The 72,089-nt window shown below is 38.8% G+C and overlaps 1 protein-coding gene across 2 annotated transcripts; it reads left to right on the forward strand.

The window, feature by feature from the left end:
- The first annotated feature begins 23,667 nt into the window (after window positions 1-23,667).
- Window positions 23,668-30,794, forward strand: Vma21 (vacuolar ATPase assembly factor VMA21). 2 transcript variants are annotated; one of them, XM_036174657.1, is made up of 3 exons: window positions 23,668-23,804; window positions 27,546-27,655; window positions 29,947-30,794. In XM_036174657.1, exons 1-3 carry the CDS (start codon window positions 23,695-23,697, stop codon window positions 30,087-30,089), a joined length of 363 nt encoding a protein of 120 aa, XP_036030550.1. In that variant the 5' UTR covers window positions 23,668-23,694; the 3' UTR covers window positions 30,090-30,794. The 2 variants fall into 2 exon arrangements, with proteins under 2 accessions (XP_036030550.1, XP_036030549.1); XM_036174656.1 differs by lacking the exon at window positions 23,668-23,804 and adding an exon at window positions 23,871-24,046.
- The last annotated feature ends 41,295 nt before the right edge of the window (window positions 30,795-72,089 follow it).

Raw genomic sequence — 72,089 nt, forward strand, 5'->3', positions numbered from 1 at the left:
TGAGATAGAGAAATTCAAAAAATTGACATCGAATATGGCAGAAATGCAAGAGAAATAGCCTCTGCCTTCAAAAGAAATGATTGAACAGGAGAAGCAGGCTAAGAATCGTACTGAGGCACCAACACACACTGTACATCCCATAAACATTACCTTCCAATTTTACTTCTTTTAGTGTTTTAACTTTCACAGCCATCTGCAACTCTAATTCCAGGAGGTGTGATGCCTTTTTTTGGCTTCTGAGGGCACCAGGCACACATGTGGTGCACAGATATGCATGCAGGGAAAACACCCATACACATAAAATTTAAAATTATTCTATAAAAAATAGGGTACAGGGACTTTATACTATATTGAATGTTTTTTTTTCCTTTTTATGAATTTCATTACTTCAAAAATAATTTTAAATACCATAAAAGCAAAAGGCAAAGCATAAGAGGTGACTTAAGACTGCATCTCTTTTTACTTTGGATCAGAGAAATATTTCTTAAACAGGGCATAAAAAAGTAAAAACCATGAAGAAAAGAAAAGATAATTAGGAGCCTGCTAGTAGTAAGAGTATCTTTCATCAAAATAACTCCTCCAGAGTCTACAGGACGGACAAGTCAGCATTAGAACACTTTCTTAGCATGTACAGTATCCCAGCTGCCATCCCCATAATCACAAAACAAAAATAGAACCATTAGAATCCCATATATGGGGCTGGAGTGGTGGCTCAATGGTTAAAATTGTACACTGCTCTTGCAGAGGTCCAGAGTTTGGTTCCAAGCATTTGTAGCAGGGGATTCACAATCAATTCGAATTCCATCTCCAGGGCGACCAGATGCTTCTGTCCTCTGGGGGCACCTGCACTCATACGCACACACACACACACACACACACACACACACACACTTACACATAATTTAAAAGTGTTTTTTTAAAAATGCATATGTCGTCTCTTGGGACAACAAATAGCATGGCTCCTTTTTAATAAAGTTAACAGTACAAGTACAACTAAAGATTACTTATGCATAATAAATAAATATGAACAAAAATATATTAAGTTCAAGCACACAAACAACATACAATATAGTATGATAATTAAAATGAGCATGAAAGTGCCCAGTTTCTGGTCATTCAGCAGGCGCTGCAGGAAGGCTCACTTTTTCCAAGACTGCAGGCAGACCCTGCAGTCTACACACTCTGCCCCCACATCCATTTGCCCAAGACCCCAGCCACTTCCTGAGACTCAGAGACCAGCCTCCAGCTTCCCATCCTGTCCTGGAACTCCCACCTGGAACAGAGGTGAGTTCCTGGGTTCACACCCAGAGAGTCCCACACCTGGGTCAGAGCCCAGGGCACCAGCCACTCCAGGGAAGACCTGCCCAACTGGGCCCCAGGTTCTGGCCATAGGGCAGGACCCCCCATCCCCACTGGGAAGGTTCCCCCTCTCCAAGACCCTCTGGTGAATCCTACAACCTCCACGCCCTGCTACCACACCCATCTGCCCAAGACCCCAGCCACTTCCTGAGATTTAGAAACCAGCCCCCAGCATCCATCCTGCCCCTGAACTCCCATCTGGACCAGAGGTGAGTGCCTGGGGTTGTAATCAGAGAGGCAACCACCTCTGGGTCCCACCCCTGGGCACCAGCCATCCTGGGAGGACCTGCCCAACTTGGCCCAGTTTCCAGACATTAGTCAGGCCCTGCAGGAAGGCTCCCCTTTTCCAAGACTGCAGGCAGATCCTGCAGTGTCCACACCCTGTCCCCACACCCATTTGCCCGAGACTCCAGCCACTTCCTGAGACTCAGAGACCAGCCCCCAGCTCCCATCTACCCTAGAACTCCCATCTGGACCAGAGAGCCACCAGCTACCATCTGCCATGGAACTCCAATCTGGACCAGAGCTTCCATCCTGTACCCGAACTCCCATCTGGACAAGAAGAGCTCCCATCTGGACAAGATAAGGAGACTCCAGGGACTTCCTGAGACTCAAAGTCCAGCCCCCCAGATCCTATCCAGCCAGCACTCTCATCTGGACCAGAGCTCCCATCCAGCCCAGAACTTCCATCTGGACCACAGAGAGGCTCCCTAAATCTATCAGCTCTCTCTGGACCAAGTACACTGATAAGACCAAGAGGAGATGGGCAGATGTCAAGGCAGAAGTACATACAACAAAATAAAGAACAATACAGCATCACCACAACCTAGCCCTTCTCCAACAGCTAGACATGAACATCACAGAATGGAAGAAGAAGAAGAAGAAGAAGAAGAAGAAGAAGAAGAAGAAGAAGAAGAAGAAGAAAACAGCCTTATAAGTAACATCATGAAGAGGCTAGAGCCTTATATAGAAGAAATCAAAAATAAAGTGGAGGAACAGACAAACAAAAATGGGAAGAATGCTATAAAAAACTAGAGGAAAGGACAATTAAAGCAGAAGAAAACAATATGTCCCTGAAAGAAAATCGTGAAAGAGCAAGGGAAACAGTCCAAGACCTGAAGAGGGAAATAGAAAAAATGAAGAAGACACCAGCAGGAGGAATGATGGAAATAGAAAAATCTGAGTAAATGAACAGGAACTTCAGAGGCAAGTTTAATCAACAGAATGCAGAGATGGAAGAGAGGATCTCTGGTCTTGAAGATACATTAAAAGAAATAGATTCATCAGTCAAAGAAAACACTAAAGCCAATGAAGTCATGACCCAAAATGTCCCAGAAATTTGGGAAACCATGAAAAGACCAAAACTACTAATAATATGGATAAAGGAAGGAGAAGAATACCAACTCAAAGGCACAGAAAATATATTTAACAAGATCATAGAAGAAAACTTTCCCAATTTAAAAAAGGAAATGCCTATGAAGATAAAAGAAGCCTATAGAACACCAAACAGACTAGACCCCCCCAAAAAGTCCCTTTGCCACATAATATTTAAACAACTAAACATACAGAATAAAGAAAGAATATTAAGGGCAGCAAAGGAAAAAAGGCCAAGTGACTTATAAAGGCAAACCCATCAGAATAACACCCAATTTCTCAATGGAGGCTTTGAAAGCCAGAAGGACCTGGACAGATATAATGCAGACACTAAGAGACCATGGATGCCAGCCTAGACTAATCTACCCAGCAAAACTTTCAATCATCATAGACGGAATGAACAAGACGTTCCAAGACAAAACCAGATTTAAACAATACTTATCCACAAACTGAGCCCTACAGAAAGCACTAGAAGGAAAATTCCAACCTAAGGAATTCAGACACACCCTCAAAAACGTAGGCAATAGATAAAACCACAGCAGTAAACTCCCAAAGAAGAGAAGTTCACATACACTACCACCAAAAAATAAAAATAATAACAGGAACGAACAATCACTGGTCATTAATATCCCTTAATATCAATGGACTTAATTCACCTATAAAAAGATAAAGACTAACAGAATGGATACGAAAACAGGACCCATCTTTCTGCTGCATACAAGAAACACACCTCAAATTCAAAGACAGACACCTCCTAAGAATAAAAGGCTGGGAAAAGACTTTCCAATCAAATGGTCTTAAGAAGCAAGCTGGTGTAGCCATCCTAATATCCAGCAAAATGGACTTCAAACTAAAATCAATCAAAAGAAGATCTTTTGCAGGAAAGATCCACCAAGATGAAGTCTCAATTCTGAACATTTATGCCCCAAACACAAGGACATCCACATATGTAAAAGAAACATTCCTAAAGCTTACATCACATATAAAGCCCCACACATTAATAGTGGGAGACTTCAACACCACTCTTTCACCTCTGGACTGATCGGCCAAATTGAAACTTAACAGAGACATAATGGTCTTATCTGATGTTATGGCTGAAATGGACTTAATCAATATCTACAGAACATTCCACCTGAACAAAAAAGAATATAACTTCTTCTAAGCACACCATGGGACCTTCTCTAAAATCGACCACATACTTAGCCACAAAGCAAATCTCAACAGATACAAAACAATTGGAATAACCCCCTGTGTTCTATCAGACCACCATGGTATAAAGTTAGATTTCAACAACAGAAAAAATTACAGAAATCGTACAATCTCATGGAAACTGAATAATGCTCAACTGAATCACCAATGGGTTAAGGAAAAAATAAAGAAAGAAATGAAAGACTTCCTAGAGATCAATGAAAATGAATACACCACATACCCAAACTTATGGAACACTATGAAAGCAGTGCTAAGAGGGAAATTCATAGCACTAAATGCCCACATAAAGAAGCTGGAGAAATCTCACGCTAGTGACTTGACAGCACACCTGAAAGCCCTTGAGCAGGAAGAAGCAATGTCTCCCAGGAAGAACAGACACCAGGAAATTATCAAATTGAGAGCTGAAATCAATAAAATAGAAATAAAGAGAACAATACAAAGGATTAATGAAACAAAGAGTTGGTTCTTTGAGAAGATCAACAAGATAGACAAGTCCTTATCCAAACTAACCAAAAGACAGAGAGAGAGCATCCAAATTAACAAAATCAGAAATGAAAAGGGCGACATAATAACAGACAATGAGGAAATCAAGAGAATCATCAGGTCATACTTCAAAAACCTCTATTTCACAAAACTGGAAAATCTAAAAGAAATGGATAATTTTCTGGATAGGTACCACATACCTAAGTTAAATCAAGACCAGAGAAACCATTTAAATAGTCCAATAACCCCTAAGGAAATAGAATCAGTCATTAAAAGTCTCCCATCCAAAAAAAGCCTAGGACCAGATGGTTTCACTGCAGAATTCTACCAAATCTTCAAAGAACACTTAATACCAATACTCTTTAAATTGTTCCACACAATAGAAGCAGAAGGTCTATTACCAAACTCCTTCTATGAGGCTACAATTACCCTGATTCCTAAACCAAACAAAGATGCAACAAAGAAAGACAATTACAGACCAATCTCCCTCATGAACATTGATGCAAAAATACTCAATAAAATACTGGCAAACAGACTCCAAGAACACATCAAAACAATTATCTACCAGGATCAAGTAGGCTTCATCCCAGGGATGCAAGGGTGGTTCAACATATGAAAGTCTGTCAATGTAATACACCATATAAACAAACTCAAAGAAAAAAACCCACATGATCATCTCACTAGATGCAGAAAAGGCATTTGACAAAATCCAACACCCCTTCAAGATAAAGGTCTTGGAGTGATCAGGAATATAGGGAACATACCTAAACATAATAAAGGCAATCTACAGCAAGCCAACAGCCAACATCAAATTAAATGGAGAGAAACTCAAAGCAATACCACTAAAATCAGGAACAAGGCAAGGCTGTCCCCTCTCCCCATACTTATTCAATATAGTACTTGAAGTTCTAGCCAGAGCTACAAGACAACATAAGGAGATTAAGGGGATAGAAATTGGAAAGGAAGAAGTTAAGCCTTCCCTATTTGCAGATGACATGATAGCATACATGAGTGACCCCAAAAATTCTACCAAGGAACTGATAAAGCTAATAAAAACCTTCAGCAACATAGCAGGATACAAGATCAACTCAAAAAATCAGTATCCCTCCTATATACAATACACAAACAGGCTGAGAAGGAAATCAGAGTTACATCACCCTTTATAATAGCCACAAATGATATAAAATACCTTGGGGTTTCTCTAACTAAGCATGTTAAGTTCCTATATGACACAAACTTTAAGTCCCTGAAAAAAGAAATTGAAGATGTCAGAAAATGGAAAGACCTCCCATGCTCATGGATAGGCAGGATTAACATAGTAAAAATGGTGATGTTACCAAAAGCAATCTACAGATTCAACACAATCCCCATCAAATTACCAACACAATTCTTTACAGATCTGGAAAGAATAATACTCAACTTCATATGGAAAACAAAAAACCCAGGATAGCCAAAAGAATCCTGTACAATAAAACAACCTCTGGAAACACCATGATCCCCAACCTCAAGCTCTACTATAGACCTACCATAATAAAAATAGCTTGGTACTGGCATAAAAACCAACATGTGGACCAATGGAATTGAATTGAAGACCCTGACATGAACCCGTACACCTATGAACATAAAATTTTTCACAAAGAAGCCAAAAATGTACAATGGAAAAAAGAAAGCATCTTCAACAAATGGTGCTCGCATAACTGGATGTCAATGTGTAGAAGGCTGCAAATAGATCCATATCTGTTACCATTCACAAAACTCATGTCCAAATGGATCAAAGACCTCAACATAAATCCAGTTACTCTGAACCTGATAGAAGAGAAAGTAGGAAGTACTCTTGAACTCATTGGCACTGGAGATCACTTTCTAACTATAACATCAGTAGCACAGAAACTGAGAGAAACAATCAATCAATGGGACCTGTTGAAACTGAGAAGCTTTTGTAAAGAAAGGACACGGTCAACAAGGGAAAGCGACAGCCTACAGAATGGGAAAAGGTCTTCACCAACCCACATCTGACAGAGGGCTGATATCCAGAATATATAAAGAACGCAAGAAATTAGACATCAAAATGCACAACAGTCCAATTAAGAAATGGGCTATAGAACTAAACAGAGAATTCTCCACAGAGGAAGTTCAAATGGCTGAAAGACATTTAAGGAATTGCTCAACATCCCTAATTATCCAGGAAATGCAAATCAAAATGACTCTGAGATACTACCTTACAACTGTCAGAATGGCTAAGATCAAAAACACAGAAGACAGCTTATGCTGGAGAGGATGTGGAGCAAGGGGAACTCTCCCCCACTGCTGGTGGGAATGAAAGCTTGTATTGCCACTTTGGAAATCAATATGGCGCTTCCTTAGAAAATTGGAAATCCATCTCTCCCAAGACCCAGCTATAGCACTCTTGGGCATATACCCAAGGAATGCTCAATCATACCACAAGGGCATTTGCTCAGCTATGTTTTTATCAGCATTGTTTGTAATAGCCAGAACCTGGAAACAACCTAGATGCCCTTCAACTGAATAATGGATAAAGAAAATATGGTACATATACACAATGGAGTTCTACTCAGCAGAGAAAAACAATGACATCATGAGGTTTGCAGGTAAATGGTTGGATCTAGAAAAAATCATCCTGAGTGAGGTAACCCAGACTCAGAAGGACATATATGGTATGTACTCACTCATAGTAGGATACTAGATGTAAAACAAAGATGACTAGACTGCTACACAACTCCAGGGAGGCTACCTATAAAATGGGACCCTAGGAAAGACCCAAGGATCAGCCAATGACAGAGAAATGGATGAGATCTACATGAACCACCTGGACGAAAGTGGGAGTAATGAAGGGCAAGGTTTGAGGGAAAGAAAGCTTAGGGGAGCAGGTGATCCCAGCTTGATCAAGAACAGAAAGGGAGAACAAGGAATAACAGACCATGATACATGAAGACCACATGAGAATAGGAATAGGCAGAGTGCTGGAGGGGTCCCCAGAAATCCACAATGATACATCCTCTGTAGACTGCTGGCAATGGTGGAGAGAATGCCTGATCTGACCTAGTCTGGTGATCAGATGGCCAAACATCCTAACAGTCAAGCTGGAACTCTCATCCAATAACTGATGGAAGTGGATGCAGAGATCCCAGCCAGGCCCCAGGTGGAGCTCCAGGTGTCCAATTGTCGAGAAAGAGGATGGACTGTAAGAGCGTGAATTGTTGAGACTAAGATTGGAAAAAGCACAGGGACAAATAGCCAAATGAATGTAAGCGCATGAATTATGAACCAAAGGCTGTGGAGCCCCCAGCTGGATCAGGCCCTCTGGATAAGTGAGACAATTGAATAGCTTGATCTGTTTGGGAGGCATCCAGGCTGTGGTACTGGGACCTGTCCTTAGTATATGAGCTGGCTGTTTGGAACTTTGGGCTTACACAGGGACACTTTGCCCAGCCTGAAAGGAGGGGACTAGACCTGCCTGTACTGAATCCACCAGGTTTAAATGAATCCCCAGGGTAATATTTGCTACAATTTTTATATGATTGCAACATTTGATTTGACTCCCAAAGGGGAGTCTTGTACCTGGATGAGATAGGAATGGAGGGGAGGGGATGGGGGAAGGTGGTTGTGGGTGAGGTAGTGGGTGAGATAGGGGAACCCATGGCTGATGTGTAAAATTAAAACACAAATATAATAATAATAATAATAATAATAATAATAATAATGATAATTTAAAATTACACAGCATCTTCCTGACAATCCACAGAAATAAATATTCCCAGTAGATCAGGATTTGTTTATGAGATAAACACATTACAATACAGGTAGTGGGGAACTCCCCACACCATATATATCATATCAGATAGCAGAGAAAAGCATGTAGCTGCAACAATGTGAAGGCACAGCATAAGCAAAAGACATTCTGGAGTGTGTGTTCTCATAACCCTTGCTTGAACTAGACATACTCATCAAAGAGTTTTTCTTCTTGTGAACTGACACCTGAATTTCAATTGCCATTTGCTGTTCCTCTGACATAGACACTCACTACTGGCAGTTTATGGATCCCTGTATCTAGTGACAAAATATGGTGTGATGACATGCATGACCAATGACCATTCAATCAATCTAATCTAAAAGTAGGAGTGGCACAAAGACAGTTAAATATTAGTTATTCCTTCCTGGCTAACAATATTTCCACAATACAAGCTAGGGACTTTAAATAATAGAAACTTATAATTTTATAATCTCTGTCCAAGTGTCTTAGATAGAGGGTCACTACCAATTCAAAAACATTTCTAAGTTCTGGAGAGAGGGTTCAGAAGTTAAGAGGATGCACTTCTCTTATAGAGGACACAAGTTTGGCACCAGTGCCCACTTGGGGCAGCTCACACCCACCTGTATGTAACTCAAGGTCCAGGGGGATCTTATGCCTTCTTCTGGCTACAGTTGGAACTGCATTCATGTTCCCAAACCAACATATATATTATAATTTAAAATAAATTTCTTTTAAATATAAAAAAATAAATAAAATGAGCATGAAAGCAAAATTGTTATGAGCAGATTGGTGGGCTTAATTCTAACTTTGTAATCAAAAGCCTACTCTCTCTTTCTCCTTAGCTTGTTCTGATGGAAGCTAGCTGACATGTTGGGAGACTTCCATAAGGAGGGTCACATGGTCAGGAATGGATAGTGGCATATGTTCAACACTGGCAGCAAGGAACCAAGACTCTCAGTGCAGAAGCCTAGGAAGAACAGAATCCCATCAGTAAGGAAGCAGAGAAGTGGAAAAAGCAGAGAATTCCTCAGTAAAGGTGTGCCATGACTGACTGTAGGCAGTACCTCTAGCCAGAGTGTGGATTGCAGCCTTGTGAGAAATGAGCCCAAGGGCCTAGTCAAGCCACACCAATATTCCAGACCCAGAATCAGTGTTTCCCCTCCTTAAGACTGGGAGCAAAGCAAAGATGCTCACACTCAACACTGCTATTCACCATCATCTTGTGGGGTGGGGTGGGGAAAAAAGCCAGTGCTTCATGTTTGAATGCAAAAAAGAAAGCATCCTGTACTCACTGACAACATGATTGTTTATGTAAATCTTCCAACGTATTTTCATAAACTAAATGGCACAAAGCAAAAATAAAATACACAGAGTCAATTTTGCTTCTATGGCTTAGGAAAAACAACTGCAAATTGAAATTTTGAGGAAGCATCCATATTTCAAAAGAACAGAGATGAATGACTCATACAGTGAAACTTCCTTACTTCCTATAGTGCAACAGTAAACCAGAGGAGGTGACATGTCTGGCATATAAATCAATTGAACAGAATGACAACCCGAAATAAACAAACATATTAAGCTGGTTTTGACAGGATGCAAAGGTAACTGAAAAGAAAAAAATAAAGTTTTTGTGCAGATGGTGACCTTAGCTTATACCAAGCTTGTTCAGATAGGACAAAGTATAAACCATAGTAGAAAAGTTTATAAAATGTAAAAATTGGACTTCATCAAAATAAAAGAAAAATATTCACCAAGAAATATAGTTAAGGCTTGTTATCATGGTACAAGTATAATTCTAGCATTCAGGAGGCAGAAGAAGTGGGGGTTGATTAAAATTTTAGGCTAGCCGGAGCTACATATCAAGTTCCGTTCTACACAGGTGAAACCCTGTATTCAAAAAACCACTGCCACCAATAACAATGAAAGGAAATAGCGTTCAGAGCCAAGTATGGTGGCACATGTCTATAGCAGTTGGGAAACTAAGTCAGAACGATAATGAATTTGAAATCAGGATGAGATATATAGCAAGATCCTGTCTCAAAAACAAAACAAGACAAAAAATGATAGAGACCCAGGTAAGAAAATGAAATAAGAATAGGAAGAAAAAAATATGTGAAACATGTATCTGCTAAAAGACTAAACCAGATCTGTGAAGAACTCCTGAAGCCAACATGGTAGGTAAAGTATTACTCCTGAATATAAACCCTGAGTTCTTCAGGCCTTAAGCCCTTGACACTGAATATGTGGGTCTTATATGTCAAAAGGACTTTCCAGCTGGGCTTTTGTGAAAGCTTGAAGTGATGACATTATCCCTGATTATCTAGGTCTTTAATTAAGTCAGTATGTATTCTAATGAGAGAGAGGCAGAGAGGGTCCCCTGCAGACAGAAGAATGCAGTGTGACTGCAAAGCAGATGCAGTCAAAAGCCCTGGAAAACCAGCAGCCACCTCAAACTGAAAGAGACAGGAAATGAGTTCTCTCCTGGAACTTCCAGAAGGAGCAAGCCCCATAAAACTCAGTTTCGACTTCTGTTGTGATTTGAATGAAAATGGCTACCTTAGGCCCATAGGGAGTAGTGCTATTAGTAAGTGTGTCCTTGCTAGAATAGGTGTGGCTTTGTTGGGTGTCACTGGGGGTGGGCTTTGAGTTCCCAGATGCTAAAGCCAGACCTAGTGTTTCAGTCCCTTCCTGCTGCCTGAGGATCCAGATGTAGAACTCTTAGCTCTTTCTATAGCACCATATCTGCCTGCAGGCTACTATGCTTCCTACCATGATGATAATGGACTAAACCTCTGAACTGTAAGCCATCCCCAGTTAAATGTTTTCCTTTATAAGAGTTGCTGTGGTCATGGTATCTCTTCACAGTAATAGAAACACTAAGACAAGCTCTGATAACTATAAAAGAATATACTGCTATACTGTGTGGTGATATATTTTGAACGCCAAAATATTGTTCACCCTAATAAATCTTATCTGAGGATCAGAGGAAAAAGGCAGCCATTGTATTAAACATAGAAGTCGGGCAATGGTAGCACACACCTTTAATCCTAGCACTAGTTAACCATAGAGCTCTGGAGGTCTGTACAGATGGATGGGACGTGATGTAGTTGGGTGGAGAGAGGAAGTGAGATGCAGAACAGAAAGGCATAGAGGTGTGGGTATACAGGAAGTAGCTCTCTTTGGCTGAGGATTTCCAAGTGGTAAGAACATGGCTGGCTTCTTTCAGCTTTTCTCATCTCTCAGATTTTACCCCAATATGTGGCTTCAGGTTTTTTTTTTAATTAATAAGACTATTTAGCAATTCATCTTACAATACTGTTGTTATAAGCCATTGCATCTGTGCTAATACATTGGTATAACCCTAGGAAATCAACAGGGCCCAGCAGTGAGCAGAAGTCCAATTAGAAAATAAACAAAATATGTGAACTGCATCTCACCAAAGATAAATGCAAACTACCAGAGGAAAAGAGAATCAAAACTTTTAATTATAAAGCACACTAATAACTGTAATGGGATTTCCCCTTTACATCTATTACAGAGCTAAAATCTAAACAAATAACCATGGAAAGCAATTCGAATCATAGTGTTTTGTTCACCAGAATACAAATCTGGTGTCCACGTTAAACTTTCATAGTTTCTTGTAGAATTAAACATATGTTTATCATTGTGCCTAGCAATCTCAAACCCTTGGGTATTTATCCCTTTAAAAAATCTGTATGTAAACATTTATAGTAGTTTATCCATGATCTCCCCACACTAGGAACAATCTAAATGTCCCTCTGCTAAAGAAACCACTCTCTCGGGGTGGTGGTGGTACATGCCTTTAATCCCAGCACTGGTCTCCAAAGCGAGTTCCAGGAAAGGCACAAAGCTACACAGAAAAACCCTGTCTCAAAAAAAAAAAAAAAAAAGAAAGAAACCACTCTAGTGATGATGGTACACGACTATGTACATTTTGCAAAATGCATAGAACTGTGCACCCAAAAGGGTGAATTTTTCTATAAATATCTCAAGATATTAAAAAAAAGATTGATAGAAATACTAAGTTAGTAGAAATAACAGTACAGATTGATAGTTGCTGCTGAACATTGTACTATGATTAATATTGGTCCTACTAGACATATGAATTCTGTGAAGAAAGAACATGTTTTGTTCCAAGCATTGAGGACAAAATATGGTGCTACTTAGTAGATGTTCAATAACTATTTATTGAATAAATACTTGAATCTTCATTATAAAATAATGCTTTTAAATTTTCTCATACTCTCAAGAATGCCCCTGATCTTAGGGAACTTACAATCTAAGACTAGGGAAAGACACAAACACAGAATGAAAGAGCATCACAATGATGTCAAGAGAAAAGCTGAAGATGGGGGTTGGGACTGGCAAATGGCTTTTCAGTGAGTGGAGCTGTAAGAGTTCAATTATACCTTAACCTTAGAACTTGTGTCTAGAGAAGACATTTCAATGCTCTTTCTAGAGTAGGTGGTCCTCAAAATTCAGAAAAGACTCTCTGAGTCCCTTACAGCAAAATCTTTTGTACTTATGCATTTATAATTTCTGCCCACACCTGGCTGTTCCATCAGTCTGCCCAGATAAGAACAAGCTCTGCTTAGAGAAAGACTGATGTAGTCCCATTGGGGTTAGAGGTAGGAGCCAAAACTCTCACTGCAGGCCCTCATTACCTACCATTTCCCAAGGGTTTGGGCTGCATGTCCCTGTATCTGCACCAGCTGTTAGGGACTTGTTTGCTCCACAGAGTCTAACAGCTGCTAGCCTTGGCTGCGAGTGTTCATCATGCTGTACTGACAAAGGCCTCAGTTCCTTGACAGTTTTTCTGCCTTCTCTTCTTCACAGCAAGCAGCTTTCAGCCTCAAAGCACTTGATCTCCAAGAATTTTCTCTCGAAAGACCCTCTGTTCTACCACACTCCCAAACCTGGGTTCTTTGATGACAAACTTCACAAAGATGGAAGACAGGCCAGCTCCAAGCTGCAAATTGAAACTCATGCAGTCATCAAGGTGGGGGAGGGGGTTCTGTTAGGCCCACTCTCCCTGTAACAGTCATATTTAAGACACTTTCCTCTTCCAACTCTTCTTACTTGCTCTGCATTTCCCCAAATCATATTCACCTCTTAAGATGATTTTCTTTGTTGGTAATACTATTGTCCATCTTCTCCTTGTAGAATTTAAATCCATTATGGACACATATTTTATTAGTGTTTAATCCTCCTATGATTGTACCTTGATACCCATTGTCATGGTTGATCTTCATGATCCACTTGACTGGATTTAGACTCACCTCAGAGAAACATCTCTGGATATGCGATAAGGGGTGTTTCTAGGCTTGTTTAACTAGGGAAGCAAGGCACAACTGGGTGTAGTGAAGTCATCCCATTTGCTGGAATACAGGATTAAAACTAAAAAAAAGGGAAAAAAAAGAAAGCTTAGTGTCCTCAATCATCCCTCTCTGCTACATGCTCCATGTAGATGTGAGCAGGTAGCCTCCCATTGCCATGCCTTTCCTGCCTTCATAGACTGTACCCTCCAACTGTGAGCCACAATGAATTAATTTTTCCTTCTTTAATTTGCTTTCTGTTAGGTATTATGTCACAGAAATAAAAAAGTAAGATATATACCCATTTCATAGATAAACAGTACACTAAGATGAGTGCAGATAAAAAGTTCGAGTTGGTGTGGGGGGCATGGCAACTAAAAATGTTTCCTGGAAGAAGACTGAAGCACAGACAATTACATAATGTTTTCAAGGTCTCACAGCTAGCACTTGACACAATTAGCCTTTGAAGCCAGGCTACTAGAGTTTCTAATAAAAAAGCAAAACAAAAGGGCTGTACACATAGTAGGCATTCAATAGAAGAGTGCAAGGGTAAATAAATGAGCAGAACCATGAAGTTCTTGTGTGAGGAATATAGTCTGCTAGTCCACCACCTGGCTGCCAGGAGACTCTGTGTGTTCTCTACAGTTTTTCTACCCTCCACTGCCTTTTCTGTATTCACTATGCCCTTCTTCTTTCCTTTCATTGCTTTCCCTAGGTGCAGTACAGGAGGAAGTACTGCTCAAGGAAAGAAATCCACACTGCTCTTTAGTAACTCTTTCCTTGTGGCTTTCACAGGGCCACAGATGCTCTCTGAGTCACTATAGTAATGCTAGGGACTAGAAAAGACAAATATATCCATGGAAGAGTCTGAACTGATCTGTCTGATCAGTTGAAAGGAGGACTGGCCAAGGAGAGATACCTTCAAGCACAAATCAGACTGTGGGCTGGAGAGATGACTCTGATATTAAGAACAGGCACTACCCTTGCAGAGGAACTGAGTTCAAGTCCCAGAACCTGTGTTAAGTGGCTCCCAACTTCCTGTAACTCCAGCTCCATGGGATCTAACACCCAATTCTGTCTTTCTTGGGTACTGAATGCATGTTTAGAAACTCACAAAACACACACGTACAAACAGTTACAAATAATTCTTTAAAAACAGAGCAGACTAAAATGTGTAAAGAATAAGACAACTGGAACTGAGGGCTGCTGAATTGGGACTTGGCTACTAAAAAATGCTTCATAGAAGACAACTGTTGCACACTCCTGTTACATGGAACTGTGTGCCACTTTGCCCTCCTCTCCATAATGGACTGTATCTCCTCAGACTATGAGCCAAATAAGCCTTCTTCCTCCCTTAAGTTGCTTCTTTGTGAGATATTGGGTTATTGTAATGAGAATGGTAATTCATATACTTGTCAATCTGAAAAGTGGTACCTAGAGGTCTGTTCCAAGTTGAAGACCTGTGGAGGCTGTTCCAGTTCCCTGGCATCTTCTCTACAGGGAAGATGTCTTTCCTAAGCTTTCACTTTCCACCTGAAAGAGTCTTAGCCTAGTGGGGGCATTCACTGCTACTTCTGCTTGTGTCGTATAACAGGAACCAGTAAGGAAATCTTGCCCACCTAGTCCTTTCATTTTTCTTTGACACCCACCCCCTTTCTTGGCTCCTTCCTTTCTGTTCACAAGACCTGTTTCCAGCTGCTGTCTATATAACATTTTCTTTAAATATTCAGCCTTCTAGGGTTATAAAATGTGTCCTAATGGACTCCTGAGTGGTGGGTGCTTTCCCACCCCACTCTGTCATGGCCTTGCTTGACACACTATCAAGCAAGCAGCAGCAGCCTCTGGTATAGCAGTTTTCAAGCTGAGGGTGGAACAACCCTTTCACAGGGGTCTCCTAAGACTCTCAGAAAACACACATCTTTACATTATGATTAATAGCAGTAGAAAAATTACAGTTATGAAGTAGCAGAGAAAATAATTTTCTGGTTGGGGGTCACACAACATGAACAACTATATTAAAGGGTCACAGCATTAGGAAGGTCAAGAACCACTGTTCTAATAGATTTCTGCCATGTGCCAGGTCTCAGTCCATGGATGACAGCACCCTCCTCATCCCCACTCCTGCCGATGATGCCTTGGCTTCATTTGGGGAAAGAAAGGCTCGGAATGAGTGATGTAGAAACTTCCTTCCAGTTGCAGCATTCTAGGACAGTATTTGAATGTCTTCCTTTTGAAGCTTCAAGTGCTCTAGGAAAATGATTACCATCAAAATATTTCCAGGTTGGTAGACTGGTATCTGTTAAGACCCTGCTGTTTAACAACTGCTGTGTGAATTTAAGTGATATTTACACACAAAAATGTTTTATTGTGGGTACCATCATTGTCCTGGTGTTAGGGTCCAAGGATAATGCTCCATTACAAGCTTTACCTGTTACATGAAGCAAGATTCATTTACTCATTCAGCAGAGTCCATTTGTCCACAAAAATGGTAAAAGGGACAGACAATAACCTGTCTGTGCTAGGTGCTATAAAAGGAGCCCACTATTCTATCCACTGACTGCCAGGGGACGGAATTTCATTCTGCCACAGTTGTAAAAGTCTAATAGTTATAAACCAGTCATTAAGAAGCAAGGCTTAGAGCACTGGGATAGCTCCTTGGCTACATTTGAAGGAGACGAAAGTAAAGAGGTATTACAGGTGCCTTGGATGAAGTCACACATACTTGAGAGTGCAGTGAACTGATTTTGCTTGTTAATAACCAGTAATGTGGTCCCTTTGGCTCCCTTCATTACATTTGGTAATTATTTACTGTACAGATGTGGTGAAGCGAGCAGCCATCACCTGCTGCTGTGCAAAGTACTGGGCTTCATGGGAGAAAGACCTACATCAGTAAAAGGTCTAAGTACTTGTTTGCCACCAGCCCTTTCTTAAAAATTCTTTAATTTTTTTTGTATTTTAAATATTTTATTTAACTTTATTTTATATGCATTGTTTTTGAAGGTAACAGATTCCCTGGAACTGGTGTTACAGACAAGTGTGTGCTGCCATGTGGGTGCTGGGAATTGAACCCAGGTCCTCTGGAAGAACAGCAACCAATACTCTTAACCATAACAACTATCCTAAGTGAGAGAGAAAAATCAGAGTATCATGTGACTCATAGTCACCCAGATTTCAGACATTCAGAAACATTGGGAACTAAAGTTAGAATGGGCAAAAGCCTGGAAGATGAGTCTCACACCGGAAGATATTCCAGTAGCTAGCCATTTTAGGAGTTGTCACTCCAAAGTGACATGATGATAGGGTTGAGCTTGGGAAACAGATTCTGCTCACTTGGACATCCCTGCATCATGGACTCTTCCTGCCCCTGTTCCATGTGTTCGCAATTCCAGCTACTGGAAACCACCAGGAATGCTTTCTAATTATCACTTGCAAGTAGAACTGTAATCAGAAAGAAAATTTGTATTTTTGTATAATTTGATTGTGTGCCATTTTATATAACAGGTCCCATTTTACAAATGAATTTTGTTTCACTAAAAAAAAAAAAACCAAAAACCAAAAAACAAAACTGCTGACTTATACCAAAAGCAGTTAGGGAATCTAAACCAAGCCACCAGCCACCCTTGCTCCTGAGCCTTGCTGTCAGTTCATCCACCTTCCAAGAGAGCATGCATTGCATGCCCCACCTTTTATTTGGGTCATGTGTGCTCCAGTAAAAACTCCACCAAACTTGGACCAAAGCACTCCTTTCAATTGGCTAGTAGACTGATGACAGAATTCCCATGACACAGATGAGGTAAGCAATTGTTGAGAAAGGAACAATAAACAACCTGCCGTCTTATGGATAGACAATTGGAGGAACCAATTCATCTCTAGACCTTTGGCTCCAAGTTGAGCTCTCTGCACGGAAACTCACTTGCCTCCTCATTTGGTGCTCTGTGTCTGTCTTGTGAACATGTATATGAGATGTCAAAGTGAACATCATGAAGACACAGATCTCTTTCCATAATATTCACTGGAAACATGTCAAATAAGACATAGAAGTGTTCACATGGACACTTGAAGGCTTTCTGAAAGGCCAATCAATGTAGTGAGAAGTGGTATTGGACAAAGTTAGTGGAAGTCAATATCTCAAATGTGTCAGGGGAATAGTTAAGCTGACCAGAAAGGGCTCTTTCAACATGTGTGTGCCCTTGTGCTACAGGACACACACACACACACACACACACACACACACACACACACACACACACAGACGCACACACACTTTTTTTTACTAGCTTTTACCATATCCTAAAGGCACATACAAATCAATAGAGTTAATTTTCCCACTGAAAAATTATACTTCTTTCCTCCCACTTCATTCAGTATTTTGTTGTTTTGAGATTGGGCCGTATGTATCATAGGCAGGTTTCAAACATGATATATAGCAAAGGCTGGCCTTTAACTTCTCCTGATCATTATCTTCTGCCTGTACATCCCAAAAGCTGGGATTAGTTTTGAGGCACCATACCTAATTTTCCTCTACTTCTTGTTTACTTGCTTCTTTTATTTTTGAGATTATAAGATAATCACACCATTTCTCCCTTCTCTTTCCTCCTTCCAAATCCTGCCATATACCCCTCTCTCTTTCACATTCATGGCCTCTTTTCAATTAACTGCTGTTACATGCTTATATTTATATTCTTAAATATAACCTGCTCAGTCTGTATAATGCTACTTGTATGTTTATGTTTTCAGAGCTGGCCATGTGGTACAGGATAACTAATTGAAGTGCTGTTCCTTGGAGAACACTATTTTTCCCACTCTCTGTATTCCTTAGTTACCCATGGTTCTTTGTGTAGGGTTGAGGCATCCTGGGCTTCCCTACCCCCCATTCCACCTTAGATTGTCTATTATTGTGATTATTCAACTTATATTTGAGCAGTCATGTTGGTGAGACTTTATGGGTGTAGCTTTTGATATTCCTAAGACACAATCTTACAGCAAACTAACTGACTCTCTGGTTCCTACAATCTTTCTGCTCCCTTCTTTTTGAGGCAAAATATTGTTATCTTCAACTCTCTATGGACTGGCCTCTAATGCATGATCCTCCTTCCAGATCATTATTATTTAACTCTTATTCAGTAAGATTTGTTTAGTTGTTTGTCTGTTTCTCTTTTCTACGTTTCTCATGTGGTTTTCTAGGCTGGGAGATGATTTTGTTTTTAATGTCATTTTCCCAAATAGCATATGCGAATGCATAAGCATACAGACTCACATAGATACACAGTACCCCAAGCCCTCACAGTCTTGAAGAAGTACACTCCCACATTTGCATGCATGCACACTTGTGCACTCCTCTTAACCTTGTCCCTCTTGGAAGGGATTTCTTCCCAGGACTGGAGCCAGAGGAGCAGCTGGGAAAGAAAGGCCATAGGCAAGCAGCTGGTCTGTTTAGTCTTTGATCCTCCCTCTCCCCTCCCTGACCTGGTGATGGAATCCAGGGCTTTGCTTATGCTAAGCATGCACTCTGCCACCGAGCAGCCCTCCCAACCCTGCCATTTATCATCAGTATCCAAAATACCTACCAACCTTTGTCATGCTTCTGAGTTTCTTTTTGCTATAGCATCTGCATTTTTCTGTTCTCTTTAGTCTAGGGTTTCTAACTTTTTTTTCAACCCAGTGATGGAAAAGGAAAAAAAAAACCCTTAGATTTCTCTCATTCATTTATCAATGTACTTAATTTATTCAATGTTAGGAGTGCAGCCTTGAAGTGGGTGGGGATTGGGTACCAAGATCTCACCCTGAGGTCCTACAATTGCAGGGATGCAGACTTCCTGAGAGCAGTTTCTGCTTAACCCTTAGGCTTTTGCCAGAAGGAAGCTCTATTATCACCCAATCAGAGCTGCCCTGCCTCCCTTTCCTCTGGATGTTTGGGAAGACCTCAGGGAAATCTGACTCCAGTGCCTGAACTGCCAGGAGAGCTCTGTGTTTGGAACCTACTGGCTCTGATCTTGGCAAGCTCTGGCTTACCTCTCCCAAGGGACAACCATCCAGCTTTTGTTGTGCTCACAGGCCACCAACATCTTCTCAGCACTCAGCCCACCAGGCTTTGTCATAATGCTTCTGTACCGTGACAGGCTCATCTGAATGCACTTGGGCCAGAATCTGTGAACTGTCAACTGGCATCTTGAGCCTTGCCACACAGTATGAATAGGCTTCTTCTGATGATGAAGTTATAGAACCTGAGGTTAAAACTTGTGCTCCAAGCCAGGTCCTTCCTGCCACCAGTCCTTAATAAGCCAATTGATAATGGAAAAAGAGACTTATTTATTGCAACGACAGAAGAAGCAATCCAGTGAACCTTCCAAGTCTGTCTTTTGCAGTCTTGGAGTGAGATTAAAGTTCAAATAGAAGGCCATTTACATGCACATTTAAGCAAACTTGGACAAGGTCTGGTCGTGTCCTCCCCCCCACCCCCACCAAACCATCCTTGTCTAGGCTTCTCATTCTCTATCTGTAAGGTGGTCTGATAAGTGTTAGAACTGTGTAATCTCTTTCAGAGACATAAATTCTCCCTCTGGCAGGGTCTTTTCCTTCTCCCAACATGAGATTTCTGCGAAAAATTGCCCTTTCTTTGGTGTTCATTGTTTTGATAGTCTTACAGTCAGATTGAGAGAAAGAAGTCTCTCTTTAGAATACCTACCTTCATTTTTGCCAGGCTTATTAAATATCAAACCATTGGTGTTCCAAATAATGTGGGACCTTAGGCTGAAGTCATACTTCTATTTAGTAATACTTTCTCTTACAAGGGCTCTACTGATATTGTATAGGCATGTCTGGTGGGCAAGAACAGCTCTGATCCATGGACCCCAGGTATCCTATGACTACTTTAACAAGAGCTCTCCCTAACTCTAATACCCTAGCTTAATAGTGTGGAACATAGAGCCAGACTAGGTAGCTTTGTGGAAATTTCAGAGCACACACAGGAGGCAAGGGAAAGTAAGGCCTTAAACAACTCCAGAATTTTCCTTAGCTTGAGATTTCCAACATATAAAATGGGGGTGGCATAAAAATTGTAGAGATTGTGAACTAAGTGTAAAATGAAGCAGGTAGATATTTACTTCAGGGAAACAGTAGTAGGTGGGGAAAACTAGTAATTCATCGCTTAGGGGATCCTGAAAACACATTTTTTTAAACTATATTATCCTTTCCTCCTTTAAATTTTGGTCTAGAAGTGGAACTATGATTTTTTACCAAAGGGTGTCATGAGTTTTTATTTTCAGAAAAAAAGATACCCACTCTCCATTATAAATGTTAGAAACAAACAACAAGCTCAGCATTACACAAAGGAGCACACAAACAAAAGGAAAGTATCTCAGTAAGACAACCCTTTTTTGCAAAAGGATGCACCAAGACCCAAACCTGGCTAGCAAGAACACTGGGGCCCCACTGGTTCTCAACTTTTATTGCTGACTAGGTGGTAACTAGTTTTACTCCATTGCTGGCAGCTCAACTTCACAACCTGAGACAATTGGCTAGTTGGCACAAAGGGGAAGGAGAAGGTTCAGTAAGCATGAGCCCTTGTTGGACTAACTACCTTTGATAAAATGAAAACAAACAAATGAATCCCACTCCTTACATGCTGACTGTATGGTGGGGCTTATTTCTGTTTTCCTTGTATCTCAGTTTTTGAAATGCCATATTGTGTAGGCATAGACTTGAGGAAATACCAGTTGATCTTTCTCGTGTTGCTATCCCATCCAAAGCCACAGTGGAAGCTCCAAATGGAGATGTGTGGGAGTATGGCTTTGTGGGATAGACTGCAGATCTTGGGGTAGCTAAAACCTGACTTTATTGACTTTACTTGCATACCTGCCATGCCACCAGGTTTATGACAATGACATCTACAACAATATTGGGGAGAAAGTACTAGGGCTATAAATTCTCTAATCATATCACTGACCCTAGAAATCTGGGGCAAGTCACTTTTCTCAATAGTTCTCACTTTTCTCAACAACGGTGAATGTCCCAGACAAATATTTGAGAATCATTTCATGATTCTAAGGGAAATAATGGTGTCACTACTATATGCTCTTCCCTTGTGACCATATCACACCTCAGAATACAACCTTATTTGGAAATATAGTTGGTGCAAATGCAATTAGTTATGATACTGTCATATGAAGGTAGGATAATCCCCTAATGCAATAGTATTAGTGTCCTTATGAAGAGAGAACATTTGAATACTGACATACACACTGGGAAAACATTATGAAAAGATGAAGGCAGAGATCAGGGTGACACTTCTACAAGCCAAAAAAAGTGTCAGGTAATGACCAATTGCTAAGGGAGAGGCACAGTATGGCTACATCTTTCTCCAGCAGGCCTCAGAACTAACCTTAAGAATGCCTCCATCTCAGATATCTAGCTTCTAGAAGTGTAAAAGGATTAACTTCTGTTGTTCAAAGAATTCAGTTTGTGGTCCTTCATTACAGTGGTCCTAGAAAACATTAATATACTTACATTGTATTTCCTAATTTTCTCACTATCAAGTACCCTTTTTTGTAGACAAAACTCAGTTGTCTAACACATATACTATATAGTATTGGGTGCACATGATTGTTCTTTTTAGATACATATTTTTAAAGATTTGTTCTACCAAGTATACTACAACATATTTTAGGTTTTAGTAACAGTCTTTCCATTTACTCATTAGATTAACAGGATTACCTTATCAATGTGACATAATTTATGCCTCAAATCAAATAATGTGATGTTTAGCTGTTGAAGTTCCATTAGGTTTTTAGAAATATCACAACTTGTTCTCAGAACACTCACTAAGTTTGTGGATCCCTATGGGTTTAAGGACCAAGGGGTGATTAGCAAGATCAGGAATTAGCAAAGTGTTCCTGCAAAGAACCCTATATTACCATGTGTGGTGGTATAGATCTGTAACCCCAGCCACTTGGGAGGCTGAGACAGAAAGATTGAGTCCAAGGCCTGCCTGTGCTGTGGAATGAGTTCAGGGCTGGCTTGACTAAGTGAGAGAGACCCCATGTCAAATTTTAAAAGGAGATGGGGAGTTCTGGGAGTAGTTATTCAGCGGGGGAGCACTTATCCAACATGCTACAATGGTCCTGACCCCCCCCCCCAACACACACACTCCAAATCCACACAGAAAATATTTTAAGATTTGTGGAACATACCACTTATGTCACATCTACAGAGCATTGCTCATGTAGAGACAATTCAGATGAATGTGCATGACTCAGTTTCAAAAAATTCTACTTATGAACATGAAAATTCAAATGATTTTCATGAGTTGTTTGTAAGTTATCATTCTCTGACATTTTCCCACCACTCAAAGTGGAGAAAAACTGGCTACTGGCTCCATGTACTTGACTGGTTGCCCAGTGTGTCTCTCGTGGTATCCAGCTCTCCATTTCCTGAGTTCATACATTAAGTTCACCTAAGAATCTGCATGAGGCCTACAGAGGTGTTATTACATTTAAATTGAAACTCGGGCTTCCTACTGCTCAATCCAGGGCACACTGCTGGTTTACCCGTGATTTCAGGTATACTTAGTATCCTACGGTGCAGTGCAGAAAATAGGTATGTGGTCAGCAGACCAAGCTTGACCATTTAAGGGCTGTCCTTGTATTAGCAGCCAGGGGCAAACTAATTTTGTGTAGCCTGCCCTAGGGCTTACACTCCCTTTTCCGTTGGTGCCTCTCAGGTTGCCTTGGAGCATAGGTCCATCTGTCCTTACTATTTTTGAGTTCCTGTTGTCTCATTGGTGGCTTTCTGAACAGCTGCGAAACATGCTTTTGACTCTAAGTGGAAGTTTGGGTCACCTGCTACCAATGAGGAACAGTCACTCTCTGCAAGGGCTCTTTCAGCGGACAGTTCTCTGATTTTACTGACACCGGTGAGTGTTTTAACTCCTCTGAACTTCCTGCTGGACAGCCAAGGCGGGCAGGAATGAATGAGGTCTTTACTCATGGGCTGGTGGAATAACGTGCATGCTTTTTCTATTGTTGGAAACTGCTCAGTTGCCTAGCACCAGAGGCGACAGCAGGGTCGTCCTTTCCACTGCTCCTCCACCTTGGGTCACTAGGCTCCCGTGGCACTGCAAGCAGGACCGAGACACGGACGAGAGGCACGGGACCTGGGAGGACGATGCTACGCGGAAAGTCACGGCTCAACGTAGGGTGGCTAGGCTACTCGCCCGGCCTGCTCCTGGAGAAAGAAACGCTCACGGCGGCACGGAAACCACGGAACACGCGCGGGTAAGTCACGTGAGTGTCCGCGCCCTACCCGCGCCTGCGCGTGCTGCCTCCTTGCGTCACCACGCCGCGCCGCACCTGCGTGCTTTGGCCAGATACTTCCGGTGCGAACGGCCTAGTACTGTCACCTTCTAAGCGGCCGCTGAGCCCTGCCGATTACCTAGCGCCTGCTGCTGCTTTCGCAGACACGCCATGGAGCGCCTTGATAAAGCGGCGTTGAACGCGCTGCAGCCCCCAGAGTTCAGGTATTTCTGAGTTCGGTTGGGTAGCTATGGGGCGGGGGGGGGGGGGGGAGGTCTGCCCTGGTCTGGCGTGCGCCTCAGGGAATGGAGGAGACAAACTTGGTGGGCTTGGGATAGGGGCCTTTCCGCGGTCTTCTGCAGGCTGATGAAGAGGGAAGGTAGTTTGGAGCCTGCACCTTTCATTTAAGTGAGCAGGCCCTCAGTTCTTGCTTCCTTGCATTTTCTCTCCCTGTTGTTTGACAAGCTTGCTGATTTGCAGTCTCTCCTTTGCCAAGCTCCTTTGCTCTCTTGAGGACAGGCACCTGGCCTCCTCCATCTTGAGACCTGCCAGGGCCTACATCATGTATTTTTGCAAACGTCTGGTCTGTGAATGGAGTAGAGGCTGGCCCTGGTGCAAGGCAGCTTCTCTTGGGGGAGAAATCAGTCAGTAGGGTGGGGACTGGTGACCGGACAGAAGCAACCGTTAATTGACATCATCAGATTTCTTAATTCTTAGTTTAACTAACTACTTAGTTTTCAGCTTTGGAAGAAAAGGATTCAGATAAATGACTTATCCAAGATCACAAAATTAGACCACACAGACCACACCTACTGACTCCCAAACCCTGTAATCCGTTTACTCTCCAGTAATGTTAGTAGGGATTTTTTTTTTTATAAAAATAACTGTTTATAAGAATATCAATAGATATTCTTACTAAGTACGTTAAGAATACAGTATACCATCTAGACAGTTACTAGTGGAATTTATAATGAAATCTTAAAAGAATTCTGCTGTAAGTCTTGCCTGCCACAAAGGGGAATACGGTAATCTCTATCTGTTCAATGTTTGCTGCAGAAATTTGTGTGAAGTAGGAAAACTAAAAAGTGTTAAAGGGTAGGAGCTTGATAAAATTCATTGGGAACGTTCTTTTTGTATGGCTAACATTAACTCTGGTTTTTCCATCCATTCCTCATTTCTGACAGGTCTCAGCAACTCCCAGTGAGAGGTATAAAATAAATCAATCAAATGGTATCCGTTGCTTTTTTAAAATATAATATATAACCAATTCTACCTGACCTGATTTGTGCCAGCATAACCAACAGATGTAGAGGGATATGGCTAGAAGCAAAGGAGAAAAGTGGTGTAAATATTATGGAAAATTGGTTAGCTATTTTTTTTTTAAAGTTTCTACACTTAACTTTGACTATCCAGTCATGTGCTTTGGACATTTTGGACAATGACAGACTGCAAGTGTGTTCCATGGGATTGTATCATCTAGTGCTATTTCAAAACACATTTCTCAAAAATGTTTTCCTGTTTTTAAATGGTGGATAGCTCTACTTAATCTTCAATTACTAAACTTATAACAGAGAAGAGTCAAATTTTTGAGGTTTAACATAAAGAGTAGTAAGAATGTATTGAAAATAATTGAATAATAATAGGGTGGTGGTGGTGCACTCCTTTAATTCCAGCATTCAGGAAGAAGGCAGAGGCAGGTGGATCTCTGAGTTTGAGGCCAGCCTGGTCTACAGAGCAAGTTCCAGGACAGCCAGGGATACACAGAGAAACCCTGTATTGAAAAACAAAACAAAACAAATAATAATAGGCTATAAATTATTAACATATGTACATACAGGCTATGGGGTGCTGGACATTAGTATATAGTAAAGGTTATATTTTCATGGTGGGACTATGATTTTGTTCACGCTATTTTTATTGCATTGTATCATCTTTTAAATTTAAATTATTTTTAAATTGTGTGTGTGTGTGTGTGTGTGTGTGTGTGTGTGTGTGTGTTTGTACAGCATGAGTTCAGGTGTCTGAGGATGTCAGATGCATTGAATCCTCTGGATCTGTAGTAAGACAGTTGTGAGTTGCCTGACATGGGTGCTGGGACTGGAACTTTGCTTCTCTCGAAGAGCAATACCACTGAGCCATCTCTCTGGTCTCATGCTTCTAAAAATTATGCCAGATAGTAGGTATTTAAAAGAGATTATCTGAAAAACACTGCAGATATAGTGACATAGGCCTCTTAATACCAGCTGCTGGGAAAGCTATAACAGAAGGATGACAAATCAAAGCCTGTTGGGCTACAGAGTGAGTTCTAGGCTAACATGGGCAAATAGTGAGACTCAGTCTCAAAAGATAAAAAATAAAAAGAGGTAGAGAGGTAGCTGAGTGCTAGAGTATTTGCCTATAGCATATATGAGACCCTGAGTTCAATCCCTGGTATTGACAACTAAATAACTAGGTAACTAAATAAGTAAAAATAATCCCTTCTTTGAATTTTTGTTTTTTATCAACTTAGATAAATAGTCTGAATATTGCATGCTTACAATATTACAAAATATAAATTTATCACTAAGAAAATCTAAAGTTCAGTGCTTTTCTAAGACCCAGAAAAGAAGTGGTTGAATAGTGAGTATTTTCGTATTTTTTGATATATATAATATATATGATTATATGTATGATATGATTATATGTATATATATATATATATATATATATATATATATATATATATATATGATGAGGATTATGTAGCTCAGTAATGGCAGAGTATAGTAAAAGGTAATATATTTAGGTACCAAAAGATAATCTTAGAACTTTTTGTTCCATGACACTAAGCATAACAGTAAGATTTAATTTCTCCCACATGTACAAGAATTGTAATAAAGATGGAAAGTTTACTATGATGCAGTTTTATGAAATAAAATTTTTATGTTGTGCAGTAGCTATTTAGACTTAATGGCCTTAGGTCTCTGCTACTTTATTGAACTTTGACCAACAGTTCTATATTTTTTCCCCTTACCCGTGGTTGCCACTGTTTTATTCTTTCTATAGATTTGGTCATTTTTAATTGAAGAATTTATATATATGTGGAAATGTAGAATATGTTTATCTTCATTGCTCAGGTGCACACACATGCACGCATGCACACCCACACACACCCACATACATTAAGAAATGGCTGTATCTGTATCTTAGCAATGAATGGAGTTTGTAGACTGAGTGTACCTCTGGATGGGCATAAGACACAATGCTACACTAAATGTACTCAAAATTTCCTTCATCATCTCTATGTCCAGCCCCAATACCCGCTATTGAGCTGCCCATTTTAGGTTTTTATTTGGAGTTCCATGGCATCAATACATTTGACTTTTCTATTTATTCCTACCCAGCTTTATGTTTTATGAGACCCTAACTGGGTCTTGGATAAGTTTGATTCTAGAATACATCTGCCTTTTCTGGTTTTATTTATTTCTGTTCCAATCCTCTAGTTGGAGCAGAAGCATGTACAGCCCTGGGGAGGAGCTGTTTGCCAGCAAAGGGGTTTGGCTTTTTCCTATGTAAATTTCAAAAGCACGTGCTAGTGCATGTGTGCCAAGTTGAAGGGTGGGCTCAAGTATGTGCATGCTTGCTCCTTTGCCATGTTTGCCTCAGAATTCTTTTATCTTCAGGGGGGTAATTATTATATTTGGATATGGCTTGTGAAAATTCTGTTTGTTCACTTTCTTCCAGAAATGAAAACTCTTTAGCTTCAACCCTCAAGACACTCCTGTTCTTCACAGCTTTAATGATCACAGTTCCTATCGGGTTGTATTTTACAACTAAATCCTATGTATTCGAAGGTAATTTTTACATGCTTGAGGACGTTTTTCTTTTCTAATTTGGTCAGTGCTTTTATGAATCTTTTTATTAAACTTTTATTCCTTTTGCTTAAATATATATGTATATATATGTACATATATATGTATATATATGTGTGTGTATATATATACATATACATATATATATATACACACACACATACATACACACACAAACACACATACACACACACACACACACACACATACACACACACACACACACACACACACACACACACATACTGACTTCCAGTAAGAAGTCATATGCTTTGGTTGGCTGGGTATGGTCCTGCATGACTATAATACTTAGGAGGTGGAAGCAGAATTAGGGCCTGGACTCAAAAGAGTTGGAGGCCAAGCTGGGCTACATGAGACTCTGTCTCAAAAACAAAACAAAGTTGTTTTTTTTATATTTATTACATATAATGTATTGCTTTAAATGTTTTACTTGAGTTTATTCACAGGATCTCCACAACAAACTTCTGAATTAATTTGTAGCATTATCCTCATTTTAGAAATGTGGTACAAAAAAGTAATTGCTGTCTGTACTACAAGTAACTGGTGCAAATGGGAAATGAAAACAGGGTAATTCCAAGTTCTGTGTCATGGGCACTATTCTCTTGACTTCCCTTATTCACACTCATGGAACTGTGACAGGTCTTCCCTATGTTATCATAGGGGTAGAATTACAAACTAAAGCAACATAATTTGGTAACTGGGCACCAATTCTATTTATAGTGCTCTTTCATTTTCTCTCATTGCTCTTAAATACCTGTCTACTTGTATAAAATAAGAGATTCATGCTACAAAGGTGTGTAAGAAATCATATTGATATTGAAAATAAACAACCATTGGTATTTGCTGATTTCTATAAAGCAGTCTAAAGTACCTTTTCATGCTGAACTATTTTTAACCTATACTTTTTATAAGCGCCTATCATTGTATTTGACATGGAATCATATATATATATATATATATATATATATATATACATATATATATATGTATGTATGTATATATGTATGTATGTATATTGGTTTTTCGAGACAGGGTTTCTCTGTGTAGCTTTGCGCCTTTCCTGGATCTCACTCTATAGACCAATAGACCAGGCTGGTCTCAAACTCACAGAGATCTACCTGCCTCTGCCTCCTGAGTGCTGGGATTAAAGGCGTGTGCCACCACTGCCCAGCTTTTTTTTGCAGGGGGAATCATATTTTTATTTATACATATTATTTGTACAAAATGACAGAATTAGTTATGACAGCCAGTGGTACAATGTCAAGAAAATTTCCTAATAGCTACTGTGAATTTCAAAATGTAGATGCCTGTGATACTGGTATTTAGGAAACAGAGACAGGAGGATCTCTAGTTCCCAGCCACCCTGGCCTACAGTGTGAGATTGTGTAACTATTGAGAAACAGGAGGAGGAGAGAATCTTATCTATCTATGCTCAATTCTAAGAAGCCATTGTGTGTCTCGTGTATGATTACATACATTTGTTTTATGTCTTTTTAAGACTATTATTTTTATAGTTTTTTTAATTTTATATTTTCATTACTTCTTTTACATGTTGAGAGTGTAATATGCATTATATCGTTTCTTCCTTTCCTTTCCTTCCTCCAAAACCTCCCATATTCCCCTCCTTGCTCTCTTTCAAATTCATGACCTCTTTTTTCATTAATTGGGGTGTGTGTGTGTGTGTGTGTGTGTGTGTGTGTGTGTTTGTGTGTGTTCCTAAATATAGAAGTAAAACATGCTCAGTATGTGTAATGTTCCTTTTATGTATATGTTTTCCAGGCTGACCATTTGGTATTGGCTAACCAATTGATGTGTTTTTCCCTGTAGAATATTATTTCTCCCACTCTCATCATTCCTTCGTTGCCTGTAGTTCTTTGTAAGTTTGAGGCTTCCTGGGCTTTTCATCATCCATATTAGCATGCCTATTGTTGTCCTTGTTCAGCTCATGTTCAGGCAGTCATGTTGGTGAGGCATAGGGGTGTGTCTTCTGACATTCCTAGTAGGCATAATCTCATAACAAATTCCCTAATCTTCTGTCTCTTACAATCTTTCTGTCCCTTCTTCTGCAGTGTTGCCTGAGCCTTTGCTACAGGAGTTATTTTGTAGATGTATTGGGACTAGATTACACAACTCTGTGTTTTGATTGGTTGCTGTTTTATGTAATGGTCTTCATTTCAAACGAAATTCTTAGGCTTTGAATTTTGTAGTTTGGTAAGTGTGGAATAAAATGAATTTTTTTCTTTTTTTGATAGGTGCCCTCGGAATGTCCAATAGAGACAGCTACTTTTATGCTGCAATTGTTGCTGTTGTTGCTGTTCATGTGGTTCTGGCCCTGTTTGTCTATGTGGCCTGGAATGAAGGCTCACGACAGTGGCGTGAAGGCAAACAGGATTAAAGTGAACATCACCTTTTGATAGCATGAAATTTATTTTTTGAATATGTTAAATACTTCTGGGATATAAATAAATAAATACATTTTGTTTGAATAAAGTTGAAAGAACATGTTAAAATCAGTCTTAAGGAGTCAGTCGCATTTGGCTAAATTTTGACCCACCCAATAATGTGGTCACTTTGAACTTTGAATCTCCATTGCAAATGAAAATTTGGTAAAGTTAAGTAGGTATAAATGTATATGTTAAGAGAGTTATATCTTATCCTAGGAAGAATTTAATTACCTTATAACAACAAAAATGTATAGCAATTTGCCTTATACTTGCTTTTCAGTTTTATTTATTTGGGTAGATTAAGAAACAGTAAAGCAAATTTAAATTTCCTTTTTCACTGGAGGACTTCCTGGAAAATGCCAGGCCTTTGGATTTGAGATTCTAAATTCCTGTGGAAAGCTACCAAAATTGTGGGCAGTATAGTTAATCTAAATGTCACTGAGGAAGGATAACTCTCACATTCCATTATTTAGTGGGGAAAGTTGCTGAAATCACACCCATTCAAACAAAAGATTTAGGATTACTGAGACAAAGAATTGAGCTTACTGTCAGTATTGTGACTATACTACTAACATTGTGCCGCATTTTTCTTTGAAATTAGGCTTCAATTGCAAAGTTTATCAAAATCCCATTTAGTGTGTCATCCTACTTTAAAATAGATAGTACAGGGTTGGGGATTTAGCTCAGTGGTAGAGCGCTTGCCTAGCAAGCTCAAGGCCCTGGGTTTGATCCTCAGCTCAAAAAAAAAAAATAGATAGTATATGATAGAATGCCAAACCAGGTGACAGTGGTGCACACCTTTAATCCCAGCACTAAGGAGGCAGAGCCAGGCAGATCTCGTGAGTTCGAGGCTAGCCTAGTCTACTGAGCAAGATCTAGGACAGGCACCAAAAATACACTGAGAAACCCTGTCTCAGAATAAATAAATAAATAAATAGATAGATAAATAAATAGAATGCCAAAATGTTCAGCTTTCACACACTGAGAGTGTATACAATCTTGAAAACATTACATTTCTTATGAAGTGTTCTTGGAGGTTTTTTTGTTTTGTTTTTATCAGAGTTAAGTTACATCCTGTATTTATAGATAGTCCTTCAAGTCTTTTTTGATGAGGACACCTCAGCTCCAGAAAAAAAAAAAGCCCTGTTACCTTGCTTTAGTACCTTCAGTCTATGGTCAGATAAAGCACTTGTTACTGTGTATATGCAATCTAAAAATGCTGTCCCCCAAATATTTATTATTAAAAGTTCATAATATATGTTCTGTAAAACATTGGAAAAATACATATACAACAGAAAAAAAATAAAAATAGGCCCATAATGTTACTACCTGCAGATCATCAGTAGTTTAGTTCATAATTCCTGTGCAGTATTGAAAGATCTTTCTTTCTTTCTTCTTTCTTTCTTTCTTTCTTTCTTTTTTTCTTTCTTTCTTTCTTTCTTTCTTTCTTTCTTTTATTTCTTCCTTCCTTCCTTCCTTCCTTCCTTTTTCTTTCTTTTTTTCTTTTTCTTTCTTTTTTTCTTTTTCTTTCTCTCTCCTTCCTTCCTTCCTTTTTCTTTCTTTCTTTTTTTCTCTGTGTAGCTTTGAGCCTTTCCTGGATCTCACTCTGTAGACTAGGCTGGCCTCAAACTCACAAAAAACCGCCTGCCTCTGCCTCCCAAGTGCTGGGATTAAAGGCTTGTGCCACCACTGCCCGGCTGAAGTTTCTTATTGCTGTTTCCATACACACTACAATCTTGGTTTAAGTTTAGATCTTTCCAACTTTGCCAAAGAGCTGTTTTTCAGATACATGATAATTGCCCATTGTCTTGCAAATCACATTCTATCTTTAGTCTTCTAAAATTCACATTTCAATGTTTTTAACATAAAATTTTGAGATGAGAACTTAGTATAAATACTGTATAGCATGTGCATTTATCAAAACATTACATGGCACCCCATAAGCATGTGTGCTTTATGTTTTTATGTATCAGTTAAATTTAATTGTAAAAATGAAGAAAGTTCAAATACCTGTTAATGATAATCCTAATATAATGAATGGCCCCTGCCTAAATGCTTGCCATTATTGATTTATTTGCTGTTATTTTTATGCTGTGAAAATAGACTAGAGGAATAGAGAGGTGATTAGACATAAAGATAAGTGTTTGTGTTATATTGTTGCAAAAATCAAGATAAACATTAAAGGATTGTTCTTAATTCTTGAATTTAACTGTTGTATGTAGTTTGTATTTAAAAGTGAGCATTCTAAATATAAGGGTCTTTATTTTGTAAAGACTGTAATTCTTAGTATTACAATAGTTGAGTCTCAGACATTTTGTGCTAGATTTCTAGATGGTTCCCTTATGAGGTGGCCTATTGTATTTAGAATTGTCCACTCAATTTATTTTATATAATGTTGAGGTTTTTCCCTTGTACTTTAGGATCTTGTACTGTTTGTAAAATACACTTTTGGGTTATTTGATTTCAAACATTGCTAACTAAGTAATGGTATAGGTCTTTTAAAATATTTTAGCCAGGTATATATGTAAATACATTGAATTTCCTCTTGGGAATCAAGTACAATGTGTTCAAACACTAAAATCAAATATTTACATCAATACTTGGAATTAATTACAGAATAGATTTGTTTTCAAAGCTATTAATTGTTTCCAAGGATTTTGACTGCTCATGAGTTTGCTGCTGTTCGCTATGTTAATGAATGTGGTATTTGACCAATAGACATTTTTCAAGGCATCTAACTAGTTTCCTCTTGCACAAAGTACATATTTCATGTGTTTGAAGAAAAGCTACAGTTGAACTGTTAAGTGTTTCCCGGCAGGAATATGTTCACTGATGTTCAAAACCTGATTGTAACAGTAATCTCATTAGGGAATATAGCTTGAAATGTCAGTGCAAGCTACTGATTTTACCCTATTTTCTGTAACAATGCCTTCTTCACCTTCTGACTTGCCTCCTAAAGAATCTTTTCTCCCAGTACTGAAAAAATGGAAGTCTGCTGTAGAATGCATCTGGTATCATTCATTCTTCAAATGTCTGCCATTTCACATGTTACATTACCACTCTGGTTTGTAATGATAGTAAAGAATTTGAAACCTGCTATTCAAAATAACTGGGTGTTTCATGGGGATCTTAACAGTAATTATAATAACTTGAAAGTTTACATCAGAAAAGTTATATTGAGCCAGCTGTGGTGGCATATGCCTATACTTCTAGTATTTGGTAAGCAGGTACAGGAGGATCAAGAGTTCAAGACCACCCTAGGGTTGCACAAGACTCTGTCTCAACAACAAAACCCTACAAAAACAACAAATTTGGCTTTATTAAAAGAAGCAACCAATGGGCTTGTATTTATTTTCATATAAATCTTATGTAGACAGGACATTCAAACAGGTCAGTAAAAGTATTTAGACAAGTAAGATGCACCCAAGGAAGGCTAAAACTAAAGGTATATAAAACAAAGGATTGAAATTGTGTTTTACTTATATCTACTATATCTCCAGACGGTTTCATATTTAGTGCCTAGGCATAGCAAATTACTCTTGGAGATGTTGGGAGTCTACCCATCAATGCATAACCTCTGAATAGCTTAACACTATTCCTTACAAAAGTCCATATTGCTGCCGGCCACACTTACACTTGTGTTAATTGCTATGTGTGCTTGAAGTATAGTTTCTTTTTAAGATGTTCTGTAAGTCATATTGTCAGTTATACAATCTAGTCTTCCTTCCACGTTTGGTGAAGTCTCACTGAACAGGAATAATAGCAATAGCTAACAACATCTGCACAGCACCTTACAGTTTGCAAAGAACGTTCACATTTTCTTGTCTTGAGTTTTGCGTAGTGAACATGTTACAGAGATGTCCCTTGATGTCAATGCTGAGTGTTAGAATTTTCAGTCACCAGTGTCACTGGCCATTCATGGCCGCTGACTGTGGTGGGGTTGGGGGTGGGGATGCCAATGTGCTGTTTGTAAAGCTTGTGTCATCACAATGGGGCCTGCATTTCTTAGCCACTTGCATCAGACTGACTTGTTAAGTGATGCTTTTTTAAGTGTTTACCTGAATGGGTTTTGTATTCAGTATATTGTAACCTGTAGTTTGTATTAATTTACCACTTGTCATTAAAAAAAGTATCTGTAATGTTACTGTGCTGTGTCCTCATTCAGTGGATATTGTTTTATTAATGTGGTTTTAAAATGTGCTTGTGTGCTTCTGTTTATAATGTAGAATATATGCAGAGTTTGGTTTTGAAGTGTGTGTTTGCTTCTGTGTTTGCCGTACAGTATAAGAATAGAGCTGTCAAGATTAAGGTTTACTATATCACATGTAAGTAGAATGGAGATGTTGGGGTTGGGTACTGAGGTGGGTGGATTGGTTAGAATTGATGTGGGGGTAGGTTAAAGAGAGCTTGCCTCAGCAGGTATAGAGGTACACACCTACAGCACTTGAGAGGTGAAGGAGGATGTTCAAGTTCTTCCTGAGATGCATAGGAAGTATGAAGCCACCCTGGCTACATGAGATCCTGTTTCAAACACAAATTATCTTTTAAGTTTTGGGAGTAAATGGATTTCAGATGTAATTAAAGGAATAAGGTTGAAAAGTATTTGAGACTAATTAAGAGAAGAGAATTCCTGGGGACCTTTTGCATTACAACACATACACATGACTAATTTCTTGCATCTTGTTTATTGCACTAGCTCCAGCTCTTTTTGGTGCTCCTGGGGACTCCCAACTTCTCCTTAGTAATAAATACCACTCCATTCCAGCTATCATTTGAAAGGTCTTAGTTTCAAAATTACAGGTAATGAGATATCCAGGAAGCTCAGGACACAAGTAATACTAGCACTCTAGAAACCAAAAAGTCCTACTTCTATGGTGACTGGAACCAGACTGTAGAATGAATTAAAAACTACCAGTTGTGCAATGTAACCTAGATCTTTAACTACAAACCTCTGAGGGTGCATCCTGAAAATCAAGGACAAGTTAATGGGCCCTCATGTGCCTCCTGATAGAACCTACTAGGAGAGATTTACAGGTTTTTAAAAAATATTTATTTATTATTTATTTATTATGTATACAGTGAGTGTTCAGCCTGCAGGCCATAAAAGGGCACCAGATCTCTCATTGTAGATGGTTGTGAGGCACCATGTGGTTGCTGGGAATTGAACACAGGACCTTTGGAAGAATAGCCAGTGTTCTTAACCTCTGAGCCATCTCTCCAGCCCCAGTTTTCTTTAATCTAAATGTGAGTTTTTAAATGCTAGACTAGAAGACATTTGTTTAAAATATGACCATGCTTTATAGTAATTATTTGTGTTGATTTGTGTGATGACTCTGCTCTAAGAAATAGGAAGATCCAGTACAATCTCCTTGTATTAAATTTTGCCAGTTGTGACTCAGGAAGAGGACCAAATGGTTGGAGTAGGGTCATCAAGTTCTTTCTCCTGTCTGTACCTGTAGGTCTGTGTTCCTGGGACTCTGTACTTAGCTCTGAAGCCCTATAGCATCCCCATTTTCTATCCCCTCCCCTTTTTATCTCCACTGCATCTCCATATCTTTGCACATCTCAAGTCTCTTATGTAAAATGGCGGAGTATTTGCATAGCATGTGTACACATCCTTTTGTATGCCTTGTCACCTGTAGATTGTTTATAATGCTGAATACAATGCAAATTCTATATAAATAGTTGCCATATGGTGTTGTTTCTATATTGTATAGAGTGTGATGCAAAAAATCTATCCATTATCAGTACAGTTATAATTTTCTAATAATTTCTATCAGTGGCTGATCAAATGCATAGATAGGGAAGCCACATATATGAAGGGCTAGGTATATTTCTGTAGCTTGTAGTTAGAAACACAGTCCTCTTCCTCCTTTCCTCTCTTAGTCCCCTTGAGCCAACTAAAATAAAAACAAATTGAGTAAATTATTAAATAAAGAAAAAATATTAGAAAGCTCAATAAATGAAGTAAGCAAAAAAGTTAAACCAGCACTTTCAAATGAGTTGGCCAAGGGGTTTGATGGAACCTCCACCTGTAGTTGACAAGATTCTAATATGGCCAAGATTCCTACTCTCTTCTCCACTCTGATCACTGGTAGGAGTCAAAATGGAATGGGACAGTAACTCTATTCTATATGTATTTGGGATTCTGTGGCTGCTGTAACAAAGCACCACTCTGTAGTAGGAATACTTAATGGTACTTATTAATAAAATCAAACCCAAGGCCAGTTATTGGGGTGAATGCTGGAAGATCAGAGAAGCAGAACAAGCCACAGCTATCTCACCTTGCTAGTTCCTCAGCTGATCCTTTTTCCTCAGGCTGGAAGCTTCTGAGTCCTTATCCCAATGGCTCTCAGCTGAACTGTGCTGCTCCAAAGCCTGAACATTAAACCAGCCAAATGCTTAACTAACTAAATGCTTAACTAACTCTGGTGCCTGGTTTTCACGTCTTATGTATCTTTCTGCTTTCTGCACCACTCCCTGGGATTAAAGGCTGGGTTTCTGGGATTAAAGGCGTGGTCACCATGCTTAGCTTTTTCTAAAGTGGCCTTGAACACACAGAGATCCACCTGGCTCTACCTCCCAAGTGCTGGGATTAAAGGTGTGCACCACCACCGCCCAACTTCTGCTATGGCTTACTCTTCCCATTTTCTAGCCACCATTTGTGGCTCTGTCTCTAGTGGCTGTCTGTTCTCTGACCCCAGATAAGTTTATTTCGGGGAACACACAATATTTCGAGGAACACAACACCACCACATTTCCCCTGTTTTTGTCTAAAATTTAAAAAAGCTTAATAACTAGATATTGGTGAAATTATTAAGGCCACTCCACGTAGTTAAAAGGGAGGTTTATTTTGTGGGTTAACTTACAAATGACAGGATAGGTTGCAGGGTCTGGGAAAGGTATGGCGCAGTCAGGCGGTGTTCTCTGGAGAACTCTGCTCAGTCTACCTCCAGCGTCCAGGGTCCTGGAACCAAGAGAAGCCTCTCCTCTCAATCCTGGGTCTTCAGCATCCTCGAAGCCTCAGTGGGGGTTGGAACTTCCAGGCCAAGGCTGGGATAGCTACCCACTACACCACTCAGTGGGTTTAACAACTGCAAAGTCAGGCTCATGGCACACTCCTATGATCCCAGTGCTCAGGAGGTTGAGTCTGGAGGACCAGAAGCTCAAATTCATCCTGGGTTACATGGCAAGTTCAATCACAGCCTAAGATATATGAGACCCAGAGAGAGAGAGAGAGAGAGAGAGAGAGAGAGAGAGAGAGAGAGAGAGAGAGAGAGAGAGAAAGAGAACAATTAATTCTATTTCTTCACAATAATAGAGGTCAGAATTTTGCGATCTAGGTGTGGATAGGGTTGATTTTCCCTGGAGCCTATCTTCTTGGCTTGCAGATGTTTGTTGTTCCTGTCCTCAAATGATCTGTGTAAATTTGTCTTAATCTCATTTTATGAGGCTCCCTATCATACTGTGCTGGGACTCTCCCTAAAAAATCTGAGGTGAATATGAGAAGCACTTAACTGGGCATTCATTTATAGCCAATGGACAAAGAAAGCTCCGAGCCAAGAAATATGGGTAGACTAGACTGTAAAAGCTGGAATCCCATTGGTTCATTTTTCTGCATAGGTCACAAGTTTCTCAAAACACCAATGACAATGACACAATGGTGTACTTCAGACAAGTTGAGAGGTAGCTTCAAGTCCTCAACAGACTTGTTCCCATTTCCAGTGTCTGCCTGGGTCCTGAAATTGACCATAAATGCAGGCAATATGTCAGTCAAATTTTGCTCCCACTCTCTGCGCTTAGTACCCAGCTCTGGCGGTGGCACAGAACAGATATCAAATTCATGGACAAAGTAAGCAAATGCCATTCTCCCTATATCCCTTTATTGAATTCTTTCTCTCTTTCATTAATATGTGCTTTCTGGATTTTTAAATTATTTTAGTAAATTGTTTTTCATTTTACATACCAACCACAGATCCCCCTTGCTTCCTTCCTTATGTCCCCCAGTCTTCCCCCCCCCCACCCACCCCCATCCACTCCTCAGAGAGGGTAAGACCTCCCATGGGGTGTCAACAAGGTCTGGCACATCAAGTTGAGGCAGGACCAAGTCTCTCCCCACTTTGTCAAGGCTGGGCAAGGCATCCCACCATAGTAAATGGGCTCCAAAAGGCCAGTTTATGCACCTGGAACAGATCATGGTCCCACTGACAGGGGGCCCCACAGACAGACCAAGTCACACAGCTGTCACCCACATTCAGAGGGTCTAGTTCGGTCCCCTGCAGGTTCACCAGCTGTCCATCCAGAGTTCATGAGTTCCCACTTCTTCAACCACTGAAGGAGCTGATCCTGACCTGTATGAAATGAATAGTGAAGTGATTTCTATCCTTACCTACAAGACAATAGTTCCTAGAAAATGCTCATTCTTTATAGTTGATTTCATTGGAACACAATTCTTCAAAGTTCTGCCTTGGGAGAGCAGGAAAGGCATGACAGCAGGAACATGACAGCCGGTTACATTATATCCACAGGCGGAAAGCAGAGAGACATGAGCCCTAGTGCTCAACTCCTGCTTCTACTCCTGCTCACCTTCTGCCTGTGTGCCCAGATGACATTCAGGTGGTTCCTTACTCCTCAGGCAAGCCTCACAGACATAGACAAAGGTGTGTCTCTTAGGAAATCAGAAGATCCAGTCAAGTTGACAATGAAGAGAAACCATCACAATAAATAATGGTTTATATCATTTGCTTTTCTCATTAGCACTAAGACAGCTTTCCTCCTGGTTATAACCTTTGTGTAAATTTATGATGATAGCTTATAACATGATCATAGTCCATTGAAAAGACTTAAACTTGTAAAATCTACATATTTATTACATATTATTATTATGTGTGAACACATGGGTGCACCCATGTACACCACAATGCACATGTGAAGATCAGGATACAACTCGAAGGAGTCAGTTCTCTCTACCATGTGAGTTCTAGGGATCAAATCAGGTTATTTTAAAAATTATGTACTGGTATCTCATGGTTGTTTTCATTTGCAATTCCCTGATGGCACATGGAGTGGAACATATTTCCATATATTTATTTCAACCTGTGCATCTTATTTTCACTTTAATGCACATTAGTGTCTACTGTTTTTATTTTATTTTTTATTTTTTTGAGCTGAGGATCGAACCCAGGGCCTTGCGCTTGCTAGGCAAGCGCTCTACCACTGAGCCAAATCCCCAACCCCCTGTTTTTATTTTAACACTCATTAGTATCTATGTGTGGGTACACATGTGTATGTGGGCATGCATACATGTCCATGTGTGTGGAAACCAGATGGTCCTTCAGGAGCCATCCATTGATTTTTAGAGAAGTTTTCTTATTGATCCTGGGGTATGCTTGTCACACTAGTCTGGCTGTCCAGCAAGCCCTAATGATCTTCCAATTTTCTCCCAACATCCCCCAGTGCTAGATTATAGGCAGGTGCCACCACAGCATCTTTTTATGTATGTGGTGTAGGTAGAGCTCAGTCTCTCATGCTTGTGCAGCAAATTCACAGACAGAACTATCTTCCTACCCATGATTATAACATATCTTAATCATTTCATAATCTTGACAAAGTTGTCCCATTTTCTAAAAGTCACCTTGTTTGTGTTATTTATTGATTCTCATTTTTAAGAGTAGGTAAAATGTTTTGTGAACTCTAAAAGTAAAATGAAATATTTGAATTAAAAAGGTGAACTTGGTTCTCCCACCTTCCCTTCCAGTAAGTGATTGTTTAAAGAATTCACTTCTTTTCAGAATCTCTGTGTGTTCTGTAAAGTAAAAAGAATGGCAAAGAGGATTTTAAAAGTTTTTGTGGTTTTGGTTTCTTTTGCTTTTTTATTCTGCATCAGCTACTAGAGTGGTCATGCCAACATTCAGGCATCTGAGCCTTTGGATGCCTTGTGATATATTTATCTTGAAATTTTTTCCATATTTCATGTCCAGGTTGAAATGAAGGGCTGTGAAAGAGGCTGATACCTAGCAACCAGATTGAACCTCATTGAATTGTGTTTGCAGAAAATATCAGGGGAGAGATTATAGACAGCAAAAAAAGGTAACCACAGTTCCCTGTTAATTTTATTTGGTGACTCACCCAGTCTGTCATGAAAAGATGGCATTGATCAAAATTGTGACTTTTTCTTCTATCTTCTATCATTAAAATAGTGCCAGTAAGAGGGCAGTGACTCACCACAAAAACAGATTCTTTTTCAGGAAATTATCAAAGCACTGTCACGAAAAGCTTGGGCAAAGGGTCTTTTGACTCACCTTACTTGATGAGCAAGCAGCATCCTTTGCTCAGCTCATTAAGTTCCTCTTCTATAGTATGTGCTGTGGATTCAGTCTAGCTCATTATTTTGTTGATTAGTTCTTGTTTTGAGCAGTATTTCAGGCATTGAATGCACAAGGTAATTTCCCACTGAATCAATAGCTAGTAATCATTGCTTCCATAATTCAAAGGGGTTTAGGATTTTTTTTTTTACATTGTGATTTAGTTCTCACATGTAGTTTATTGATCTGGAGTCTCACATATGCATATACATTGATTTTTAGGTCTCCATTTCTGTAAGTGGATACTTGAAGTGATGGGAATGTTGAAATTATTGTTTTCCAATTACTAATAACCACAGCACTAAAAAGAGAAGCCTTGGAGTTTGGGTCTTAAAAATAAGGCCCATCAATTATGTAGTTTGTTTATTATTTCAACCTGGCCTGCTCCTATTAAATTATATACCAAGGCAACATTTAATTAGAAAAGTTATAGTGATATTTTATTTGTATTGAAATGTGATTTTATTTGTATGTTAATAAAGTTGCCTTGAGGTCAGAGCAAGCCAGAGCAGAAGCTAGGTGGTAGTGGTGCATGCCTTTAATCCCAGCACTTGGGAGGTAGTGCTAGGTAGATCTCTGTGTGTTCAAGGACATAGCCAGCATGGCAGACTCACACCTTTAATCTCAATACCAACCATAGAAGACCTGCACAAACAGGCAGTGACAAATAGGTCATGTGGCTGGGTTTACAACCAATGAGAAAACAGAACAGAAAGTCTATAAATAGACAGGACACACAGATGTAGGTCTATGGCAGAGAGCAAGAACAGAAGAAGCAGTGAAGGGTAAGGTTTTCCACTCTTGCTCTGACCTCGTGGTTTTTAACTCTGCAATTAATTGGTTCTGTGTTTCCTATTTAACAAGTCGGTTACATCTACAAAAAATAATCATAACTTGTGCTTAGTTTAAGCTGTATTTCTTCAGCTTGTCACAGTCTAGAAGGTATCAGACCACAATGCTTATACTTCCTCCATAAAATAAATGTTGTATCAATACAACTTGGAGAAAATTTTATGTTCAGTAAGTTTTAAACCATAATACTATGTGTTCTTGAAAATGTAATGAATATACACAGCTGGAAGTGACAATCTCAAGATCATCTGGTATCAATCTCCATTGTACAGATGTTAAAGCTAGAAGTGAGAAGGGAGGAACAACTTGTTGGTGGTCTCATACCAGCTCATGAAAATGCCAAGACAATAACTCACTCCAGTTCTCAAATCACTTCTCTTGCTAGCTTAGCCTTTTACACCAGAATGCGTAGAGATGATAGGATGAATTCAGGAGAATGTTAACCTCATCTGGGAAAAATGTACAAAGGGTCCTGATGGATAAGCCCTTGGCTTAAAGGAGGATATTTGAAGATACTTTTAAAACGATCCTCTATTGACCCCTTAGTCTTCAATAAACAAGATGTTTTCACCTTTGTGTGGGGTCTGTAGAATTCTTCTAAAATAGGAGAAATTTCATGTCCTAACTTTATGGGTATCTACTTGGATATTATGACTTAAAACTTATTGGATATAAGTCTTTTAATCCATTTTATGGACAATAATACCACAGTATGTTGATATGTAAATTAATTTTGAAACAGAATATAAACATTTTTGTGTGACTATTGGAATAGATACTTCTGGAGGCTAATGGGTCAGTTACTCAGTTTTAATTTGTTGGAGGTTACATTACCTTAATGTAAATTAATTTTGAAACAGAATATAAACATTTTTGTGTGACTATTGGAATAGATACTTCTGGAGGCTAATGAGTCAGTTACTCAGTTTTAATTTGTTGGAGGTTACATTACCTTAAATCTTGGATCCCTGCAGCAGCCACTAGGCTGCTTCTGTTTCCCCTTTTTGAAAATTCATTTATAGCAGTGGTTCTCAAACTTCCTAATGCTGCAACCCTTTAATACACTTCTTCATGTTGTGCTGCCCCCAACCATAAAATTATTTTTGTTGCTACTTCACAACTGTAATTTTGCTACTGCTATGAATTGTATTATAAATATCTTTTGGAGATGGAGGTTTACTAAAAGGGTCGTGACCCACAGGTTGATAACTACTGATTTATAGCAATATAGGCTGCCTGAACTAAAGGTAAATAACAATGTTTCAGAATAGTTTGAAGTGAACACTTAGGGCAATACACTAATTCCTTGACTCATCTAATGAAAGCAAAGCTTCAGAGGCTATAAATAGCAACACTTACTGCTTTCAAATCTCCATGGGGAGAAGTCTGTGCAATTGGATTCCGTCACTTCATACTGTGTAATTTTTGAGCTCATTTCCCTGGGAGCTGATGCTGTGGAAATGGGACTTTATATTTCTATATGGATGTTAATATATAAAGTATTTAGTGAGTACAGTCTAAGTCCTCAAATGCTTGGGAAGCAGAAAAACATGAAAGGCAAGGTAAAGGAACACAGAAGCTCCAAAACTGGAGATGGTAAATGGCATGGAAGAGCGATACTCTGATAGATGTTAAGTGATGTGTTGACAAGGGTCAGTTCTGTATATGGCACATAGAAGTCAATTCCTTTAGGGAGAAGGGCTTCATATGGTAGTGGATACTGAAGGTGGGTGCATTTCATGTAAATTCAAAACACATAAAATAATAGAGTATATTATTTAGAGTTACATGAATGCATGGCATGGAAGAATCTAGAGTGTGAAGGAGACTAGTTTTGCAAAAACCTTAAAAATATTTTATTAGTAATGTATTAACTATACATAATGAGGATTTGCATATATTCATAGGATGTATTTTGATCATACTTGCCTCCTTTAAGACCCCACTTCATCTCTCATTCCTAATGACCCACTTCCTCTTCCCATCTATCCCCGGTCCACTTTCTTTTTTGGTGACTCACTGAGTTTCATTAGAGTTGCTTACAGTTTGGATAAGGGGTTATTTACATGAATATCAGCACCTCATCAGTGGCTGAACCATTGAGGAAAATTTCTCCTTCCTTCAGCAACTGTTAACTGTTCATAGACACTCAGGGAAGGTTAGGCTTTGTGAGATTTTCCCCACCTCCATCTCCATGACATGATGTCGATGGGCCCAGTCCTGTACAGGTCAACTTTAGTAAAATAGCATGTCTTTGGCTATTGAGGACTCATGTGCAACTGAATTACTTTTTATATTTTTTGGCATGTTTAAAATATTTCCAACAATTTTTCAGTAGAAAGTTAAAAGAAAAGTCTTTAGTATCAGTTAGTATATGTAAAAGAACATGATCCACAAATGGCCGAGGAAAAGGGCTGATCATTCTTTCATTCACTCCTTTTTTACATTTTTAAATGGAGTATAACACCTGAACTGTCTACTATCTGGAAGTTTTTCTGACTGCTTCCTGTCAGTGAACAGAAGAGCCTGGAGAAAAGTGGTAGTTCCAAGCAGAACATACCACCAAGACAAGTATTCAACCCTTCAGGAGAGTCCTGTTTAAATCTTAATGGTCACATGATCCTGGGATTGGTAGACGTGTTTTTTAGGCTATGCCTTGGCTTGGAGACTTCATTTGAGAAATAGCTTTTGACACTGTTTGGGGGGAGAAGGATGACTGGAGCCCCTGGGTGGACACAGAAACTGCACCATCTGTTGGTAGCCCCATCGTGCACAGAATGATGAATGGCTTTTTCCTGGGATTAGAAAGGGAGCCACCCTGTAAGTGTAGGGAGAGCTGAGACTGTGGGGACACAGAGGCATATTAAAATCACATCAGGGAAAGCAGGCCCAAAAATTTATCAGACACATCAGAACAAGGAAATGGTATAAATCCCTCACCTGACACCTGTAATGGGATGTACACCTCATAATGCAATGGTATGGCTCCACACCTACCTATCCTATCCTCTGATACTTGATGTGTGCATCAAGGACTGAGGACTCCTGGACTGGGCTTGGTCACCCGTTGTTGGCACAGCTACTTGAATGCCTCCCTTTGCACCTGTTCCTCTGTCTGCACTGGATCTGACATGCTCTTTTCTGTTAATGACCCATTTTATGCTCTGAACAGTTTGGCCTTTTGCTCTACAGCTTGGAAGAGTTTCCTTCTCCAACCCTGACTCTAGCAACTTCAGCAGCAACTCCCTCCAAGCACTGGGTTTGGTTCATCAACACAACTCTCATATCCCAGTTTCTAAACTCCATTGTACTCTGCTGCAGCCTCTTTAACCTGCAATCATACTGTAAGCCATATATAAGCATATAGAGATATGGATATATTTGCTGTGTACTTTGTGTTATGAAAGTTAATATCAGCAATAAAGATTGAAATAAGAGAACCTACATTCACCTCGGCCAGGCTACCAAGGTAGTTGGATTTTATGACAAGTTACTGTTATTAAAACTACTTAACTTCGTGAATGTATTGCTATTCAATATACAATGAGTGTATGTGTTTATGTTTCTGGAATAGCATATTCATGACAGTTTTTTTTTAACAGTGTCTTACCTTTATCCCAAACTGCTCTGAAACTCACCATTTAGCCTAAGATGGTATTGACAATTTGGCCATTTTCCTGTCTCAACCCCTCAAGTGGTGAAATTGTAGGTGTGAGCCCTCATGTCTAGTTCTACAGAGTGTTTTTATATCTATTATTCTATTTTACCCGCAGTTCTGGGAAATAGCTACAGTAGGATTCACCTGCCTTTTTTAAATACAGAAAATGAAATTCAGAGAAAGGAGAAGTTCAAAGACTATAATGTAATATGTATGTATGTATGTATGTATGTATGTATGTATGTATGTATGTATTATTTTGTATATATTTGCCCTGTCCTGCTAGGTCAGAACAGGGATCCCTATATGCCAACATTGTCCTGAAAGAACAAGTTAGTTTTTCTCATGAGCATATAATCAGGTAAGATTCTACTTTGTTTTCCTCTCTCTTTAATATACACAAAATTTGTTATTGTATATTTAAAAGTATAATTCTATGTTATGTTACTATTTCCATATCTCCAAACCATAAAATAATTTATGTTGTTCACTTTTTAGACAATTTCATGCAATTGTTTGGATTCATCTTTAGAAGCTTATTTCCACAGCACATAACAAAATTCAATTGCTTTTTGAAGCAAGGATGCTTTGTTTCCCACTGAAATGATGACTCACGAGGGCCTTCTGGGTCTTATTTATATTCCTCCCCAGCAGTTAACTTAAATGTAAGTTATAGAGATACAGGAAGAAAGAAAGAAAAAGGAAACCAGGCAAACTTTCACTTTTATTTTCCTCTGACAACTTATCCTGAACTTCAGTTAAACAAGAGAAAGTTGCCACATTTCTTTGTGCACCAGATATTCTTGACAGCCATGTTGGTAACTGGCCTATCTGTGTCCCATGTGCAGGGAAAGTCTATTTTGTGCCAATATAAAGAAACACTTTCTTTAAAAATTTTCAAAAATTATTTTTATGTGTATGGGCATTTTGCCTGCAGGTATGTCTGTGTGCATTGCCTGTGGAAACCAGAAGAGGGCATCAGATTCCCTGGACTGGAGTTACAGTTGTTAGACTCCATGTGGGTGCTGGGGATTGAGCTCACATCCTGTGGAAGAGCAGCCAGTACTTTTAACCACAAAGCCATCCCTACAATGAACACTCAATAAGCTCAATAAGTCTCAATAAGCACTTCTTGATCTGCGAAGACCCTTCTGTTTGTTGCTGGCAGGTCCAGGTGGTACTGAGACTCTTGATGCAAATGTGGCAGTTAATTGGTGGTGCATGGATCCTAGTGCAATGAAGGAAGAGGAAAGAGGCCAACATGAAGCATGAGAGAGACTAAATCAAGGGCAAATGAAGTTGTGAGGTATGACAGGAGCATGGAGCACACACATAATAACAATATCTCAGTTACTGTCTTTTCAACACTAACATTTGTTTTATAATTAGAAACTTCTGGGAAGTTGGGAGTACAACAGACATGGAATGAGTTACTTGTTGACAGCACAGCTGCTGGGATCATGGAAAGGAAGAATGACTGAGGAATAGACCCATGTTTGGCAGAGTAGGGTGGAAGAAGAGCATGTTCAGGAATGTGAACAACTGGCATTGAAATAATGGAAACTTCAAGCCCACAGTCCTATAGAAGTCAGCACTGTGGCTTTATTACAGAGCTATGGACTTCAAGTTAGATTATGCTGCAGGTGAGCATTTCACAGGGCATTTTGGCTAGCTGTAGGAGTCAAGAGGGTGTTTAGGTAGCCTTTTTGCTTTCTTTATTCAGAAGGCCATCAAAGTGAATCTGCTGAAATATATAGCTGTTGCCCACACTCTTAATTGCCATATGATCCTCAAGGACCCACTTTACCAACATCAAATTTTGATGACATCAACTAAAGGGCAACCAGTTCATTGTTCTTTTATAGTGTCAGGCTTTGCTCTAGCAGCTTTGGAAAGGATTACCTGTTGCATTGATGGAAAAGGAAAGATAACTTACAAGTTGTAAGAGTTACTTTTTTTGTTGCTAGGACAAAAGCAAGTTAAGGAAGGGTTTATTTTGGTTCATAGTTTAAGGATACAGTGCATCATGGGGGGAAGGCAGGGCAGTAGGATTGTGAGTTTACATTGCATGCCCAGTCAGGAAGCAAAGGGAAATAATGCATGTTCTCAGCTTGTTTTCTCCCTTTTATTGGATCTAGGACCAGCACATGGGATATTGGGTCTTCCCTCTTCAGTTAAACCTCACTGAAAACACTCTTCCATAAACCTAGAAGTATATATCCATGGTGATTCTATGATTAACCACCACATAGTGATAGCCACAATTTCTTCAGTTGGTTTTATAACATGATCTCAACTTCCTTCTACATATACATTTTTCTTTCTTGCTTTTCAGATGGCATCTGTGAACAGCTTTGCACCTAGCAAGGGTGAATTTTAGCCTCTCATCCTTAGATTAAACTTTACTTACTGATTAATGTATATTGTGGAAAATTGATTCTGGAAAACTGCCCACAGAAAACACAAATCTAATTCCATTACTAGCACTATCTACTTTGTGAAATTACAGACTACACTCAAAGGCAATATTCCATGGAAAACAACTGCAATTTAAAAATGTATGCCTTGGGGTTGGAGTTGTGGCTCAGTTGGTAGAATTCATGCCTATCATGCATGAAGTCCTTCATCAGATCCTTGGTACCATGTAATTGGGTACAGTGACACAAGCGTGTAGTCTCAACATTTGGGAGGCAGAGATTAGGAAAGAAGTTTTTTTTTTTTTCATTTTTCTTTATTAAGAAATTTTCTACTCACTCCACATACCATCAAAAGATCCCACCTCCTCCCTCCTCCCACCCCCAAGCCCTCTCTCCCAAGCCAACTCGCATCCCCACATCCCCCAAATCAAGGTCTCCCATGGGGAGTCAGCAGATCTCGGAACAATAAGCCTAGGCAGGTCCAAGACTCTACCCACTGAACCGAGGTTGTGTAAGGCATCACATCACAAGCACTGGATTCCCAGAAGTCTGCCCATGTACCAGGGATGGATCCCAATCCCCCTGCCTGGGTGTCCCCCAAACAGTTCGAGCCAAACAACCATTTTCCATATCCAGAGGGCCTAGTCCAGTCCCATGGGGGCTCCATCATTCCACCAGTCCAAAGTTCATGGGTTTCCACTAGTGTGGCCGATCATCTCTGCATGTCCTCCCATCATGATTTTGATGCCCCCCACCTGCAGAATCCCTCTTCTCTCTCACCAATTGGATTCCCGGAGTTCAGCCTGGTCCCTGGTGCCTGGTCATGGATCTCTGCATCTTCTTTCATCAGTCACTGGACAAAGGTGAAGCTCTGTGATGACAGCTAGGTTATTTGCTAGACCGGTCACCAGAGTAGACCAGTCCAGGTACCCTCTGGACCACTGCCAGCAGACCAAGGTGGGGTCAACCTTGTGGATACCTGAGTGCCTCCTCATCACCTTGCCTCTCCCTATTCCCATGGTGTCCTCATCTATCATGGTATCTCCCTTCCTATCCTCCCACTCTGTCCCTGTTCCATATTGACCCTCCTATTTCCCTATGTTCTCATCCCCCACTACTTTCCCTCTGCCAACCCCCACACCCAGTCTGCTCATGTAGATCTCATCCACTTCTTCACAGGGTCATCCATGTGTCCCTCCAAGGGTCTTTCCCTGCTAGCTAGGAGCTATGGGTTGCAGTCTGGCCATCCCTTCTTCATATCTAGTATCCATTTATGAATGAGTACATACTGTGTTTGTACTTCTGAGTCTGGGTTACCTCACTCAAGATGATATCTTCTAGTTCCATCCATTTGCCTGCAAATTTCATTATATATATTTACTGCTGAGTAGTACTCCATTGTGTGTATGTACCAACCACATTTTATTTATATATTCTTCAGTTGAGGAGCATCTAGGTTGTTCCAGGTTCTTGTTATTATGAATAATGCTGCTATGAACATAGTTGAGCATGTGTCATTGTAGTAAGTTTGAGCATTCCTTGGGTATATGCCCAAGAGTGGTATAACTGGGTCTTAAGGAAGACTTATTCCTAATTTTCTTAGAAACCACCATACTGATTTCCAAAGTGACTGTACAAGTTTGCATTCCCAATAACAATGGAGGAGTGTTCCCCTTGTTCCACATCCTTTCCAACATAAGCTGTCTTCAGTGTTTTTTATCTTAGCCATTCTGACAGGTTAAGATGGTATCTCAGAGTTGTTTTATTGGCATTTCCCTGATTACTAAGGATGTTGAGCAATTCCTTAAATGTCTTTCAGCCGTTTGAGATTCTTCTGTTGAGAATTCTCTGTTAAGCTCTGTAGCCCATTTTTAATTGGATTGTTCAGTATTTTGAAGTCTAGCTTTTTGAGTTCTTTACATATTTTGAAGATCAGCCCTCTGTCAGATGTGGGGTTGGTGAAGATCTTTTCCCATTCTGTAGGCTGTTGTTTTGTCTCATTGACCATGTCCTTTGCTCTACAAAAGATTCTCAGTTTCAGTTGGTACCATTTATTAATTGTCACTCTCAGTGTCTGTGCTACTGGTGTTATTATTATTATTATGTGCCAATGCATTCAAGACTACTTCCTACTTTCTCTTCTATCAAGTTCAGGTGTAACTGGATTTATGTTGAGGTCTTTGATCCACTTGGACTTGAATTTTGTGCATGGTGACAGATATGGATCTATTTGCAATTTTCTGCATGTTTACATCTGGTTATGCCAGCACCATTTGTTGAAGATGCTTTCTTTTTTCCATGATACAGTTTTGGGTTGTTTGTTGAAAATCATATGTTCATAGGTGTGTGGATTAATGTCAGGATCTTCAATTCAATTCCCTTGGTCCGTGTGTTGTTTTTTATGCCAATACCAAGCTTTTTTTTATTACTATAGCTCTGTAGTAGAGCTTGACATCAGGGATCATGATTCCTCCAGAGGTTGTTTTATTATACAGGATTCTTTTAGCTATCCTAGGTTTTTTGTTTTTCCATATAAAGTTAAGCATTTTTCTTTCTAAGTCTGTGAAGAATTGTGTTGGGATTTTGATGGGGATTGCATTGAATCTGTACATTGCTTTTGGTAAGATTGCCATTTTTACTATGTTAATTCTACCTATCCATGAGCATGGGAGTCTTTCCATTTTCTGATATCTTCTATTTATTTCTTCAGAGACTTAGAGTTCTTATCATACAGGTCTTTCACTTGCTTAGTTAGAATTACCCCAAAGTATTTTATATTATTTGTGGCTATTGTAAAGGGTGATGTTTCTCTGATTTCTTTCTCAGCCCATTTATCATCTGTATATAGGAGGACTACTAATTGTTTTGAGTTAATCTTGTATGCTGCCACATTATTGAAGGAGTTTATCAGCTGTAAGAGTTCCCCAGTAGAATATTTGGGGTCACTTCTGTATACTATCATATTGTCTGCAAATAGTGAAATTTTGACTTCTTCCTTTCCAATTTGTATCCCCTTAATCTCCTTTTGTTGTCTTATTTCTCTAGCTAGAAGTTCAAGTACTATGTTGAATAAGTTTGGGGAGAGTGGACAGCCTTGTCTTATTCCTGATTTTAGTGGAATTGCTTTGAGTTTATCACCATTTAATTTGATGTTGGCTGTTAGGCTTGCTGTAAATTGCCTTTTATTATATTTAGGTATGTTCCTTGTATTCCTGATCTCTCTAAAACCTTTATCATAAAGGGGTTTTGGATTTTGTCAAAGGACTTTTCAGCATCCAATGAGATGATCATGTGGTTTTCTTCTTTCAGTTTGTTTATATGGTGTATTAAATTGACACATTTTCATATGTTGAACCATTCTTGCATCCCTGGGATAAAGCCTACTTGGTCATGGTGAATAATTTTTTGATGTGTTCCTGGATTCGGTTAGCCAGTATTTTATTGAGTATTTTTGCATCAATGTTCCTGAGGGAGATTGGTTTGTAATTCTCTTTCTTTGTTGCATCTTTGTGTAGTTGGGTATCAGGGTAACTATAGCCTCATAAAAAGAATTTGGTAATGTTCCTTTTGTTTCTATTGTGTTGAACTATTTGACGAGTATTGGTATTAGCTCTGAAAATCTAGTAGAAATCTGCACTGAAACCATCTGGTCCTGGGGTGTTTTTGATTGGGAGACTTTTAATGACCATTTATTTCCTTAAGGGTTATTGGTCTATTTAAATACTTTATCTGGACTTGATTTAAATTTGATATGGGGTATCTATCCAGAAAATCATCCATTTCTTTCAGGTTTTCCAATTTTGTTGAGTACAGGTTTTTGAAGTATGACATGATGGTTCTCTGGATTTCCTCATTGTCTGTTGTTATGTCTCCCTTTTCATTTCTGATTTTGTTAATTTGGATGCTCTCTCTCTGCTTTTTGGTTAATTTGGATAAGGGCTGGTCTATCTTGTTGATTTTCTCAAAGAACCAACTTTTTGTTTCATTGATTCTTTGTATTGTTCTCTTTGTTTCTATTTTATTGATTTCAGCCCTCAATTTGATTATTTCTCCTGAGTGAGTTTGCTTCTTTTTGTTCTAGAGCTTTCAGGTATGCTGTTAAGTCACTAGTGAGAGATTTCTTTAACTTCTTTATGTGGGCATTTAGAGATATGAATTTTCCTCTTAGCACTGCTTTCATGGTGTCCCATAAGTTTGGGTATGTTACATTCATTTTCATTGAATTCTAGGAAATATTTAATTTCTTTCTTTATTTCTTCCTTGACCTATTGGTGATTAATTGGGCATTATTCAGTTTCCATGAGATTGTAGGTTTTCTGTAATTTTTGTTGTTGTTGAATTCTAATTTTAAGCCATGAAGATACAGGGAATTATTTCAATTTTTTGTATCTGTTCAGATTTGCTTTGTAACCAAGCATGTGGTCAATTTTGGAGGAGGTACATGGGGTGCTGAAAAGAAGGTATATTCTTTTGTGTTAGGGTGGAATATTCTGTAGATATCTATTAAGTCTATTTGAGTCATAATGTATAGTGATATTTTATTTGTATTGAAATGTGATTTTATTTGTATGTCAATAAAGTTGCCTTGAGGTCAGAGCAAGCCAGAGCAGAAGCCGAGCAGTAGTGGGGCATGCCTTTAATCCCAGCACTTGGGGAGCAGAGCTAGGTGGATCTCTGTGTGTTCAAGGACACAGCCAGCATGGCAGACACACGCCTTTAATCTCAATAGCAACCACTGGAAGACCTGGAGGTCTGTGATGAGGAGGTCATGTGGCTGGGTTTACAACCAATGAGAAAACAGAACAGAAAGTCTTTAAATAGACAGGACGCACAGAAGTAGGTCTCTTGTGGAGAGGAGGAACCGCAGAAGCAGTGAAGGGTAAGGTTTTCCGCTTTTGCTCTGACCTCGTAGTTTTTAACTCTGCAATCGGTTCTGTGTTTCTTATTTAACAAGCTGGTTACATCTACAATAATGTCTGTTAGTTCCCTTATTTCTCTGTTAAGTTTCTGTCTGGCAGACCTGTGCATTGGTGAGAATGGGGTGTTGAAGTCTCCCACTACTAGTGTGTGGGGTTTGATGTGTGATTTGAGCTTTAGTAATGTTTCTTTTACAAAAGTAGGTACCCTTGTATTTAGGGCATAAATATTCAGAATTGATACTTAATCTTGTCAAATTTTCTCTGTGATAAATATGTAATGTCCTTCCTGATCTCTTTCAATTGATTTTAGTTTGATGTCTATATTATTAGATATTAGGATAGCTACACCAGCTTGCTTCTTAAATCCATTTGATTGGAAAGTCTTTACCCAGCCTTTGAAGGTGAGGTGTGTTTCTTGTATGCAGCAAATGGATGGATCTTGTTTTCATATCCATTCTCTTAGCCTGTTTCTTTTTATAGGTGAATTGAGACCATTGATATTAATGGATATTAATGACCAGTGATTGTTCATTCCTGTTTTTTTTGTGAATTCATGCCCCATAAGTTGGACACAAGATGTTCAAACCTTAGATGACCTTTTAATAAAAAGACCCAGAGCCAAATATTGGGGTGAAAGCTGAAAGATCAAAGAAACAGAATGGCCAGCCACTAGCTTACCTCTATGAAATCCTCAGCTTAAAGAGAGTGAGTTCCTGGGTTGGGGATTTAGCTCAGAGGTAGAGTGCTTGCCTAGCAAGTGCAAGGCCCTGGGTTTGGTCCTCAGCTCAAAAGAAAAAAAAAGAGAGTGAGTTCCTGATTCCTCATACTTTATATACCTTTCTCTACCCTGCCATATTACTTCCTGGGATTAAAGGTGTGTGTGCTTCCCCAGTAAAGGCATGAGATCTCAAGTGTTGGGATAAAGGGTGTGTGCCACCACTGTCTGACCTCTATGTCTAATTTAGTGGATGTCTCTGTTCTCTGATCCTCAGGCAAGTTTTTTAGGGTACACAATGTATCACCACACCCCATTGCCTCAGACTCACAGGAATTGGCAAAGCTTTCCCTGAATCAAGTTCAGGGAATTGTCAAAGCCTTCCTCTGGTATAAGTATGAGTGCTTGTGAATGAATGATCAACCAGTGTGTCCAGAAACTTAGATTAAGTAGACTTGCCTCTTTGTTCAGCTGTATAATGACCTACAATAAACCCACTTCATTTATCGAGATGTATAAAATAAACTTGCTGAATCTCCAGGTTGCTGTTGTTGTTGTGTCTCTATCCACCAAATCTCAGCTTTTCTGTACTTGTAACTTCCCTTTCTTCATTTCCTTGTAGTCGCAGTCAGGTTTCTAGGATCAAGGCATATAGAACAAAGTGAGGTATATTCCCATAAAAAACTTGGGGTTGTCAGAAAATTCTAACTGGAGGGCTGGGAATAAACAGATATGTCCAAGGGAGGGGACTTTGCCAGGCTAGCACTCCCACAGTAAAGCGGAAACCTCTCTGCCATCATTTCATTTGGCCTCTTCTGAAGCAAACTAAAAAAGAAACCCAACATTCTTTATATTTGCAGAATCCATTTCCCTATGCAGGCTTTCTTCCTAAATATGCCCGATGACCATTTGTATCTGTGCTATCCTTCCTGTATCTATTTTTCACAGCTTCAGAATTTCAGTGACTCTGAAATGGTTTCTTACTTAATAAAGCTCCATAACACTGGAGGCTGAGATGGGGTCCATAACTGTTGTTGAATATTAGAGATTAGCTACACATGTCCCAGGAAGACTTTGTCTATCCAACTTGAACCTTATTTTCTACCACAAACCTATAGCAGTAAATAAAAGTGTGACTCACAATATAACAACAATTCCATTATTCTTTAAACTTTTATTTACCTCCTTTATGAACTAGGGGCTTATGCTACAGAGAAGATATTGCTCTCCTGCATCCATAATAAATAATAGTAATTATCTACTGAAATATATTTCTTTTCCCTGCAGGGAATGACTGGTCACTTCAAGACTGAACAAAATGATAAATTATGATATCACTGAACCCACTTTTAGAATTAACATGAAGCACTTGTCACAAAAACATGGATCATTGCAATGGGAAAATATGACTAATGCCAACTAAACCAGAAATATGAAAGTGTCCGGGTGTTATTTACCTGAACAATTTGTTTTGGTTTTATAAAAGGGAGTACTGGAGGCAACTGCCAACTGTAAAAAAAAAAAAAAACAAATTAGACCAAATAGCTAATCAAAATAAAAACCAAACAATAATAATTGTCTGCCAAAGTCTTATTAAGATGGCTGTATTTTCACTGGCTTTTAATCTGATCCTGAAACCAATAAAGAACATAAAAATTTAAAGTTGATAAGTCTAGAATTCCCTCTCTTTCTCTCTCTGTGTCTCTGTCTCTGTCTCTCTGCCTCTCTCTCCCTTCTCCTTCTCAACATAACCTCTTTCCTTAACAATATATAACATGGAGAGTAGTTTCAAAGTTTTGAAAAGTTCTCTGCTCTGACATGAACGTGAATCTACTCAGAATTGTGTCTCGTTTATGACGGTTTTTTTGGTCCTTGATTAATTTAGTGACATTTATTCCAGAAAGGAAGTTTGAAATTCTTTCCCCATTAATAATGTTTTCCATTTTTGTGAGATAAATGTTATTCAAGACCCAACTAAAATGTCCAAATTTTTTCTGCAAGAAAACACATTTATAACTTAACTTCACCATAAGTTTTTGTCCCAAAACTTTTGTCATCTTGCTTAAATTGCTCTTAATAGTTTGGAATTTTAAAGCATTGGCAGAGCTGACAGTCATATTTCATAGCCTGTATAGTAAGCATTATCTGATCTTTTTGTATGGAAGATTGTAAAAGAGCCAACTTTATAACTGATTGTGAGCTATTTTTAGTGTATTTCTGAGACATAATTGAATTCAGTTGATCTCTGTTTCAACCCAAGTGCTTGGCCTGCCATGATTTAATTGATGCAATCTGGGACATCAGTAAAAGCCATTAAAATAAACCCCAGGTTATATTTGTGGGGCTATATATTGTCTTGAAAAACCAAACCACTAGATTAAATCATACAATTGATTCAATTTTCTCACCAAAAGAGCCTCTGAATATGTATTATGAAATGGTTTCTATGGTTCTGGAGTCTCCAAAGGAAAGTCAGCATTAGAAGCACATATAACCCAGTCACACACCATGTAAAGATGCCCTGGTGTCACCAGGATGCCCACAGAGTTGTAATGGGACCCAACACATACACACAGACTAGCTAGCTATAGACACATAGTACCATTCTTTGAGTTCAGCAAATCCTACCTGCATGTGTGTTGTTGAGCAGTTCTTTAAGTTGCAACAGTGTCCTGAAGATGGATAAGATAAGGCATTGCATAATTCTAGTGAAGACCAGTGAGGCAGAGGCAGCAATGAGTAGGTTGATCTTGCTCTGGAAATATATAAAGGAAGGGAAAGGCATGCTGCTTTGAAAGCAAAAGCTAAAAGTAGATAACAGGCCACAGGGAAAGTATGGTAAAACCTGGAACTGCAGAAAGCTTGTGGGAGGCCTGTACTGTTCCTCCTTATTCAATCTTATGCTTAGACAAAAGAAGGCTCATTCCTCAGTCACCCCTGCTTTTCTCCCCATATTCATTGACTTGGGTATCAAACTTCTGGCTTCAAAAATTATCTGTAAGCTAAGTGTGGTACTACACACCTGTAATACCAGCACTTAGGAGTCAGAAACAGGAGACAGAACATCCTCAGATACATAACAAGTTCAAAGACAGCTATGTACAATTGTCTCAAACAGAAACAAAACGCCGACGAGATGTTCAACATTTAAGAGCTCACATCTGCACCCATGGGAAGTGGTTCACAAGCACCTGTAACTCCAGCTCCATGAAATCTGACACCCTCTTCTTGCTTCCACAGGCACCTACACTCACATGTACAACCTCCCCACCCCCAAATTCCCACAATAAAAAAGAATAAAAAAAATGTTACAACCATCTATGTGCTACTCCTAGATTCACATGTCTATCTCAGCCCTCTTTTTATGGACCCTGGGCTTGTATTACCAATAAGGAAATTGGAATAGCTAATTGGCTATGTAAAATGAAATCTTTGCTTGGGTTTCTTCACTGAGCCTGCCCCACCTGAAGGCACATTTCAGAAAACAGTGGTTGTTTAGGCCAAAATCATGGCGCTAGTAACTGGACATCCCTTTTATACACCTTAAATCTAGATACAATTTGTCAACCAATTCTGTCTGAATTATCTTCTAAATAGATCTATTTTATGCTGCCACCCCAGTTGCAGTTATCATCATCTCTCATCCAAATCACTCCAGTAGCTCCCGGCTATTCTTCCTTTCTCTTGAATGAAAAACACTGAATAAGTGAATTACTTGGCCTCATAAAAGAAGTAAAACATATGCAGCGTAATGTCAAGTATAAACCAAAGAATGACAGAGCTGTTTGGGTGCAAGAATGGCCTCTGGCTCTAAATTATGTGGACTTCTATCAGGGTAGCCAGCTGTTCTCTTCATAGTTGCTCAAAGCTAAAGCACAGCCCAAGGTCTGCATATGAATAAGAATTCTTATACAGACCCATTGGAGCCCCAAAGACTGGGCAGCAGCTTCCCGCTTACCCCTCTCCAAGCCAACCAGTGCCAGTGCCACCAGAGACCACCAGAGATATGTGCCCACCTGAACCGATTGGGAAGAGGTAAGGCCCAAATCTCCGGTCTGGTCAGCACAGTTCTATAGCCCCTAGGCCCCGTGGGCACATTCCGTGTCTCTCCCACACAGCCAGTGCAGCCAGACCAGGCAGTAGGCTCCTTCCACCCACACCCTCTCACCGACCACCAGATCCATACGCCCCCTCCTGGACTGATTGGGAAGAAGAGCAACCACAGGAGCCAGAGGCCCCACCTTCACCAATTGGAAGAAGAGCGACCTGGAGCTCCACCTGTTCATATTAAAAGAAGAAATGGGTAGACGGCAGTGTAAAAACACATTAAGCAACATAAAGAGTAATATGGCAGGGTTCGGGATTTAGCTCAGTGGTAGAGTGCTTGCCTAGCAAGCACAAGGCCTTGGGTTCGATCCTCATCTCAAAAAAAAAAAAAAAAAAAAAAAAGAGAGAGAGAGAGCGAGAGAGTAATATGGAACAACTAGAACCTAATAATCTTTTTTTTTTTTTAAATGGAGCTGAGGATGAGCCCAGGGCCTTGCACTTGCTAGGCAAGCACTCTAACCACTGAGCTAAATCCCCAACCCCAGAACCTAGTAATCTTACAACAGCAAGATCTGAATATCCCAAAGCAGATGACCCAGAATAAAAAGACCTTAAAAAGAAATTTATGAAGATGATAGAGGCTGTAAAAGATGGAATGGAAAATTCCCTTAAAGAAATGGAGGAAAAGACAAACAAAAAATTGGAGGAAATCAAGAAATCTCTTAAAGAAAGCCAAGAAACCCAAGCTGGGGGGGGGGCAATCAAACAGGTGAAGAAAACAGTTAAAAACTTGAAAATTGAAATACAAGCAATAAAGAAAACACAAACTGAGGGAATTCAGGAAAAGGAAAATCTAAGTAAATGAATAGCAACTACAAAGATAAGCATAACCAGCAGTATACAAGAGATGGAAGGAAGAATCTCAGGCGTTGAGGATACAATAGAGAAAATAGATTCTTTGATCAAAGAAAACGTTAAATCAAGCAAATTTTTAACACAAAACATCCAGGAAATCAGGGACAGACATCATGAAAAGTCCAAACCTAAGAATAATAGGGATAGAATAAAAAGAATTCCAGCTCAAAGGTACAGAAAATATACTCAACAAAATTATAGAAGAAAACTTTCACAACCTAAAGAAAGATATGCTTATGAAGGTATAAGAAGCATACAGAATACCAAATAGAGTGGACCACAAATAAGTCCCCTCATCACATAATAGTCAAGACACTAAACATACAGAATAAAGAAAGAATATTAAGAGCAGCAAAGTAAAAGGGTCAAGTAACATATCAGGGCAGACCTATTAGAATTACACCTTACTACTCAATGGAAACTCTGAAAGCCAGAGGTTATGGACAGACATGCTCCAGATACTAAGAGACCATGGATGCCAGCCCAGACTACTATACTCAGCAAAGCTTGCAATCACCATAGATGAGAAAATATCATATTCCATGACAAAACTATGTTTAAACAATACATATCCACAGATCCAGTCCTACAGAAAGTACTAGAAGGAAAAAGCCAACCCAAGGAACTTAGCTGCAACCACCAAAACACAAGCAATAGATAACCTCACACCAGCAAATCCTAAAGAAGGGAAAGACACACACTACTACTACTATTACTATTAGTACTACTACTTACTACTACTGCTACTACCAAAAAATGACAGGAATTAACAATCACTGGTCATTAATATCCCTTAATATCAATGGACTCAATTCACCTATAAAAAGACACAGGCTAACAGAATGGATACAAAAACAGGATCCATCCTTCTGCTGCATACAAGAAACACACCAACCTCAAAGACAGACACTACCTCAGAGTAAAGGGTTGAGAAAAAAAAATTTCCAATCATATGGACCTAAGAAACAAGCTGGTGTAGCTATCCTAATATCTAACAAAATAGACTTCAAACTAAATTAAATCAAAACAGATGAAGAAATATGCATTTCATATTCATCACAGGAAAAATCCATTAAGATGAAGTCTCAATTGTGGACATTTATGCCCCAAATACAAGGGCACATACATTTGTAAAACAAAACAAAATAAAACAAAACAAAAAACATTACTAAAGCTCAAATCACATATCAAACCCCACACAATAATAGTGGGAGACTTCAACACCGCTCTCTTACCAATGGACAGGTCTGCCAGATAGAAACTTAACAGATAAATAAGGGAACTAACAGATGTTATGACTCAAATGTACATATTAGACGTCTATAGAACATTTCACCCAAACACAAAAGAATATACATTATTTCAGTACCCCATGAATCCTTGTCCAAAATTGACCACATACTCAGTAACAAAACAAATCTCTTAAAGTTAGAATTCAACAACACCAAATGCAGAATGCCTACAAACTCATGGAAGCTGAACAATGCTCAACTTAATCTCCCCTGGGTCAAGGAAGAAATAAGAGAGAAATTAAAGACTTCCTAGAATTCAATGAAAGTGAATGCACAACATACCCAAACTTATGAGACATTATGAAAGCAGTGTTAAGAGGAAAGTTCATAGCTCTAAGTGCCTACATAAAGTGGAGAAATCTCACACTACTGACTTAACAGCACACTGAAAGCTCTAGAACTAAAAGGAGCAAACTCACCCAGGAGGAGTAGATGCCAGCAAATAATCAAATTGAGGGCTGAAATCAATAAAATAGAAACAAGGAGAACAATACAAAGAATCAATGAAACAAAAAATTGGTTCTTTGAGAAAATCAACCAGACAGACAAACCCTTATCCTAACTAACCAAAAAGCAGAGAGAGAATATCTAAATTAACAAAATCAGAAATGAAAAGGGGGACATAATAACAGACACCAAGGAAATCCATAGAATCATGAGGTCATACTTTGAAAACCAGTACTCCACAAAATTGGAAAGTGTAAAAAAAAATAGACAATTTTTTTTGGATAAGTACCACATACCAAAATTAAGACCAGATAAACAATATAAACAGACCTATAACTGCTAAGGAAATAGAAGCACTCACCAAATGTTTCCCAACCAAAAAAACCATCCAGGACCAGATGGTTTCAGCACAGAATTCTACCAGAATTTCAAAGAAGAGCTAATACAAATACTCCTGAAATTGTTTCAAACAATAGAAACTGAAGGAGCATTGCCAAACACTTTTTATGAGGCTACAGTTACCCTGACACTCAAGCTACATAAAGATGCAACTAGGAAAGAGAATTACAGACCAATCTCCTTCATGAACATTGATGCAAAACTTCTCAATAAAATACTAGCAAACTGAATCCAAAAATATGTCAAAAAATCATCCACCATGATCAAGTAGGCTTCATCCCAGAGATGCAAGGATGGTTCAACATATGAAAGTCTGTCAATGTAATACACCATATAAAAAACTGAAAGAAAACAAACACATGATCATCTCATTAGATGCTGAAAAAAGCCTTTGACAAAATACAACACCCCTTCATGATAAAGGTCTTGGAGATATCAGGGATACAAAGAACACATCTAAACATAATAAAGGCAATCTACAGCAAGCCAACATCCAAAATCAAATTAAATGGAGAGAAACTCAAAGCAATACCACTAAAATCAGGAACAAGGCAAGGCTGTCCCCTCTCCCCATACTTATTCAATATAGTACTTGAAGTTCTAGCTAGAACAATAAGACAATAAAAAGATACCAAGGGGATACAAATTGGAAAGGAAGAAGTCAAATTTTCGCTATTTGTAGATGATATGACAGTATATATAAGTGACCCCAAAAATTCTACCAGGGAAATCCTACAGTTGATAAACACCTTCAGTAATGTGGCAGGATATAAGATTAACTAAAAAATTAGTAGATCTCATAAATACAAATGATAAATGAGCTGAGAAAGAAATTAGAGAAACATCACCCTTTACAGTAGCCAAAAATAACATAAAATATCTTGGAGTAACTCTAACCAAATAAGTGAAAGACCTGTATGATAAGAAATTGAAGAAGATCAGAAAATAGATCTCCCATGTTTTTGGATAGGTAGTATCAACATAGTAAAAAAATTGCAATCTTACCAAAAGCAATCTACAGATTCAATGCGATCCACATCAAAATCCCAATGCAATTCTTCACAGACCTTGAAAGAACAATACTCAACTTCATATGGATAAAATAAAAACCTAGGATAGCCAAAACAATCCTATATAATAAAGGAACTTCTGGAAGCATCACGATCCCTGACTTCAAGCTCTACTATAGAGCTATAATAATAAAAAATACAGCTTAGTATTGGCATAAAAATAGACACATTGATCAATGAAATTAAATGGAAGACCTTTAAATAAATGCACACACCTGTGAACACCTGATTTTTGACAATAAAGCCAAAATTATACAATGTAATAAAGGAAGCATCTTCAACAAATGGTGCTGGCATAACTGGGTATCTACATGTAGAAGAATGCAAATAGATCCATATCTATCACCATATACAAAACTCAAGTCCAAGTGGATAAAAGACCTCAAAATAAATCCACTTACACCGAATCTCATAGAAGAGAAAGTGGGAAGTAGCCTTGAATGCATTGGCAGAGGAGACCACTTCCTAAATATAACACCCTCCTGAAGCTGAGAAGCTTCTATAAGGTGAAGGATGCTGTCAATAAGAGAAAAAGGTAGCCTACAGAATGGGAAAAGGTCATTATCAACCCCACATCTCATAGAGGGCTGATCTCCAAAACATATAAAGAACACCATAAACATGACAGCAAAATATCAAATAACCCAATTTTAAAAATGGGCTACAGTGCTAAACAGAGAATTCTCAACAGAAGAAGCTCAAATAGCCAAAGACATTTAAGGAATTGTTCAACATCCTTAGTCATCAGGGAAATGCAAATCAAAATGACTCTGAGATACCATCTTACACATGTCAGAATGGCTAAGATAAAAAACACTGAAGACAGCTTATGTTGGAGAGGATGTGGAATAAGTGGAACGCCCCTCCACTGTTGGTGGGAGTGCAATCTTGTACAGCCACTCTGGAAATCATTTTGACAATGTCTGAAAAAAAATCTAAATCAACCTACCTCAAGAACCAGCAATACCACTCCTGCTCATACACACAAAAGATGCTCAACCATCCCATAAGGACATTTGCTCAACTATGTTCCTAGCAGCATTATTTATAGTAGCCAGAACCTAGAAACAATATAGATGCCACTTAACAAAAGAATGACTAAAGAAAATGTGGGACATTTACACAATGGCCTACTACTCAGCAGAGAAAAGCAGTGACATCATAAACTTTGCAGGCAAATGGAACTCAGAAAAGTCATCTGAGTGAGGTAACCCAGACACAGAAAGACAAACATAGTTTATACTCACTTGTAAGTGAATGTTAGAAGCAAAGCAAAGGATAATCAGGTACGGTGATATTTTTTGTGCTGAAATGGGATTTTATTTGTATGTTAATAAATAAAGTTGCCTGGGGGTCAGAGCTAATAGGAAGCCATAGCAGAAGCTGGGTGGTGGTGGCACATGCCTTAAATCTGATCACATGGCAGACATAGTCTGTGTGTTCAAGGACATAGCCAGCTTGGAGACACATGCTTTTAATCTCAATACCAACCATAGAGACCTGGAGGTCTGTATAGACAGGCAGTGAGGAGGAGGTCATATGGTTGGGTTTACAACCAATCAGAAGGCAGAACAGAAAGTCAATAAAAAGACAGACACACAGGAAGTAGGTCTCTTTCTCAGGGGAAGGAAGGCAGTGGTAGTGGGTGGTAAGAAGGTGGTTTTAATCTCAGCTCTTAGATACTGCTCTGACCTCAGGATTTTAACTCTGCATTTAGCTCTGTGTTTCTTAATAAGACCATTACATCTACATTTGGCACCCAATGTGGCAAGAATTCATTAAAAATAGACACCCTATGCCAATATTTTGTACAACAGCCTGTAGCTGGAGTTTTCCTGCCTGGCCCACAGTCAAGAAAAATCTTTCTTACCCACCAGTCCCACAGTCACTCAGACCCAACCAAGTAAGCACACAGAGACTTATATTGTTTACAAACTCTATGGCCATGGCAGGCTTCTTGTTATCTAGTTCTTCTATCTTAAATTAACCCATTTCTATTAATCTATACTTTGCCACATGGCTTATTTTTCACCAGTACCTTACATCTTCCTTGTCATGGCGGCAGATGGCAGTATCTCTCCACCCAGCCTTCCACTTCCCACAATTCTCCTCCTCCTTGTCCTGCCTACCCTATCCTTCCTGCCTGGCTACTAGCCAATCAGCACTTTATTTATTTTAACCAATTAGAGCAACACATTTGACATACAGAACATCCCACAGCAACAGCCATTGGAAGTGATAGGTAAAAAATTTCCTAAATCTGTAATTTCTCATTATATGGATGATATTTTACTAGCTGACTCAAATGCAGATACTTTAGAAAAAATGTTTGAAGAAGTAAAGAAAAATTTTCCTTGCTGGGGATTACAAACTGCTCCTGAAACAATACAGACAGGAAATTCTATTAATTATTTAGGATATAAAATAGGTCTACAAAAAATTAGACCCCAAAAGGTGCAAATTAGGAGAGATCAGTTACAGACTCTTAATGACTTTCAAAGATTATTTGGAGACATTTCTCATCTACAAACTATTGTTGGGGTAAAAAAATGATGAACTGAATAATTTGTTCAAAATCTTAGAAGGTGACAAGGACAAGAGAATTATCATTTGAAGATGAGAAAGAATTGGCCTTGGTAGAAAAGAAAGTGCATGAAGGACAGAGGATGTATCATTGTGGATTACTGGGGACTTCTCCAGCATTCTGCCTATTCCTGTTCTCATGTCATCATTTATCATGGTCTGTTATTCCTTGTTCTCCCTTTCTAGAACTGATCTTATTGATTGGATTTTGCCTCAAATTGTACAGGAAAAACCCATATCTGGAGTTTGTACATTTTGTACAGATGCAAACAAACAAGGGAAGGCAGATTAAAAATCAGAAAATTTAAGTAAAGTGGTTCAAAGTTCTTATAATTCAGTTCAAAAGTCAGAATTGTATGCTATTCTGTTGGTATTAATAGATTTTTCAGAACCTCTCAATAGAGTTACTAAATCTCAGTATGCGGAAAGAGTGGTATTACATATTGAGACTGCAGAATTTATCCCTGATGATTCAGAATTAACTGCACTATTTATTCAATTACAAGAGACAATCAGGAAAAGAATCATCCTTTATATATCACTCACATCTGATCCCATACTGGTCTGCCAGGCCCTCTAGCACAAGGTAATGATGAGATTGATAAATTATTGATAGGAAATGTGCTGGAGGCCTCAGAATTTTGTAAAAAACATCATGTCAATAATAAAGGTTTAAAAAAGTTTTTTTCCATAACCTGGCAACAAGTCAAGGAAATTGTAAGGAAATGTCCTACTTGTTCCTTTTACAATCAGACACCATTACCAGCAGGATGTTACCCAAAGGGTTCTCAAAGGAATGAAATCTGGCAGATGGATGTGTTTCACTTTGCAGAATATGGAATATGTACACCATACCATTGATACTTATTCAGGATTTCAATGGGTGACTGCTTAGAGTTCTGAAAAAGCTGATTCTGCAATCATTCATTTGCTAGAAGTTATGGCCATCATGGGTATACCTGCACAAATTAATACTGACAATACTTCAGCATATGTCTCTGTTAAAATAAAACAGATTTTTGCTTATTACAATATAATGCTGTGGGATGTCCAGTATGTTGTGGATAAATAAAATGCTGATTGGTCAGTAGCCAGGCAGGAAGTATGGGATAAGTGGGACAAACAGAGAGGAGAGGCTGGGAGGTAGAAGTCAGGAAGGGAAGCCAGCCTGCTGTCCAAGGAGCATCATGTAAAGGCAGTAGGTAAAGCCATGGAACATATGGCGACATATAGATTAACAGAAATGGGCTGAGTATAAGAGTAAGAGCTAGACAATGGTAGGCCTGAGCTAATGGCTGAGAAGTTTAAATAATATAAGCATCTGTATGTTGCAGATGTAACCATCTTGTTAAATAAGAAACACAGAGTCAAATACAGAGTTAATAGCCAAGAGGTCAGAGCAATAGCTGAGAGCTGAAAACCTTACCTTTCACTGTTGCTGCTGTCTTTCCTCTCCACAAGAGGCCTGCTTCCTGTGTTTTTCTCTTTTTTAAAGACTTTCTGTTCTGCCTTCTCATTGGTTGTAAACCCAACCACATGACTTCCTCATCACTGCCTGTCTGTACAGACCTCCAGGTCTTCTATGGTTGTTGGTATTGAGGTTAAAGCTCTGTGTCGCCATGCTGGCTGTATCCTTGAACACACAGAGATCCTGCCTAGCTCTGCCTCCCAAATGCTGGAATTAAAGGCAAGCAACCACCACTGCACAGCTTCTGCTATAGCTTGCTCTGACCCCAAGGAAACTTTATTAACATACAAATAAAATCACATTTCAGTACAAATAAAATATCACCATAGTATGTTTATTTTATAAGTGGGCTACAACACTGACAGGGCTTGGTGGGAGCTGGAGAGGAACTCTCTAGCTACAAATGGCACCCAAAGGGTTGGCAAGAGTTTCCACCTAAAACCTGAGAAAAAAAGATTCTAAAACAGAGCTAAAAATAGCTTCCTATTGGTCTCTCTCAAATTAGCGGTAGCCTGGGGGTTTGAGCTCTTCTATGGTGGGTTCAGCGTGTCTGTGGGCTTGACCTATGCTGTTACATAGAGTTGTCTCCAAGATGTGCACTATGCAATGTGTTGGATATAGTTTTTGCTAGTTAAAAAAAAGAGGTTTCTGGGCTACACACTGCTTTGATAAAAACAAAGACCCACTGTTTCTAAGAGATGATGGTTCCTAGAGCTGGAGGTAAAAGTACCACTGACATGTTGGGAAGCTGAGGTGGGCAAAGCCAACAATCACAGTGCTGTTTCAGTCTTAGAGTGCTACAGTTTAAAGCAATAGGTTCACGATAAGGCAGATTCAAATGGAATAGTTTACAATGTGTGTAAAATATACACAGGCTTGAAAGAGACAAAAAAGTGATATATACAGTTATATAAATACATAGTTTTAAAAATAAAGTCTTTAAAGAGACAGTAAAATTAATATAAAAAATAAGCCACATAAAGATGGATATCACATAGATAATCTGGATTATGTTGTCTTTGATTTTCTTAACTGCAGAAAGACATTTGATTGTAAAAGCTGTTGAGTTAAGCCAATATGTATATTTTAAAGGTAACTTGACTTCAAATTCTGAATGTAAAGATATGTTGCTTTGTAAAGGAGGCTCTGCTTTTGTTTCCACAGAAAGCAAGAGGCTATATGGATTTGTTCCAGATTAAGAGACATCAGGTTTGACCAGCCAAAACCCCCTGAAAGGTCTCCAATGACACCATGGCCCATATGATCCAACATCCAGAACAGTTTCAAGGCAATGGGCTCAGACAATACACCCTCACAGACCACTCCATAATCCTAAAATTTTCTTTGTGTCCCCATAAGATACAGCACCCCCTTCCAGCAGGAAGTAGTTAAGAGAAGCTATGCCCAAATTCCCAAAAATACCAAGCTGGCTTTGGAGATGGAATTGGTTCACTCCTTCTCTAAACCCAAACATATTGCTAAAAAAAAAAAAAAAAAAAAAAGTTGAGAGATTCTTCTTTTTTTCCCATGTCAAAAGAGCCCTCTGGTGTGGGACAGAGAAAAACCAGTATTTTTATTTAAACCAGGTTGATTATAAATGTGATCTCTTTCTAAAGAAGAAAAGGGAATATGATATAGATATGATAGGATGAAAGGGTAGATTTTTTTTTAAAGATTTATTTATTTGTTATGTATACAGTGTATACAGTGTTCTGTCTGCACGTATCTCTGCAGGCCAGAAGAGGGCACCAGATCTCATTACAGATGGTTGTGAGCCACCATGTGGTTGCTGGGAATTGAACTCAGGACCTTTGGAAGAGCAAACAGTGCTCTTAACCTCTGAGCCATGTCTCCAGCCTAAAAGGGTAGATTGTTGAATCTACTTTTAAAGAGTAACTTGTTTAAAATGTTTTACATTGCTAAGGATTTTAGTTTACTGATACAAGGTTAAACTTAATTTTGTTATACTGTATATATATTTCTATTCTTGTTTGAGGTATTATGTTTATGTAACTCATTTAGATTGTAATGGATAATTAAGAAATACAGATTAATGATTAGTCTTCTATGATAGTCAAATTTATACTCATGTTATTTTCTAGGTATACATAGATATAATTCAATTAGGTAGGTAATTTTCAAACTCTTCAAAGACCAACAGAATATGGCATTTAAAATGTTTTAAAAATTTAGTCTTTCTGGACAATGAGATATGTCTGTTCCTGGCAGCACTGATTTACTTCAGAGAGAAGGATGGGCATCAAAGACACTCTATATGGAGTTTATCTTCATCTTGGTAAAAATAGCCATTTGGGCAAGAAACTGTTCTTGCCTGGACTGCTTGATCAACTGGACGTACAGGACCCATAGGAAGGTGACCAATGAACTTTGCTTGGCAAAATGGTCCTTCAGGTTCCTGCTTTGCAGAGGAAACTGTCAGACATTCTACAGGGCACAGAGAAAAGTGACCAAGAGACTCTAGACCTGTGGGCTGAAGACAGATTCCCCAACTTTACAAAAGAACATTGGATGACTATCCAGGCTGCCAGCTGTCTCTGTCTACTGTCACAAGACTCCTGGGAGTTGCTTGTGTCTTTCTCCCATTTTTCAGGTAATAATATATCCTTCTGAGGTCTTTGATGTAGATGAAAACTAGATAGTTATAATTTCCTTAGTTATGATAAGAGATAAGTTAGATATGAAACCTTAACTCACAAATATAAGATAGATAGGATATATTTTTTTTTAATTTTCCCAAATACAAATAGACTAGATATTGTTACTCTATTTCTTGTTTGATAACTATTTGGTTATATATAACTATTTAACTAGGTTAAAGTTAAAATCTTCCTTTAAAAAAAAGCAGAAAAGGGGAAGTGCTGTGTGATGTCCTGTATGTTGTGAATAAATAAAATGCTGATTGGCCAGTAGCCAGGCAGGAAGTATGAGATAGGCAGGACAAACAGAGAGGAGAGGCTGGGAGGTGAAAATCTGGAAGAGATGCCAGCCTGCTGTCCAAGGAGCATCATGTAAAGGGAGTAGGTAAAGCCATGGAACATGTGGCAACATATAGATGAACAGAAATGGGCCGAGTATAAGAGTAATAGCTAGACAATGGTAGGCCTGAGCTAATGGCTGAGCAGTTTAAATAATATAAGCATCTGTATGTTTATTTTATAAGTGGGTTACAGGACTGTCAGGGCTTGGCAGGAGCTGCAAAGAAACTCTTCAGCAACAATATAAAGCATATTACAGGTATATCACATTATCCTACAGGCCAAGCAGTTATAGAAAGATCAAACAGAACTCCAAAAGAAATGCTAAATAAACAGAAAGGGTAACAAAAAACCCCAGAAATAGACTGCATAATGCTCTATTAACTTTGAATTTTGTCAATGCTAATGAGAAAGGAACAACAGCTGCAGCGAGACACTGGATAATAGAAAAAAACTATAGAATTAAATCAGCCTATATAATTTATGGATGTGCTGACCTCAGAATGGAAACCAGGATATGTGTTATGTTGGGGATATGGTTTTGCTTTTGTTTCTACAGGAGAAGATAAGCTGTGGATACCATCAAAATTGATAAAGGTTTGATTTGAATAAGAGAGAACTCTTAATTAGAAGAGGTAATAGTTCATCAACCAGCATGATCATCCAATTTAAACTAACTTATACTATTAACACATGGCTTTTCATTTAATCAGACATAACTTGCCAAAAGGGAACCTCCCCAAAATTAGTCTTGGGGAAAGGTTTTGTTTTTTTTTCTTTCAGGAGAATGAAGGCTAAGGAATCTGAAGAACACTGGACAAATGAGACATCTGAAGAAAAAGGACAAATCATGTAGAAAAAATGTCCCAAGAAAAAGAGTAAAATAACCTATTGGTATATCATCTATACAATTTCATAAGTCTTCCTAAATATTCATTTCTGCACTTCTCCAAAGAAATTTAACGCTATTGGTCTTCTTGTAGTCCCAGTTCAATGAAAATTTGAAGATGACTTTGGAGTTGGAGAATGGCTCTTTCCTTCTTTAAACTCAAGCATGTTGTTAAAAGGAAAATGCAAACTCCCTGTATCATGCCAGAAGAAAGAGCCATCTTCCGATATGGGACAGAAGAAAAACCAAATTAATAAAGGGACTATTCTATTACTACTAATATCAATTCTTTGATTCAATTCTGATTCTTTAAACTTTTAAAAAACTTTTATAAAAGTATGAATTTTATATCAAAATTTACAAGATTAATATACATATATGTATACATTTTAAACTTTTTAAGATATTAATGGTCATATAGAATACTAACTAATTCTAGGAAAAAAAGGCTTCAATTAGTTGCCTATACACGTCTTTGTGTTTGAGTCTTTATCAGTTTTCTGTAGGAAATCATGGCCAGGCCTAACATCAACTGAAGTCTCCAGAAAGAAGATGGGGCCCCACAACCACAATAATTCCATGTGGACAATAATAATAATATCACTAAGCTGATGAACATCATCTACAGATCAACTTGGGACTACAAACTGCTCAGAGCAATTTTGAGATGGCTAGCTGAGATGAACCAGTTTTAAAGACTACTTGAATAAGGAGTTGAGATAAGCCCTGAACCAAATTTGGCATTATGCTCAGACTGGACAACAAAGGATATAGCTACCTTTCCTAGAATTTGACAATTAACCCAAAATTTTTCTTTTCATAATAAAGATACCTTCGCCCATATCCAGCAGGAAGCAATTTTAAGAATATGACACCCACATTCCCAAAGAGGTGTTGTGGGTGGGTGTTTTTTTGGTCTTTTATGGGTTTTGGGTCTGGGATAATTTCATTGTTAGGAGGGTTGGTTACAAGTTGTTGTTAAGGGTTAGGAAAAGGGCTAAGCAAAGAAGATTAGATTTAAGGTTCTTGTTTAAAAAAAGAATATATGGAAATGATACAATAGAGGATAGATTATTGAATCTACTTGGAAAAATAAAGAGAATATATAGATATGAAATAGATAAAAAGATTATTGAATCTACTTTTAAAAGACAATTACTAGTTTTAAATACTTTACATTGGATTGGATTTTTGTATATTGTATACTAATTATATATATTGAGATTGATATTGTTATAAAATGCTATCCGTATATTTCTAATCTTGTTTAAGATATTGTACTTATACTGTCCACTTAATAATGTAATGTAATTTACTGATCCTTGAATGTTATTATTACCAACTATTAGGATATAAAGAAATGAAAGTTAATAGTTAAACATTACAATTGAACTTGTAGTCATAAACAGGTATGTTTTCAATATTGAGCAGATATATTTTAGAAAGACAGTTCATCCTCAAACCCTTCAGAGATCTAAATGTCATATAGAATATGACATTTAGAATGTTTTAATAACTTAGAGAATTTTTCCTTTTTTTATGACTATGAGACATGTTGTCTCCTGGCAGTACCAATCTACTTCAGAGAAAATATGGGCATTGAAGTAACTGCATATGGAGTTAACTTTCATTGTGGCAAATGTTAGCCACTGGGCAACTAAGTATCCTCAAATCAACTGCTGACAATCAGGACAAAATGGACAGAGAGGACACAAAACAAAGGACTACCAATTCTTGCCAAGACAAGTGTGGTTGTGGCTTTACAACAGGCATCCTCTGAGGCCAAGACAAAATGGCACCATCCCTGAAGTGGCCTTTGCAATCCAGAAAAGGTACAGTGCCCTTTTCTTTGAAGGCAGCTGAACTGGCAGTGGACTGATTGCTTCTGGTATACAGTGGAACAGTAGCTGAAACAGTTATTCTTGAAAGAGTAACTAAGCTGACAGAGTCTAACCTCTCAATGGTAGACTGGCATTTAATAAAAGAGTTGAAGCCATCCACCAGCTGAGAAGAAAGGGATGCAGAGAAGAACGTGATACTGAGATGAAGCCAACCACAAGCCAAGTATGGACAGCTGAATTGAAAAAAAAAGCAACAATTTCCAGAATTTAAAATCCTGAATCATGACAGGACACTAGTAGAATTCAGCTGTTTCTGGTACATGGACTGCTCTCACCAAATGTGAATTTGAACTGTTGGCCTTGTGTACATCCTAGTTCACAAATGAGTCTGTCAGATACGCTAAGCCTATAGGCTGAAGATGATGTCCCAAAGTTGCAGAGAAACCTCAGGTGACTGTCCAGGCAGCTGGTTGTTTCTATCAACTCACAATTTTTTGGAAGCTGCTTGTGTGCACTTCCTATTTTTATTTATTTAGATCATATTATTTCCTTCTTGGGTCTCTGAAGAAGTTGAAGATTAGTTATAGTTATAGTTGAAGAATAGATAGTTATAGTTATTTAAAGTTTAGATAGCTATAGTTTTCCTTGTTAAGAATTTCAGAAAAGAAACTCACTAAAGAGTAAGTGTATAAATTTGAAAGATATTATAAGATAGTACTGGGGATAATATAAGTTACGATAGAAAGTGAATCATGTACAATTTGGACTTAACAAAATAGGATAGATAATGGAATTATTTTCTCTGAATATGTCAAATGCAAATGGACTAGACATTGTTTAGGTATTTATTGTTTGTATATATGGTATATAGTTATTGTACTTTTTGTATATAGGTTTTTAACATATTAGTTATAACATTTTTCCTGTTTTCTTTTTATTAAAATAGAAAGGGGGAAATATGGTGATATTTTATTTGTGCTGAAATGTGATTTTATTTGTATGTTAATAAATAAAGTTGCCTGGGGGTCAGAGCTAATAGGAAGCCATAGCAGAAGCTGGGTGACGGTGGCACATGCCTT

This window comes from Onychomys torridus, chromosome X, assembly GCF_903995425.1.
Source record: "Onychomys torridus chromosome X, mOncTor1.1, whole genome shotgun sequence".
Classification (NCBI taxonomy): domain Eukaryota; kingdom Metazoa; phylum Chordata; class Mammalia; order Rodentia; family Cricetidae; genus Onychomys; species Onychomys torridus.

Coding starts and splice junctions, on each gene's coding strand:
- Vma21 (XM_036174657.1), top strand. CDS start 23,695: ATGCTACGCGGAAAGTCACGGCTCAACGTAGGGTGGCTAGGCTACTCG. Junction 23,805..27,545: donor AAACCACGGAACACGCGCGG/GTAAGTCACGTG, acceptor ACTTTCTTCCAG/AAATGAAAACTCTTTAGCTT. Junction 27,656..29,946: donor TAAATCCTATGTATTCGAAG/GTAATTTTTACA, acceptor TTTTTTTGATAG/GTGCCCTCGGAATGTCCAAT.